Source organism: Cordyceps fumosorosea (assembly GCF_001636725.1).
Source record: "Cordyceps fumosorosea ARSEF 2679 chromosome Unknown scaffold_4, whole genome shotgun sequence".
NCBI classification, from domain to species: Eukaryota; Fungi; Ascomycota; class Sordariomycetes; order Hypocreales; family Cordycipitaceae; genus Cordyceps; species Cordyceps fumosorosea.
The window spans coordinates 406,969-463,080 of record NW_017387304.1 but is presented as its reverse complement, the minus strand read 5'-3'; the positions used below and the strand labels follow the sequence as shown (position 1 = coordinate 463,080).

The 56,112-nt window shown below is 53.8% G+C and overlaps 16 protein-coding genes across 16 annotated transcripts; 8 read left to right on the top strand and 8 right to left on the bottom strand.

The window, feature by feature from the left end:
• Nucleotides 1-16,036: 16,036 nt before the first annotated feature.
• On the bottom strand, nt 16,037-17,340 carry ISF_02335 (hypothetical protein; the record flags this gene model as incomplete). The annotated part of the gene is made up of 2 exons (XM_018845941.1): nt 16,037-17,003; nt 17,066-17,340. 2 exons carry the CDS (start codon nt 17,338-17,340, stop codon nt 16,037-16,039), a joined length of 1,242 nt encoding a protein of 413 aa, XP_018706648.1.
• Nucleotides 17,341-18,219: 879 nt separating this feature from the next.
• On the top strand, nt 18,220-18,906 carry ISF_02334 (hypothetical protein; the record flags this gene model as incomplete). Its single annotated transcript, XM_018845940.1, has 1 exon — nt 18,220-18,906. One exon carries the CDS (start codon nt 18,220-18,222, stop codon nt 18,904-18,906), a length of 687 nt encoding a protein of 228 aa, XP_018706647.1.
• Nucleotides 18,907-21,822: 2,916 nt separating this feature from the next.
• ISF_02333 (EF-hand-like domain protein) lies at nt 21,823-22,519 on the top strand (the record flags this gene model as incomplete). Its single annotated transcript, XM_018845939.1, has 2 exons — nt 21,823-21,964; nt 22,032-22,519. 2 exons carry the CDS (start codon nt 21,823-21,825, stop codon nt 22,517-22,519), a joined length of 630 nt encoding a protein of 209 aa, XP_018706646.1.
• Nucleotides 22,520-22,780: 261 nt separating this feature from the next.
• On the bottom strand, nt 22,781-23,962 carry ISF_02332 (hypothetical protein; the record flags this gene model as incomplete). The annotated part of the gene is made up of 1 exon (XM_018845938.1): nt 22,781-23,962. The coding sequence occupies one exon, from the start codon at nt 23,960-23,962 to the stop codon at nt 22,781-22,783; it is 1,182 nt and encodes a 393-aa protein (XP_018706645.1).
• Nucleotides 23,963-24,267: 305 nt separating this feature from the next.
• On the bottom strand, nt 24,268-25,682 carry ISF_02331 (serine/threonine-protein phosphatase ppe1; the record flags this gene model as incomplete). The annotated part of the gene is made up of 3 exons (XM_018845937.1): nt 24,268-24,459; nt 24,514-25,421; nt 25,532-25,682. 3 exons carry the CDS (start codon nt 25,680-25,682, stop codon nt 24,268-24,270), a joined length of 1,251 nt encoding a protein of 416 aa, XP_018706644.1.
• Nucleotides 25,683-26,755: 1,073 nt separating this feature from the next.
• On the top strand, nt 26,756-28,303 carry ISF_02330 (Regulator of nonsense-mediated decay, UPF3; the record flags this gene model as incomplete). Its single annotated transcript, XM_018845936.1, has 1 exon — nt 26,756-28,303. The coding sequence occupies one exon, from the start codon at nt 26,756-26,758 to the stop codon at nt 28,301-28,303; it is 1,548 nt and encodes a 515-aa protein (XP_018706643.1).
• Nucleotides 28,304-28,782: 479 nt separating this feature from the next.
• ISF_02329 (pyridoxamine phosphate oxidase family protein) lies at nt 28,783-29,649 on the bottom strand (the record flags this gene model as incomplete). Its single annotated transcript, XM_018845935.1, has 1 exon — nt 28,783-29,649. The coding sequence occupies one exon, from the start codon at nt 29,647-29,649 to the stop codon at nt 28,783-28,785; it is 867 nt and encodes a 288-aa protein (XP_018706642.1).
• Nucleotides 29,650-30,747: 1,098 nt separating this feature from the next.
• On the top strand, nt 30,748-31,615 carry ISF_02328 (hypothetical protein; the record flags this gene model as incomplete). The annotated part of the gene is made up of 2 exons (XM_018845934.1): nt 30,748-31,500; nt 31,601-31,615. The coding sequence occupies 2 exons, from the start codon at nt 30,748-30,750 to the stop codon at nt 31,613-31,615; spliced, it is 768 nt and encodes a 255-aa protein (XP_018706641.1).
• Nucleotides 31,616-33,810: 2,195 nt separating this feature from the next.
• ISF_02327 (hypothetical protein) lies at nt 33,811-34,680 on the bottom strand (the record flags this gene model as incomplete). The annotated part of the gene is made up of 3 exons (XM_018845933.1): nt 33,811-33,853; nt 33,912-34,364; nt 34,418-34,680. 3 exons carry the CDS (start codon nt 34,678-34,680, stop codon nt 33,811-33,813), a joined length of 759 nt encoding a protein of 252 aa, XP_018706640.1.
• A 2,267-nt stretch (nt 34,681-36,947) lies between these two features.
• On the top strand, nt 36,948-39,930 carry ISF_02326 (hypothetical protein; the record flags this gene model as incomplete). Its single annotated transcript, XM_018845932.1, has 2 exons — nt 36,948-39,824; nt 39,886-39,930. 2 exons carry the CDS (start codon nt 36,948-36,950, stop codon nt 39,928-39,930), a joined length of 2,922 nt encoding a protein of 973 aa, XP_018706639.1.
• Nucleotides 39,931-40,225: 295 nt separating this feature from the next.
• On the bottom strand, nt 40,226-42,133 carry ISF_02325 (Ser/Thr protein phosphatase family; the record flags this gene model as incomplete). The annotated part of the gene is made up of 2 exons (XM_018845931.1): nt 40,226-41,885; nt 41,967-42,133. 2 exons carry the CDS (start codon nt 42,131-42,133, stop codon nt 40,226-40,228), a joined length of 1,827 nt encoding a protein of 608 aa, XP_018706638.1.
• Nucleotides 42,134-43,355: 1,222 nt separating this feature from the next.
• Nucleotides 43,356-44,960, top strand: ISF_02324 (Metallophosphoesterase domain protein; the record flags this gene model as incomplete). Its single annotated transcript, XM_018845930.1, has 2 exons — nt 43,356-43,488; nt 43,741-44,960. 2 exons carry the CDS (start codon nt 43,356-43,358, stop codon nt 44,958-44,960), a joined length of 1,353 nt encoding a protein of 450 aa, XP_018706637.1.
• A 1,407-nt stretch (nt 44,961-46,367) lies between these two features.
• On the bottom strand, nt 46,368-47,511 carry ISF_02323 (hypothetical protein; the record flags this gene model as incomplete). The annotated part of the gene is made up of 2 exons (XM_018845929.1): nt 46,368-47,305; nt 47,436-47,511. The coding sequence occupies 2 exons, from the start codon at nt 47,509-47,511 to the stop codon at nt 46,368-46,370; spliced, it is 1,014 nt and encodes a 337-aa protein (XP_018706636.1).
• A 1,121-nt stretch (nt 47,512-48,632) lies between these two features.
• Nucleotides 48,633-49,262, top strand: ISF_02322 (hypothetical protein; the record flags this gene model as incomplete). Its single annotated transcript, XM_018845928.1, has 2 exons — nt 48,633-48,701; nt 49,068-49,262. The coding sequence occupies 2 exons, from the start codon at nt 48,633-48,635 to the stop codon at nt 49,260-49,262; spliced, it is 264 nt and encodes an 87-aa protein (XP_018706635.1).
• A 1,355-nt stretch (nt 49,263-50,617) lies between these two features.
• ISF_02321 (DUF914 domain membrane protein) lies at nt 50,618-52,162 on the top strand (the record flags this gene model as incomplete). The annotated part of the gene is made up of 1 exon (XM_018845927.1): nt 50,618-52,162. One exon carries the CDS (start codon nt 50,618-50,620, stop codon nt 52,160-52,162), a length of 1,545 nt encoding a protein of 514 aa, XP_018706634.1.
• Nucleotides 52,163-52,608: 446 nt separating this feature from the next.
• Nucleotides 52,609-55,550, bottom strand: ISF_02320 (hypothetical protein; the record flags this gene model as incomplete). Its single annotated transcript, XM_018845926.1, has 3 exons — nt 52,609-54,642; nt 54,694-55,323; nt 55,413-55,550. 3 exons carry the CDS (start codon nt 55,548-55,550, stop codon nt 52,609-52,611), a joined length of 2,802 nt encoding a protein of 933 aa, XP_018706633.1.
• Between the last annotated feature and the right edge of the window lie 562 nt (nt 55,551-56,112).

Below are 56,112 nucleotides of genomic sequence, written 5' to 3'. Positions count from 1 at the left end.
CTTTTTTTTTTTTTTTTTTTTTTTGCAGAGGCACAGCAGAGCAGGGGAATAAGATGAAAAATGGGATGAGCAGCACCACCTGCAGAGAGACAAGAAAAAAAAACCCCCTTCCGAAAAGTCTGTGCCCAAAGCGAAAAAAATAGTTCGTTCTGTCAAAAAGGGAACTGCGGAGTATCTCCCCCCTCCTCCAATCTACCATCTGCAGATGTACACGTTTGAGGTTTTTCCTTTGGTTTTTTTTGGGGCGATCAAACGGGCAGATATATCGGCTGAACAAGAAACGAACCAAAAAAAGAGACAGAGACCACTTTTCAAGTCCTTGCACTTACAGGAAACCCTCTTGTTGAACCTCGAGGCTTGCATTAGGTGAAACTGGAGGGAAAGGGTCCACGTCCGCTCTCCAAAACATGAAACAGATTGCCGAAAAGACAAAGCTTTGACATGCATACTTATTGTTTTAATTCTTTTTTCTTCTCTTTTCATTTTAATTACTTTGCCTTTTCAGCCCTTCATGGTATAAAAATAGTCACGTTCGTTGGATGTCCTTGGAGTATACATACAGCCCGCAACCCCACCGATTTCCACAGACAATTTGCCTGTGCGGCGTTTCGAAGTAAGTTATCGAGTTTACATCTGCGTACCTGAAAGTAGTTCAGACAGGGAATCTCGAGAGATGCTATCACGGCAGATGCCCAAAGTCGCCGAGGCAACAAAAAGAAAACCAACAGGTCCGGTGTGCTGTTGCATTCAACAAACATCTACGCCTCGTAACCTGCAACGTAGCCATGACCTGACGCCCCTTTGCGCCCTCTCATGACAATGAACAATCTCAATCCACTGCCTTCTCTCTCGTCGGCATAAGGCATCATCAAACTCAATCTTTTCGCCGCGCCCGCTCGGCCAACCAACGAGAGAGCGCCTCGGGGTGGAGCTGCACAGAGTCATGCCTTGCATGTCGACAGAGAAGGAAACATGTAGGCATCCCGTGACTACTATACTGTGCCTACCAGCAATCTATTGGAGCTAGCTATCTTGACGGGTAGCCTTCCTGCCTTCTTCACACCACAACAACTCCGCCGAGGGGTGGGCTTATTAGCCCATCACCACATCTACCGGCGCTACCTTGTGCCTCTTCAGCCAGGTCTGCCAAATCGCGGGGGCGCGGGAAGTCTCGCAGAAAGGTGGTGTGAAGACCCCTCACATCCGTTATTGACCAACAAGTTAACCATCGCTCGCTCCAACGGACTTTGCGGACGCTGATAATGTGTGTCTCGAAGGCCCCCAAAGTCTGAGGCTACATGGTTCCGCCTTATTATTGCGTAGTATTACTTGGTCAACTAGTGTTCCTTGTGATTGGAAGCTCATGGTGAAACATCGGTTACCTACTTCGTACCTCTTGTTACCTCGTGCGCACTCAAGACTGGTGGTACGAGTTGCTGGGCATGCGCTTTGCAAGGAGCAAGGAGTCGATATACGAATGCAATTAATGAAAGGGCATGGGTACGTGGAACTCGCTGCAGCTTCTGGCTCTCGCTCACTGTCTCTTTTTGTCGATCCCAGTGCGACATCGTCAAACGTGTTTATTCCCCGTCGAGATACGCGGTAGTTGAATACCCGCTCTGCCACTGTCGATCCAGCAGCACCCGCGATGTGAGTTGCGAGTAGCGTGTCAAACTGGGAAAACAGCTTTGCAGATCCCAGCAAAAACACGCCACAATGACTTGAAACGTGGTTATCCGATTTTTACGGTCATGACACAGACAATGTGCTTGGCCCTCTCTCTCTCTCTCTCTCTCTCTCTCTTTCTCTCTGCGCGATAGCCCTGATAGCGAAGATCCCGTATCAAGCTTTCGAGATAGCGAATCTCAACGCGCCCAACGGTCCCGGTCTCTTCCGTTGACAGAACAGAACAGACAGACAAGAAAAGGGGCGGGAGGACGGACGGGGCGGACGCCCGCGCCAACCCGCTCCCAAACTCGGAACGGTGACAGCTGTCTGTTCCTTGGAAATTGCTGCCAAAACGTTGGGCATCCGTTACGGAGCGCCGCCTGGCCTCAAATAGAGTTTTGCCGGGTCGGACGCTAGAGCTGCTAGAATTAAAGCCGTTCTGGCAAAGAGGCAACGGAACTAAACTCGAGTTGGCCATGCCTAACGATGTGGTTCCAGCGGCGGCGTGGAGAGACAAGTCAGTTGGTACTGTGTTTTTTGTAGAGACAATAAGGATCCCGGCTAAGCGATACCGACAGGTGCTAATCAATTCATGGTAGCGTTTTCTCATGCAGGCAAAGACCGCAAGCGAGCTGCGTCGTCTGAAGCCAGCAAGCAAGAGTCAGTCAGTCAGTCAGTCAGTCCGCAATCGACAGATACGCTGGAAACAGGGTTTCTAGGCGAAACCCGTGCAACGGGCACACCCTGTCCACCTTTCATATACAAATAATGAGATGAACCTTGTGTCTCACCTGTGTCAATTTCCAACGCCAAATCAGGCCAAGTTGGCGATCGTGTCTTGGTGTGTTCGCCCGCGTAATTGCGTCTGTTCCTGGCCATCTATACGAGAAGACAGGGCTCTGCGCGATCGTGCGATTGCAATATCGGCATGTGAAAGACAAGGAGGGCAAAATCGATTGGAGAGGTTGATAGTGCTCTTTTCTTCCCAAGATCCTGAGTGAAGAAGGTACAGAGCTAGGACCAACGTGTCTCAGTAGAAAACGGTCATGCGCCCAGCATGGGAAAAAGGCCTAGATGAGACATGGCATGGAATCGTTGATAGCTACTGTAGCTTGGTGGGAACAACACAGAGAGAGAGAAGCGACAACGCGAGCGGAGTTGTACCCTTGCCTTTTTGCCCTGCTAACCAGCAAAGAAGGTCGGCCGCTGGCCAATCGCGGGGCAGCCGCCTCTCGTGTTATTGCCTTTTGGTAGAATTCCGTCTTTTCCCAATATCGCAAAGCGTGGACAAAAGGTTGGACAGGGGGGACGGCGCGCGAAAGAGGGACGTTTGATGAGAGAATGACAAGCAACGAAAGAGACCAGACAGAGAGCTTGGTCTGGGCTGGCCGACTACCGAGAAAAACAGGCCATCCCATCGTCATTCCATGTGGCCCGTTGGCGAAGTTCGTCGGAATACTAACAACGCTCACTCGACAAGAACAGGGGCACCAACCAATAAAACTTTGGAATAGCGCGCCGCAAGTCGCCTGCCCCCCCCCCCCCAAGACAGGCAGTCGCCAGAGAAGGTGGCGGTTTTTTACTCTTTCGGCTCCGTAGCTTGTTCAATGCAAATTGTGGACACAAAGAGACTGGCGCATGAACCTCGCCAGCAAGCCATGAAACTCTGAACAATCCCAGGTCAAGGTAAGGGCGGGGGAGCTGTCTATGGTCTATGGGGAGCCTCGGCAGTCGCCAGTCGAAGCCAGACACGCGTACACAATTAACTTTCCTGTTACGTACGTTCTTGTAAGTCGGCTCCCGAAATCCGTCATTCTGATAACCACAATAATTACGAAAGAAAAAAAAAACGTGGTGACGTTTGCAACCATGCTTGGTAGTTCACATACATTGCCGCCCCCCCCCCCCCCTCCTAGTTATTAGTCAAGTCAATAGTTTGTGTTGGTGTGGCTTGAGAGTCCTTATGGACGAGGAGGGGGAAACGGCGCATATGTACCTCCGAGTGCGGTTCAGGCGCTTCCCCTGCCCTTTCGTTCCAGTGCGGCTTTGAAAACAGGCCATTTTTCTCGCTTGGCGAGGATATATCGATCTGTAAAACAATAGATGACAGGTTAAATCCGCCACAAATTCAATGATTTGTCGGGATCCTTCCGGACCTGTCTTCATCATGAGTCTCTCCTCGGACATGGCCCGTCTGGTCTGAGGAGCGAGGCTTTAATCGTGGCAGAAAGAGTCCACTTCCAACATACCCTGATCCTTTCAGAGAATGCCCTTTGCTACAGTAACATCGCTGCATCGCCGGGAATGCTGCGTTGCTGCTTGTGTAATCGGATATTGTAAACTCCGCGAGGCTCGGCAAGTCACCGATGCAACTGTCCGGATGTATTGGCTTCGTGATGCAGAGACACTGCATTGCCGTATTAGTCAGTCTCGCTTGCGCGAAACTCCTTGCCCTTGTCAGATTGGGAATCAACCAGACTCGAGGGTAGCAGCCGAGACGACGACGTCGATGAGTGACTCAATCGGTGACACTTCCCGTCCGTCCCGTCCGTCCACGGAAGTCCGTGGAGCCGTGTCGACGACCAAGAGAATGAACCCTGTCAGCTTGTCATGAGTTGCATAACACCGGTGCACCTCGCTTAATTGTTGTTGATTGACATCGTCTTGACTCGCTTCTCTTACGCAGACTCTGAGCCAGCACGTTCCACCCCTGGCACGTCTTATCTAGTTGTCACTGTCTTGACGCCATCCCGTGACAATCCGAACATGGCCAAGACAACTGTTTCTTGGCGTACTTGCCATTGGCCCCTCAACTGCCGCATCGCCGTACTTTATAATCCAGGATGCAGATATATTGCGTTGCATGGCTAGGTCGCGCCCAGCTGCAACGGGCAAGGTAAATGATATTCATCGATCGACTGGCCGTCGTGTTATCCTCCCATGTGGCAAGGCACGGCTTGTGACGGGGATTATCCCTGTTTGCTCTTCAAGCCCATCATTCGAGTAGCTGCGGATACAGTTTGTCGCAAGATATAATGTATCGACTTCCACTTTTCTGTATATCGCCTACACGGATGCAACAAATCTAGGGTCCTTGCTTCATGTTCAGTGTCTGCTTCACATGTTGTAGATCGTCAACGGTTGGTCGACTTGTCTCAAATGACAACATCAGCAAAGCCTCAATGGGAGGCTCATCATTGTTTTGATTGTCTCCCGTGAAACCAGATGACCCTAGATCCATGTCCGGCTGTCTGTTCCCCTGGCCGAGCCTGCCCGTCACGCCCAGCGCAAAATCAGGCCATTTCCGCGACAACCCAATCAGGAGGCGCGGTTTCTCGAGCCCCGGTCGCTGTCCCTTGGCTAGTTGAAGAATTTGCAAAGACCTTTGTTCATGCGGCCGCCCGCCGTCCCCCCGTCTCTGATGATGGCGATCTTCAACTCGGGAGACACCTTTACCCGCTCGGAGTCTATATCCACGACCAAAGCTTGTACCCAGCAAGAGCCGGCCTGCCTGCTTTTGCGAATAATACCGCGATGACTTATTATTAAAGCTATCCTTCCGTCCTTCCCCTCTTTTACAAACCAACCCCCCTCAACCCTGCAACCCATCGCGTGAAATGCACTCCGGCAAGTTTAATATACGAATTACGATGCGTGCATGGATCCGTTGTCCAGATACTGTGGGCCGAGAGTTGCAACGCGAGTCAACTTCTTCTCCCCATCATCATACCCAGTAGGTTATATGATGAACGGCGCCATGTAGGGGGGGCAAGGGCAATGGCATGGGCTCGCAAATACGGGGGATCGACTCGGTCATCAAAGGCCCGTCTCCCCCGAGCCCTTGTAACTGGGTAGGACCAACCAACTAACTAGTTAGTTGTCTGTCACCACAATTCCTGCCAGATTGGAGCCCTTTCAGGTGCAGCCACATTGTCCCACACAGCAAGGTCCGCTACGGACGCCATTCTTGGCGCTGCCTCGTCCGCCCACCAGACTGTCAAACAATCGATGCAAGCCTTGTCCATGGGGCTCATTTCATCACCCAGCTCCCAGTCACTACGGATACACATGTCCACCGTCTTCGCAACGTTTCGTTATCAATGGAGATGCTGAGAGATGGCCCTGACGAACCTGTCCAACTACATTGCGCCAATAGACCATATGGTCCCCCCATCCTGTCATGTATCAATCACGTTGCTTCTAAGACACTTGAATCGCTCGCGATAACGCCTATATGTCATCTCTTTTTGGCATGTGCCCCGACGGAGACCTGATTCATTGCAACTCACCACAAGCTTTTACCAACCTGAATGTGAGCTAGTTATCAAGCATACCCCGGCGGTGAGCCCTCTTTTCCTTGATGCAGAAAACTCTTTGATGCCGCATACTGGCTTGGTGAGAGAGTCAGGCGCCTGCATGAAGCGAACACGAACCTAGACCACAGCGTGTCAATCAGTACCAGGAATGAAGCCGCGCCGTGCCCAACCAGGTGCTTGATCCTCCAAATCGGCCCACATGGTGCCTGATTTTGTACAATACTTTATGGATACTTCGGAGTGACTACTCGTCTTTTTTGCGATTTTTCTCTTTTTTTTTTCTTTCTTTTTTTCTTCTTTCGCTATTGCGACGAGTTGTCGTGCCTCGCAGTGGACGCCGTAAAACACTGAGTAGTCTTGAAAGACTAGCCTCGATGAGACAAGAACATGCAAAATGCGCTGTTGGGCTGATGGCTGCCGTCGTCAATTACCATGTCGATCTCATAAATTAAGGACATCATATCGGTATCCAGGCGGAGTCAAATCAGTCCCGTAGCTCTAAATAGCTGCAATGGGCTGCTCCCGACCAGCCTCGTGCAAGTTATTCTCCAAAACATATTAAAACCTCTGAAAGCAGGTCTATGACTCGTCAGACTAGTCGGTGCTCTTCTCAGCCTTTCCCACGGCCACGAACCACATCTATATAAATAAATCCTGCCTCGTCCTTATTGTTGCCCGTTTCTGCAACCATCTTGGCATCTACCCTTGATCGTAGGTCCGCACGCACAGGCGTTTTCTTCAGGTGTAAAACTGGTCCGGGCGTACGGGGATCTCGTCGACGTGGCCCAGCCCTGTTCCTATCCCCTTCCTCCTTCATCCACTGTGGCTTGATAGCAGACAAGGTGGCCGTAGACAGACTGCCGTGGAGCCGTATTTGCGCTCTCATCAACACTTGTCCGAAACCGGGTTACTGCGGAATTCCTTCTTGGCGGTTATACATTGTAGGAACTATATTATAGCACAAGGAAAGGGCTTGCTTGCCTTTGCTCCCGGCGGCAGCTTGGCACGGCCAAGGGAAGCCACGAGTTTGCAAATTGTTACCAAGAAAAGCGTCGAAACGGCCTATTACTTTTAGCCGACGGAGGCTTTTGGGCAGGGGTTTTGGCCGTGCCCTTGTGGCGTTGGGAGAAGTACAAAACGTTAGATCCATGGTTTTTTCCACCTCTCAGGACAGAATGGTTAGTTGCTGTGGCGTTGGTTAGGAAGGGTGCTAGAACGCGCCAGCTCGAGGCTAGAAGACGACTTGTGAACACAGTGAAGTTGCAACTCAAAGGCGGACTGAGCGCTGTTCTCACTAACAAGGAAGCTAATCCTGCAGCAAGGAAAGTCCCTGCGTTGGGGCGTCAAGGTTGAGATTGCTTCTCTTCTCTCCCTCTGTTTCTCTCCGCCTGCCCCGGCGAGCCGCCGCCGCCATCGACGCCATCGACGCCATCTTGGGCGTTTGAGAGGGGAATATTTACTTGGGCATTCCCTGCTGACATGTTAAATGCCGGTGGTCTGGAAGAAGACAGCCAGCTGAAGAACGCTGTGGGGGGGGTCTACCTACTATACGACAAGCTGAATAGACGGCTGATACACTCAACGGCGTTAACGTTGCTGGCTGTTCCGCTTTGCTACATTCAGAAGACGAACTATTCCTTTCCTTGATTATCTGCGACAATTGTGCTCGACCATCATTGTCAACTAACTAGAAATAAAGTGCTTATCCCAGCTCTGTCGTAAAGCCAACTACAAAGTACGTACCGTACTGTTGCAATCGGGATGGGTCAGCGGGACTACCCACGCACAGTCATGCCAATCTTCGCAAGTCAGCTTGGCGCATTTGTTTTTGGCTGAAGATGAAACGCGGTGGTTGGGAGGAGAACTGATGAATCTGTCTCGAGTTGTGCCCAGCGGGGGGGGGGGGGGGTTCCCAGCGATTCCATCGCCAATTGTGATCCGTGCCTTGTGGGGAAGTGAGGTACACCGTGTAGATCTCGCGAACCATTCCCTTCTCTGTGGGGAGAGGAAGAGGGTGGCCCAACGTGTGTGCGTGGTTCCCTTGAAACAGTCAAGTTCGATGAGCAAGCAATTCCTAGCGCCAGCCTTGACAGACTTGACAGCGCTAATAATTAATGACTCTGACTTGCGTATTGCTCTCTTTGGCGCAACTGATGGCGATCAGGGCTTAGCCTCCGTCAAAATATCGTCACTTGGCTCCCATGTTACTAGTCAAGAAAGACAGTCATTCGCTGACGATGACGACAAAGACATCAACCCCGGAGCAACTTCCATCTTTGGGAATAGTGTATGGTAGCCATGACCGTTTCGAGAGTTGTCAGTTTTGAGAATTGCCAACGAGTCGTCTATCTTGCTTGATCAAGAGAGGTGTGAGATTATCTCTGCCGACGATGATGAGACATGGCGTCTTCAACAAAGTAATCCACAAGCACCTCGGATTGTAGTATTGGTTCTAAGAAGCACACATGTATTTATATTAAGAGAGCCCGATATAATTCATTTATCGTAGATTGCTGATCACCGCATCTCTATATTATGGGCGCTAATCGCTGGCAGATATTAAGCGCCCTCGCCTTGTAGATGATGTAAGTAAGAGCTGCCTGCAACATGCACCTTTTCTGACATTTTCAGCAGCATGTAGAACTAGCTGATAATAGAGTAAGCTATGCACCCAGTAACGAGTCATCTTCTGGACCTGCATATGCAGGACTCCTCTTTTCGCTAGCGCAATGACTGAATCGTAGACTGACTGATTCATTCATCCATTGCGCTCAAGCAAGTTCAGTCTGCGCGGGTTGGCGGGCGGAGTCGGCCGGTGACATGGAAGTGCCGATTCCTGTTAGTCTTGTCATTGTATATCTCCGAGTGAGTGGCTGATGTTGTAGTATAAACCCCTTTTCGACCATTGTTGAATCCTCCTGACAGCAATGACAGGTCGAGGAACCGTTGCAAGCGCGTCCAAGTCTACCATCTAGCAATGCGCTAGGCACGACGGCGTGTGAGCATTGTCTTGCTTCCCCTCTTCTCCCCTCTTCTGATGACCGTTCTGGAAGGATCCTGCCTCGGTATTATTTCATCGTCATCGTGACATGTTGCCGGGCTCGGGTGGTAAGATTCTGTTCGTCTAGTCTGTGGGGGAGACATGAAACGAAACACTCGCAAGACGCGGCTGCTTGCCATCGTGTGTGTGTATGGGCTCAACTGCGTCTCCCAAGGACCCATTCCGAATTGACCAGGAAAAAACGGAAATACACTTCAAGAACGATGGCCTTGACGTGGCTTGCCTGGATTTTCTCGCTTAGATTGCCTGTCCTCCTGATAGGCTTGAGGCCGTGTCATGGCAGGATCGTCGCTGTCGCTGTATGCCTGCCTGTACAATATGCTCTGGATGTCACTACGGAGCGCCATCATCCGTATTATGTCGGCCGAATAATAAAGATTAGTTTTGCATGACTGTTTACTAACATATCCACTCTCTGGGAAAGAAGGTGCACACTATGCACATGGCTGCGAGAGGCATTTTGGACACCCTTGGCACTTCCCTCCTCCTCCTCCTCCTCCTCCTCCCCCCTCCTCCCCCCTCCTCCCCGAAGCTGTGTGAGTGGACCTACCAAATGAAATCTGGAGGTACAATGGGCTGGCTGGCTGTATCTTTCGCATGCCACCACATCTCTCTCTCTTGGCGATGGCGTTGGGGAGTCTGGAGACTGGTGATCTGCATTGAAATAGCTCAAAAGCGGTTGGATGCGGGAGGGATCAGGGATCTTGGATGGCGCGACACGTTGTCACCCCTGAAGAGCGCTGCTCGAGAGAAGACTTGCTGTATTAGCTTGGCTAGCAAAGAGCCGGCTTGCTCGACGGAATCACGAATCAGGAAGCAGAAAATTAGCAAGTGCACTAGTGAATGATGTATCCCAACACAGGACGCGTTGTTGTCTCAACCGCCTCCATCAACTCAACACTGCTCGTCGTTAGATAGATGGTCACGGCAGGCTGAAATCAGTCTGTTGGTCAAAGGACTTGACATCCCAATCTCAGCGTCTGTGCCTCGTCATCGGAGATGGACACGGATGGACACGGCCGGAGATTTAGGTCCTTTGTTGTCACGATCGCGGGCCTGATATCGGAACCGATTCTGTTCCGACTAGGCCCTCGACTACCAGCAACTAAAAGTTACTTAGTAGATTGGCCCCCTGGCAAAGTTGCATTGCCGTGGGACGGACACAATCTCGCGTCATTGGCCCGTTGTCAGAAACTAACGCATTCGAGGGGAAGTGCAACGCCATCACGAAGAGGCAGACTCTGGCAATCCAGCAATCCTACCCACCGTCGCCTTGGCAATGCAACCTCTCACGACTTTTTGGGTGCCCGTGGCTACTTGCGTTATTAGCCGACGCTCTGGCATATCTGCCAGCGACGTTGGCCTGACGAGATTCCAATCAATGCAAAAGACGAAAGTAGAAGGAGTTGCGACTCTCAACGGACCAACTAGCGGTGAAAATCGCACAAAGCCTTCATCATTAGTTGGGATTTGGTTCGTGCTGGGAACCCGTCTGTGAGTTGTTGCCACCCACGAAGACCTGGATCAGCATGGCCCTCGGCAATCTCCGCTGCTGGGTGGCAAGGCCTGGGCCTGGGCCGCCGCTGGCTAGATAGATAGATACGTGGTTCACCATCCGGGGTGGATTTGCAGCGCGCTCTGGAACCAGCTGGCCGGCGGCGTGTGACTTGCCAATTCCTCATTTCAATTGGTGATTATGCATCATCCCCCCCCCCCCCCCCGCTGCAATAAAGAAAGCAGAAACGGGGCATGCCGATGAAGTGGCAACTCGATGGGTAGCACCAAGGTCCGTTGGACTATTAGTGAATCTCTGAAATGTCGGTGGTCGATGATGAGCAGCTGCTAAATGAAATGAAATGAACGAATCCATCGCCTTACCGACAGACAGGTTAAGTAGCCGACGCGAAACCAGCATAACAACTACAATAGTTCATACCCAGCTAGTTGCAATAGCAGTTAATAACCAACGAGGCAGTTGTTAGTGCTGGACAGAGTAGTGTTGCGCCGTTATCACTCAAGAGAAGTTGGCCTCATTTTCAACTATGCGAACAATAACCGATACCCCCCTCTCTCCTCGATCAACATCTAGTAACTGGGTAAGTAATCAATTTTTCTTCAAGTGGTGTGACCTCTGTAACATGCGGGCGCGGTATCCCTGGTCCCCGGGGAAGCCACCCGACCTGCAGCCAGCCTCCGTGTCGCAGTCACAGCGGCAATTGATTTGCTCTACCTATTACCAAGAGGCGCGGCTGCAGGAGAAGGCATTCGGGGCTGCGCCTGCTTGCTTCCTGATCTCTTTTAAAACGTCCAGGGAACTGAAACAACGCCGCCCGGACATTCTTGTGTACACTGCGATGTAGCCAAGTTTAGAGATACGGTGCGCGCCCTCGTTCTCGAGGAGAACCCTTCACGCATATGCTTTCAAAATTGTAGAATTCAGCATGTGGTACCGATACTCCATCAATTTGTGCCTCTAGTATCATGCACACTGTTTTATCAACTCTAGAGAGCATGTACTCGAATGTTAGCATGTCCCCGCGGCAGCTCCTTCCTCTCTCGGAGGGGGCCCGTTCATGGTCTTCGGGCCCGGACGGCGCGGTATAGGGTAGGCTGCTCCGTGGCCGACCCTATGCACTCTCTTGCTTCGCAGCGATTTACGTAATGACTGCGAATTAAAGGATATCTACACATTCAGTTGCGTACTGCGCATTACGATATCATGAGGTGATTAGTTGTTATTCTGGTGCTGCTATTTATGGAATACCGTCTCAAGTACAATCATTGAGCACTACAAGGGCTGTTAATAGGGCTCACTCCTTGACATAACAGCGAGTTGATATATGGCCTAATAATTACAAGTAATCGCTTTGAAGCATTGACAAATAGTGTATATATTTTAGCAAGTCGGCAGTTAGATGCCGCATGCTACATCAACTAGAAAGATATTGCGATGGTTACAGAGTTGCTCGCCTGCATGATACGAGATCTATCAATTTCCTCCGCTGGTACACCCCCCGAAGCATACTGATAGAGATAATTAAGAATGAGTGAATAAATGAGAATAATTTAACAAGGTTCAATTCGGAGTGAAGATGCTGCAGGTTGCAGTCCCTGCGCATATTGCGTAACTGTGCCTCGGACCCCGTTTGCCGCGCCCTCTGCGCAGCGTCGTTTCATCATTGCATTAGCCATCTGGTAGAAATCAAGGAAGCCGGCACGGAAGAGCCGTTCCGTCACGGTACGGTTCGGCTCGTTATATATCGGGTTATATTTTACAGGTAGTTGTTCCAACGCGAGGCCTCCGATCAGCGCGCAAGTCATTCCTCGTCGTACCAAGCCAGGTAGCAGGGAAACGATTTCTTGGACCATGACCGGAAAACGACATAGAATGTTGCTACCTGAGTGTACCGCAAAAAATGAAGGACAAGAGCGGCTCGCGTCGGCGCATGTTTGCTGCCTCTCGGCATTCTCGGTGTGGTATCTGTGGAGGAGGCTCGGCATCGGCTGCGGATACGTGCTACGAATAAACGACACGAGTGGCTCGACCCGATGGACTGCGCTCCGGAGAGATACCTCATTCGAAATTCGAGCCGCGGGACTATTCTCGGCTCTTGCAACTGCCCTTTTGGCGCGATAGCAAGGCACGGGCTGTCCTGTTGGCCGGCGAGCCTCTGTCATGCGTCGCGTGACACAGCTTCGCCTTGGTATGTAGCTTCTTGTAGACTTGCTAAGGCATGGAATTTCTCGGATTTGCGACTACTCCAAGTTTGAAAAGCCCAATATAACTGTTAGACCTAGAGAGAGCCAGTTGCTGAAGGTAACAGCCGACAGATGGCATCTACGATGCGACGAACCTAATCTCCTGCCCAACCCCTGCCAGAAGAATTATCTTACCTTTACACTTTAAACGCTTAAAAAGTTAGTGACTATCCGACTCTGATTTTACCTTCATCGCCCAGATTTCCGATTTGCATGCGGATCATTGAAACGTAGATGCCTGGCGCGTGCCACTGAGAAACCAACACGCACGCCACGAGGGGCATCTGGCCGTTTGTGATAGAAGATAGCCAACTGAGTATTCGGAGAGGGCTTACATATCTGAAAGAGTGATTCTATTAATTTACTAAGATGCAGGTTTTCGTGACTTGGGGATGCATGACTGTCCGGGGCTCGCATTCGAAAATGAGTCAAAGCTGTGCATTAATTAGGTCGCTTGCAACTCTGGATGACAGCAAAAGTAACCCTTCTCGAGGTCTGTGTAAATAAGCTACTTCTATGGCTAGACGTCAAAATGGCTTATTTTTCAAGTGCCGTAACTAAAATGAACGCTTGCATACCACCTTGGACTTTACTCGTGGCTCGCTTGGAACTACGGCACGATTCTGAGCGAAACAATAGGCTATTCGGCGACTAAACTCGCGAAAAGAAAAATAGCTGGAGAGAGACCCAGATAGTTCAGAGCCCTCTTTCACGCTTAGAGAAGCATTAGCTTCGTCGTTCTAGCGCAGGGGAAATATCCTGGATTTCCCCCATGCTCGCCTTGGCCACGATATGTAGTAGATGTCACTCCTCCAGTATTAGTTACCCCTCCATTGATCATGGAGAGCGAGAAGCTGTCTGAAGCATGAAGCGGGGGGCATGTAACGGTCAGATTAAAAACAACGAAATAGAAACTGACGTGTATGATTTCGTGTCAGCGCTGAGCCCAGAACAGATGATATGCTTCCTTTTTCCGCCTGCACATTGCCCCTCCTTCCTATTATACAACGCATCAAGTTCATGCCTTGACTTACCGGGGACCTGGGAAGCGGCGCTAAAGACGGGACTAATAAAGGCGTCCCGCCATCCCATGTCGAGGGTGTTCGCAAGGGCATCCATTCCGAGAAAAAGAAAAGAGAGACCCAGGATACGGACGGAATACCGTGCCTTGTAGCAAGACTCCTCATATGCAATAAATTAATACCTCACCGCACTCTTGACGAATCTTACCTAGTCCAAAGTATAGGGTCGGTCACTTTCCATGGACGTTGCTAACTAGTACGCGAATGTCCCACTGATAAACATGTATTAGTTAGTCCTCGAGGATAGGAAGAAACAGCAGCATCAGACCAACGTGGGAGTTTCCGCCCACTTTCCCAAGAGGCTCGCACTTATTCCCGCCCGGCAAATGTCCTTTGTCTGTAAATAAGCGTTTGGTGGCTTGTTGTTGGCTTGCTCCCCGGAGTACAGACCTGCCTGATTCGCTCAAGCACTGCCCCGGAACGCGCTCCGCCTGGGACCATGGCTGGACGGCGTGGCAACGCTATTCGTCCCAGGCTGTTTGGTCCTTGCCATGCATGGAGTCGGGAGTCGTGGCCCAGACATCCGGTTCAATAATCATATATCTAGTTATGTCTATATATATATATATATATGTACAGAGTACTCGTAATAACAAGTGACGTGACCTGCCAACCCTGGAAGCCTCGTTTCTCGTCTCGTCACGAAACCCTCTTCCGGACTTGGTATCCTAGTATCCTAGTTGCCTCCACCCTGGCTATTGGCACTTTTCAATGCCGGCCGAGGCAACATGGGGTTTACGTCTTCTGCCTTCCCACGCCAGACGAGGACAGGAACAACCCCTTCACACCCAACTACTGGTAACTGGTAGGAGGATGGCGCAGCCTGAATCCGCTCAAGTCCCACAAGTGAAATCTATTCATGCATACGGGATTGTCATGTGAGCGTCTCATCTGCGGCAACAACACGAGCGGCATATTTGCCAAGTTGTCGCCCCCTTGAACCATCCGGACCCGCAACTGCAATGTGATCTGCTCTCTGCGGCAACAAGCGGCCAGGGATGACTTGTTAATCTATTTTGTTCGTAGTACAGATTATAGTAGTTGCATGGAGTAGATAACGATGATGCTCATTCCAATATCCGCCCAGTCGGCAGTACCTGGCGGGCGAGATGACTACTACCCTGGTGGCTGCAGCATGTATCCGCCTCCGCCTCCTCTGCGCTAATGACGCAGCCGAGATGGAGACAAAACGAGACGACTTGCTTTCTTTTTTCGTCCGTGTATTTCTTTTTCATCGCTTTTTATTTCTATTCGAAAAAAAAAAAAAGGCTGTAGTTGTGGTCTAGGCGTATTAGCGGTGCAGAAGGCGGGCATGGCAAACCCCCCCCCCCAAAAGGTGTAAAGAGAAACACAGCCCTACTTTCGGGAGTGTGGTGATTGACTGGCCTTCTGTGCCGTGGGAAAAAAAAAAGAGGCGTTTTGTTTACAAATCTTTTTTTTTAACAAAAAAATCGAATGCGTGCCAATGTCAATTGGGGGCTACATGATGATGATGTGATTGGACCACTCTTCAGCTACCACTTGCTGCCTTCACGTCAAGTATCGGTTAGTAAAATATCCAGTATCAAGAGGCTAAAAAAGGACGGGACGTCTTGACCAGGTATAAGAAAATGAATAGAAAATGTAAGATCAGCTCTGATCCTTTTGCTGCCAAACGTCACGGTTAGCTTCGGGACACGGCTTCCCTGGTAGATCCATCAACAACTCTGTGGATTTATGTCATTAGCGTCAGCCATTTCTCGGCATGCCAGATTTCTTCATAGGATGACATGCTATAGAGAAGTCTGAAGCAGTTTACTTTCTTTTTGTTTTTAATGTATTCTCTCTTGCCGAGTACACACCCATCATCCCTCACTGTGCGTCACGCACTGGGTGTAGCTGCAAACAGTCTTGTTACTTGTCAGATGGCCGGTGATGAACCAGGAGGAAGTCGTATAAGTAAAACGACTGACAGATGTACCTTGCACGGACCTCACCAGATATACATCTTCTAGGTTATTCATCTAGAAATACTATTGTGATTACAATATGCAAGAGGGCTCGGGAGTCATATCACAGGGATGTGCGAAACAGCCACGTTGATGGTCAAATAGAAAAATTAAATTAACGGAGAAGAAGAAAGATATCACATATAAAATCCCGAGAACAAATCAAGGTGAAATATGCAGGGCCCTGTTCAAGCAGGCGACCATCTGGGGGCCAGTGCCGTTTCCATCCAGACACTGCTCAACCGCAGGCGAAGCATACGGGCCAAGCGCGACACCACACTTTGCGGTGTCAAAGTACTGGGTAATCTCGTCGTCCGTCGCGAGCGCCTTGCAGACCGGGGGCAGCCGCTCCGGACAGGTGCCGTCAAACACGCGGTGGAGGCAGTTGATGATGTCCTCGCCCGTGGTTTTACCTGTGATGGCCCTGACGTCCAGGCACCTGGCCGCGCCGCCGGGGCCGTACATCCCGATCTTATCGAGACACACAGGAGACTGGATCTGGAGGGAGGTGGTGCCAATATCGTCGAGGTCTTGACAGACAGGCGGGAGGACGATGGGGCAAGTGGGCTTCGGCGGTGGCTTGGTGGTGTGAGTCTTGGTGGTGTAGTGCTTGGTAGTCTTGGTGTGAGGCTTAGTAGAAGTTGTATCTGTACAACTGGTGGTAGTCGTGGTGCTGGTAGTGCAAGAGGTAGTGGTTGACTTGGTCGTACTGGTGCTGCAAGAAGTGGAAGTTGTAGTAGTGCTGGTAGTGCTGGTAGTGCATGGCGTAGTCGAATTGGTATAATGGGTGCTGGTAGTGCATGGAGTGGTCGTGTTGCTTGTTGTCCAAGTCCACGGCGTAGTAGTGGAAGTAGTGGACGATGTCGACGCAGTTGTGGTGGAAGTAGTGGACGATGTTGACGCAGTTGTGGTGGAAGTAGTGGACGATGTTGATACAGTTGTGGTGGAAGTAGTGGACGATTCTGACGCAGTTGTGGTGGTGCTCTCTGTGCTCGAGGTAGACTTTGTCTTGGTCTTGGTCTTGGTCTTGGTCTTGGTCTTGGTCTCCGTGGTAGACTCAGTGGTGCTCTCGCTCTTGGTCCTGGTCGTGATCTTGGTCCCGCTCTCAGTCTTAGTAGGACAGACAATGCTGGTGCGGCGGACGCCTTGTTAGCATGGCACTCCTCAAAATACGAGTTGGCATATTCTTACATGTGTTCAGTCCTATACTCCTTCTCGCAAAAGGTGACAGTGGTATCAACAATGCCCGGTGCGCCAGATACTGTCGCCACAAGGTTCGGCGCCAGAGTGATGGGGCCGTCGGCAGAGAAGTAACCAGTGACCTTGTAGGGCTGCTGGATAACGATCTTGGTAGGAGCAAGGTCGACAGTCAGGGTACCATTAGGGCAGTAGTCTCTGCACTGGTCTTCGTCACCGCGCTTGTGAAGCGCGGCGAGCAGGGAGACGCCCAATGCCTTGGCGACCATGATGGAGGATTGCGGAAAAAGGAAGGAAAGATAGAAGACAAGAAAGAAAGTGCGTAACAGGCAAACACGAGTGGCTTCTTCCTTGAGTGAAAGACCAGAAAAACTAGACGAGCGTAGTCACTGGCTGCCGCGAGAGTTTATAGTCGACCACCAGAGCCCCGGTTGCAACGCGGGCAGCGAGACAAGGCTGCTCCGAGGTTGGTCGCAACAACATCGGCGTAAATTGAGCCTAGGCTAAAAAGCGGTATATTGACGTCTCTTTCTTCCGCTTCGATGATAATAATGTTTTTGAATTTCTGAGAACCTGTCTCATTCCGGTGATCGTCAGGGCAGGAACGCGAGTCAACCTCCTCCCCATCGCCACCTTCCGGATCCCCTGGGTCTGTTCCAGACCGACGCGAACAACACCGATTGATAGCTCCGTTGGCTGGACGGTAGGGTTTGATTCAGATTTATGAAGGAATGTCATGATTGTTTAGAGCGAATTCACCAAAGAGCCTCGCCTTTTGATTCGGCTCGACAACCCACTCACACCAAGTCGAATGTCTCGGACTTCTGGATTCTGGACCTCGAGCCGTGGCAACAACACCAGGTCACAGACGAGACAACACGCGAGATTGTTTTCAGTCAGCTGTTCACAGCAGTTGAGGAGAGTCAGCCCACTGCCACCTGTTGCCTGTGGTTGAGTTGGCCAAGTCCTCATGGAGGAGTACGACACAAGGGCTGCAACCTCCCCGATCCGTATAAGAGTCTATCGCCAGCCCATACCCATCATTCCACCATATACCACCTTACCTCCGTCACACTACTTGCTTCCCAACCTCTTCACTCTTTTCCCAACCTCTTCACTCTTTATTCGTGTTTCTATCTGCTGCCACCATGCGCATTCAAACCACCACCGCGGCCTTCTCGCTGCTGTTGAGTGTCGGGTTTTCGTCCCCCGCTGCAGCTGAGACCTGCGAGGTAACGACGACAGTCACTCATTCAACCATCACATCGACAAAGACCCTCCCTCCCAAGACTTACACGGGAGTGCCTCCGCCCCCGCCGAATGAGAAGATTGTTTCTGTTGTGGTTATTGAATGCCACGTGTGCAAGCAGTCCGCTGAGCACGCCTCCGGCAACGGCTCTCCTCCCGGTCTCCCTCCCAGCTCAGGAACAGGCTGCCCCGGCGGCTGCCCGGGTTCTGCCCCTGGCTCGAATACCGGCTCTGGCTCGAACACCGGGTCGGGCTCAGGCAATGGTTCAAACAATGGTTCAGGCTCTGGCTCTGGCAATGGTTCGGGCAACGCTGCTGCACCTGGCTCTGGCAGCGGTTCAAGCTCTGGCTCTGGAAATGGCTCTGGCAGTGGCTCTGGCAGTGGCTCTGGCAGCGCCGGTGCTCCTGGCTCTGGCTCTGGCTCCTCTGGCGTCCCTCAACCCGGTGCTGGCTCATCTTCTCCCTCGACTTCCCGCCCGACTGGAGCGCCTTCCGTCATCACCGGCAGCGCCGCACGCTTCCAACCAACGGGCATCTACATACTGCCCCTGGTGTTGGCTCTCTCCACCATCTTCTTTACCTTCTAGACATGTACTTAACTTTATTTTATTTTTTTCCTAATGGCAATTTTTTGTACCTCAACTCTGATAGAAAAGACCTTCATTTTGCACCCGGTGTCCTGCAATTATGAACTGCCGTGGAAATGACTTACACGGGTATTACTGAAACTGCTGGCGCGTCTTTGCCTTTGGCTGTTCAAAAACTATTACATGGTGACTAGACTGATAGATGGAGAATCTTAGCCAGCACGCGAAAGTGCAGCAACTTTGTCCAGCATTGAGATAGCAATTATCTACTGGGCAGCTGTGTGCGTTGCAGTCTTTGGTCATTCGGTGTCTCGGTGTAAGTGCCGAGGGCATCCAACGCGGCTGTGTGGATGTTCCGCATTCCATCCCGTATACGAATTACCTACCTGCCTTACAAGACCTCAGGAACAGGACCACTCCCTCCCCTGGGCTGGCCGGAAAGTCTTGGCGCGACTGGCGTCTCTAGTTCTAGATCTCTCTCCAAAACGCGCAACACGCGAGCCACGACGCTAACCAGACTGTCCAAGACTCAACGCTGTGTCAGCTAAGAATAACCGACGCCGCCTCCTGCTGAGCTACCTACGGCACAATGTCCTTTGTTGACAACTTCTAAGACCGGGCAACTATGTTCATGAATAACTCAGTCCTTCTAGTAGCGTGCCAGTGTGCCAATTGAGCGCCGCTATTGAAGCTACGCAACCCCAGTGGCTGCCCTGGAGAACCTGGAGACAAGACCGATCCCGGGAGTAGTAGCGATCTGAAAGGGCGTGAGCGCGCTACTCAAGTACATTCCTAAAGGCCCTGAGCTGGGTAGGAATAGTACACTAGCAGCTGAGACAAGTTGAAGTACAACAATGAAGTCTCAAGCGACCTGTTTATTTCGATAATGCGCATTCCTGCATCACTACGAATTGCTGCCATTATCGTCTGTAGAGGATTATGGGAATCTACGGCGTACCAGAATTCCCCGTTCATTTCCAGGCTGCTCGGAACGACCCAATCTGGCCAAGAGTCGCCATTTTGTACTTCCGACACTTGAAATGCAATCTATCGGCCGCCCTGCCCTGGGAGTACGCGGGCTAACCCGTTGTTGCGTAGAGCCTTGTGCTTGTTGGGAGAAATGACAGTAAATTTGAAATGCCAACGACAATGGGACGATTTGACACAGCAGCACGGTTATCAAGGAGTCGCATTGCAACAACGAGCTGAGCACATTGTCCGCCCGACCACACCAGTTCATAGGCGAAGCAAAGCAGGCCCATACGTAAAATGCAGTTTGCCGAGAATCCGCGGAATAGCTTTGCGAAGACTCTTCAACTTTCACTCCCTTGAGACGTCGCATTATTAGACGAGCAATGAACTTTTCATGGCAATTTCGTTTGGGCGTTGCTATGAGCAACCAAGAAGAGGAATATTTTTTGATGATTGAGTGCGGTCAGCTTGAGAGCTACTCGCACGACGCACGGTAATCCTCTCTCGCCGTGCGACTCAGGGGAGCCTTTACAGTCTCCGCTCACGAGCTACACGTTGATCCTTACTCGACAACAATTGACGCGACAAGAGCACTGAGGGCACGCTCCTTGTTGCCCAATATTGGTTGAGGAGCCCACATCTACATAGGGCCTGGGGTCACCGGTCACCCAGACCCATCGTTGTTGGTAAGATCGTGACGACCGATTGCAAGTGACAGCCTGACACCGGGTGAATACGGCAATAAGCAGACAGGCAATATTGCAATGGCTGCTTGCTTCTGTACATCCCTGTTCGTTGATCATCAGACCACAAGCTCGGAGGTATGTACCTCCATGTGGCATGTGTGGGTATACGTAGATTCCATCGCAGGGAGGAGACAGCACACGCTATCGCAGGTTATCGCAGGGAGCAGGGAGAGCTGGCCAGGCGACAACAGGGAAGCCCGCACGAGAACCCATTGTCCACGCTGTCAAAACATCCTCGGTGACAGGAAGAGCTCTTCGGAACAGATGAATAATCGCATCAGCTTGCCATGTGCTAGGAGAGCTACAGGGTAGCGCGGATAACACAATTTCTTCACAATATCCAGAACGCAAACTGGACGATTTGCAGATAAATTGATTGTTACGGAGTTTGATCAACCTATCATTTTCATAATCATCTCCTGGTTTAATATTCTACATTTACTTTATAGTCTTGATAAACTTCCTGATAGCCTATCACTATCCGAACACTCTCGCTAGTGCACTACGCAGCAAAATAACCCGCATTCAAAACTCAAGAATGGTCTTCAAAACAGCAGGCACCACGACAATAACCCAGGCAATCCAGCTACAATTAGCTCCTAGCCTCGTGGCAATTGCACAAATCATGTTTCTCGCAACAAGGCAATACATGTGGTCGCAGCGCACGTGCAAGCATAGGGTAACATGCTTATCCTCAATCTACATTCGTGAACATCAATTGCCCAGGAAACAGCAACCCAGTGGAAGAATAGTTGGTTCCAGGATGCAAATCCCTAGTCGAATAATAGCCAAGATCGCCGGAACCTCGACCATCTGCCCTGGCATTGGTCTGGTGTGCAGCAGCGCTGAAGGGAAGAAGCGAACTGGCATTCCAATCGTGTCTCAAATCGATGAAAATCATCCGACCTCTTCAGCATCGGAGAGATTCTCACCCCGCACCGGGGGCCTTGCCACTTATGCAAGTAAATTAACGGTTCGCGATTTGCCATTTTTGTCACCAGACTGGGCGCTGATCTCATTGGTAGATGCCGGTATCCACGCTATCGCGATGGCTAGCGTCAACCCCTGACATGCCAGGCTAACTATTCGTAGATCAAGATTCCATTCTATCCATCCATCCATTTAACGTGTTTACGACAACGCAGTTTCTTGGCCTCCACCATTGTCGCCGTGTCCCCCAATCCATCAATTGCCCAGAATGCGCGCCCACACACTCATCGCTGCAGCCTTGGCGACCATGGTCTCAGCGCATGGCTCCCACGGCAGCGGCGCCCACGGCGGCACCTACGGCGAGGAGGCGCGATCAGACTACCCTAATTGGATGACGCGGCACATGGCCGGTACGCAAACCCCCCCCTTGCAGCACACTCTGAACTGGAACTGATGCTGACTCGCCTCGTGCGCCAGAGGAGCACGGCATGGGCACGTTTGACGCGCAGTCCTTCTTCACGCTGCACGACTTCGACTCGGACGGCGTCTGGGAGCGCGAGGAGATGCAGCGCATGTACGGCCTCATGGACCCCAGCAACCGCGACGTCAGCCACGACCGCCGCGAGGCCGCCTACCGCGAGCTCCTCGCGCTCCTCGACACCAGCGGCGACAACCTCGTCTCCCGCGACGAGTTCGCCGCGTTCGTCGCGGACGGCAGGACGCTGCCGGACCTCGGCTTCGGCCCGGGCCACCACGGCGACGATGAGTACGAGTACGAGGTGCATCACTGGAACAAGTACCACAACGAGGACACGAAGCTCGAGGACCTGACGCACCCGGAGGACATTGAGCACTTCAAGAAGCACGAGGAGCTCGAGGACGCCGAGGAGCGGCAGCAGGCCATGGACAAGATCGCCATCATCGAGGCGAACATACCCGCCAAGTTTTTGCGCGTGCAGCACTAGACTGTGTGTGGCGGGAAAACGTTCGACTCAACCGTATTTATACTTTTTGTTTACATACTGGTGTTTGCGCGGCCGTGGCGTTGTTGGAGTTGGCGAGTTCGCTCACGTCAGGAGGTTGCTGGCGTACGGACAGTACATGATTAGATGACTTGGATGTAGATGTAGAGAAAAGGCTATGAGAAATCATGCCTCTGGATATTTGCATAATTACATAGACGCCCTGGAGAGAGGGCATGGAGGCACCAGCCGGCCTGTAGGTTGTTATATCTGCGGCGCCTCAATGCATACATCAAAGACGCAATGCCATACACCTGGCGCAAACGTCTTGACCTGTTCCACATGACTGACCGTCACCGTTCGCGACGTCTCCCGAACATCGTTCCACCTCCTGAATCGCCCCTCTATCTCCGCCCTGCGCGCCGCAATGTCATGCACGCCCACGTTCTCATGCAAGTGCAGCCACGTCTGCGGAGCCGTGCTCCGCCGCGCCACCTCCCACGACGCCTCCCACGTCGGCTCACTCGTGGGCAGGAAGCCGCCGTTGACGTGCGCGACGTTTCTGGCGACCCCGACCTCGTCCCGCTGCAGCCGCAGGATCCTGTCCCGTGCGCACTGGTTGTCCTCCAGGAAGACGACAATCTGCTCGCCGCCCTCCAGGAGCTCCTCGACGGGCCGGGCGAGCTCCGCCGCGTCGGACACGACCTTGACGCCCCAGCCGTTGGCCCGCGCGCCGCGGCGCAGGCCCTCGACGCTCCAGGGATTGATCTCCCAGCATAGCACGCGCATCCCGAGGGACGCGTACGAGAAGACGAAGTAGCCGATGCCGCCGTACAGGTCCACGGCCCAGGGCTGCTGGTCCGCGGCGGAGAAGGAGGTGGCCGACTTTGCGCTCTTGAATGCCAGCAGCCTGGCCTTTTCCTTGACGTTTCCGCGGCTGAACATTGTCCACCGGGGCGCCCACGTCTGGCGTATGCCGTTTTGCTTCGTCGATACCCAAAAGGCGTCGTCAAATTCCTGCCGGGTGGGTGTCGTGCCTTGAGTGCGAGGAGGGCCGAAATCGCCGTGGAGCATGCGCAGACCGGTAGGGCTGCGCAGCACATTCTCCTCGCCCGACTCGCCGTCTTTTTGAAGCGGTATCCCTTCGTTGATTGCAAGGTTCGTCAGCGGACTCTTGGCGACCAAGGACAGCTCCTTCAGCAGTAGTGTCCACAGGGCGACACGAGAGTCTGCTGCGCATGCCTCCAACACATCTGTCCACATGCGGTTGCTGAAACTGCCGGAAGGGAGAAGCGCCAGTGGCTCGTAGATGACGAAGCGCTTCGGCGCGGACGATAGAAGGGTTTCTTCCCAAGTCTTCGCCTCTTGGCCAGCTGGCGGCTGCTGCGTTTTCAGCCATGTTCTCACAGCCGCCTGGATTGGGTTCTGCGGCTGACGTTTCGGCATTTTTGGACCCTTTGCCGTTTTGATACTATAGCTGAAGACTGCGTAGTGGTCACATTTTATCAGGCAACCAAAGGTTACCGTAGTTTATTGCGTTATGCAGATTGGTGCTGCGTTGAAAATTCTTGGTGCGGGCGGGGGCCGTTGATGTCGAAGATGGACCCGCCAACCGTTAATCGAGGGGTCCTGACAGGTGACGAAATGATCAATGCACACAATTCATTCCAAAATGATGGATATCTCAAACCATATACTAATTTACATGTATAACCTTTAGCGCGTCAATCCTCTATGCTGCGTGATACTCATTACAGGAAATAATCGCTTGGACCTCGCCGCCCAGCGGGCACGTGTCTCAGCTCATCGGGCACTGCCGAGAAGATGCTGAACTTTGGATCTAGATCTTCGCCAACGGTCATAATGGAGGCGACGTTGCCGCACCGGTAGCAGTAGTTTGGCGCCGACCAGACGGTGACCACGGACTTCTCGTCAAAGTGATACTAGTGACATGTTAGTAAATGACGTCCTTACAAAGTGTACCTGGTAGGACATACTTTAAATCCTTCGTTTACCAGCTGATGGGCGCGCGCAATCAGCTTGAGACCATTGACATGATTGAATTCCGTTGCCACCTTGTCGCCAAACAACCAACCGGCACCGCGCGGGCTGATCGCCCATGTCTCGACGTCCTCTGGATCGGACCACACCAAGTCGCAGAATGCGCCTTCATGGGGAATCTCTTGCGCGCGCGCAACCACACGAATCTGGTCTATCGTTCTGATTTCGGGACTCAAGCCGCCGTGGACGCACAGGACCTCTCCATCGACGATGGCGGCGAGAACGAGAAAGTCGAATACATGGCAACATGCCTTCCACACCGAGGCGTTTCCGTATTTTTTTTGACATTCTTCGTAAAAACCGTATACTTGAGTGATCTGGCGTGACTCGTGGTTGCCGCGGACCAGGACTATGCGTTCGGGATATCTGTATCGCAAAGAGATTAGCCAAGAGGAGTCACGAAGTGGTGGAGCGAATACGGGCGTCACTGACTTGGCTTTGAGGCACATTAATAGAGTAAACGTCTCTAGACTGAAGTAACCTCTGTCGACAAAGTCGCCCAGGAATATGAATCGAGTTTGCGCGCTCTGCGAGGAAGATATGGTGCTGTTAGCATCCGCAGAGCCAGCTGCGGCCTCTGTCACCGGATCTGCATTCTCGCTGTCGTCGTTGCCTGTCGCGTCATCACCGGAGGACTTGAGTTTCTTCAGGAGTTTCGGATTCGTGATCTCGGGAGGTTCGATATCTTCGGATGTGATGACCGCGGTTGATGTTGTCGGCGCTTGAACGTCGTTCTCCCCTGGCATGCCGCCCGCGACGCGGAATAGCTCTAGCAGATCGTAAAACTGGCCGTGGATGTCGCCACAAACGGTTACCGGTGTACAGACGGGTTGGATGTTGGACTCTGAATGACGCAAGGAACGGGCGACAAGTCAGTAGATGCGCTTTTTGGGGGCTGTTACCGCAACTGGGTCTCTGCAGAGCCAAGACGACCCGTTGCCGTTGCAGTCTTACCTTCCATCAAGATTTCCTTGACCTTTTCGCAAAGCTCCTTCATGGCCCGCTCGGGCAGATAGTGGCACTGTTTGGCCTCCTCGAGCCACTCATCGAGGCCGGCATTTGGGCTCAAATTCGCCGGGCCTGGTCGGGGCACGCTTGAAGTCATGGTTGAAGGTCCGGCCCTCCGAAGATGGAATGCCAGAAGTCGGTAGCGATGCTGCAACGGCAAAGGGATGACCTCGCCTTGGCTATGGGGTTGCTCGGTGCTGCGTAGGCGGGCCTAACTAGCGTAACCACCTATTCTGGGACAGTTGGGTGAAGCTACAAATTGGGCTGCTTGACCTGCATGAGATGCAGCTGCCGCTATTAACATAAAGTTTCATGAATAGAAATTTTGGTAAATCAATACTAATCCCGAGTAAATATTCACATTTTTTTTTTGATATTTTTCCCTTTTTTCCTTTTGTCCTTTCGGTTGAATTTTGGTTAGCCAATGTCCAACGGCAGCCGCCTGACACACGTGACCGAGTTGTTATCAGGACCCTTTAGTTGCATACTTCCGCTTAGAGTCAGGAGCTTGACTTTGGTGGAGCGTCCGCTAGAACCTCATGCTCAGCGTGCGCAACAACAATATTGTTTGTTGAACATTTTATCCGAAATGCGCCATGTCTACAAGAGCGCCTCAAGTGTTGTCTCGGAGGACGAATGGGGCGGCTAATAATGCTAGCCAAGGAAATGAGCCTGCTAGAGTATGAGGATTCCTCCCTCATCTCTGCTCGACTCGGTTTTATATCTGACATGAAGCAGGGCAAAGGTGGCCGCGAAGGCGCGAATTCTAGGCCGAAGAGACGCCGTGGCCAAGGAGATAAGAAAAGTGATAGTTCTAAGGTGATATGAGCTTCTCTCCCATCCCAACTGCCTATGTTTAACCAAGCTCTGCTAGGGGCGAGAACCTGAGACCCCTAGACCACGCCAACGGCAACAGAATGATGGAGGAAAGCTCGTCCTCCGCCGGCTTCCCCCCGGAATGACTGAGGCTGAATGTGTGGCTATCCTGGGCGAGACATGGACTTTTGGCAAAGGCAAAGTCGATTGGTTTTCGTTTGTTCCCGGCAAGATCTCCACCGAGTATGTCGATACCTCTATTGCTCTATTGACAACAGACGCTGATCCGATCCAAGTCCATCCAAGCCATCACGCCCTGCAAGAGCATACATCCATCTTGTGAAAAAGGACGACATGCTAGCTCTAAGTGAGACTGTCAGGACTTCGACGTGGGAGGACGCCAAGAACAGCTTTACCAGTCCAGCACTTGTTGGGCCGCCTTCGTTAGAGCTGTCAGCTTACAAGAAGGTACCTAGCAGTAAGAAGCGCACCGACGCCCGCCAAGGAACGATAGATCAAGACCCAGAATTCATGGCCTTTCTCGAGGGGCTCGCCAATCCAGTGCCGCTTCGCGACAGTGCCGATCTGGATGATGGAGATGATGCTAACAAGGGCGAAATTAAAGTTACAACAACCCCCCTTGTCGAGTATTTGAAAGAGAAGAGGGCCAACAGATTGAAAGACTCGGTTTCCGGCAAGAAGCGTGGTGAAGGCAAGGGTAAGGGCTCTAGGGAGGACGAATCTGCCAAAAAGAAGGGCCGAGAACCAAAGACCGAAAAACCTGAAAGGGTAGAGAAGGGCTCAAAGACGACGGTCAAGATCCTGACGAAAAAGGCCGCTACCGAACAAGCAGCGGATGCCGCAAAGAACGTGGCGAAAGCAATCAATGCCGCCATTTCCCAAGACGCACCGAAAAACAGACGTGCTGGAATCGCTACCGCAGCTCGTATTCTCCAGCGCGATCTGGGTCTTAGCCCGGGATCTGCTCATAGAAAGGCGCGACATGACGCAGCTAAGGCTGAAGCCAAAGCCAAAGAGGCAAATCAGGCAAACCAGGCAGAAGAGGTGCAGGAGGCTAGTCAAATAGCAGAGCCTGCGACGACCGAGGAGGGCAAAGGAAAAGTCAATGGTACAACCGGAAAGCCCCAATCAGGAAGAAGGGGCCGGGAGGCCAAGAATGGAGCGAAGGTGACCACAGCCCCTGAAGGCCAGTTACAATCCACAACAATCAACCCACCTGTGATTCTCAAGAAGAAACCGGAAGGGCAAGCAAATGCGTCAAGCAGCACAGCTGGTTCCACCACGGGATCAACCAACCAGCAGACTACAGCGCTGAAACCGGCAACGGATAAGAACTTGAAGCCTACGGCGACTAATAGCAAGGCTGGCCAGTCACAAAAGAAGCTGCAATCAGTCACGGCAGGTGCAACAAGAGCATTTGTAAAGCATGCTATCCAATCTCAAGGAGTTACCGAAGTCGCACTCCGGCAAGCCTTGGAGCCGCTTGGAACCATCACGGCCATTGAGATGGACAAGCGCAAATCATTTGCTTACGTCGACTTTGCTGACCATGGCGGACTTGTCAAGGCAGTGAATGCAAGCCCCTTGGCTGTTGCACAGTGCTCGGTGCAGATTCTGGAGCGCAAAGATAAGAAGCCAACAACAACGAGCCCTCCTACAGTCGCAGGTACAGCATCTGTCTCCGCGGAAGGGGACAAGGACAAGTCGAAGACCGGCGAGAAAGAGAAAGAGAAGGGATCCGAAGGCGGACCTACAAGACGCGGCCGCCGGGGTAGAGGTGGCCGGGGGAACAATGGAGGAGGTGCCTCCAATGCCCAAGCGACTAGTGCTTCCGCAGGTCAGGCTGCACCAAAGAATGCGGCGCCGGTAACGTTAGGATGAGCCAAGGGCCAACATGCATAAAACATGCCATTTCTTTCCCGTCCCGTGTGCTTGCCAGCGTGCAGACGGGCCAACATAGCGCCCGCGCGGGGCGCCAGCACAAATTGACGAAGGCCAAGCACCGTGGTACATGATTTACGTCCGCTGCTTTGAGGACATCTTGTGTCGCCCTCTGCTGGCCATGGTACGCCATGTTGAGCAAGAAGAAATTCACCGCGCGTACGACATCACATTTCCCTCAAAGGCACCCAGAAACTTCCCATTATCATATGGCGATAACACAGAAATTTCCCAACTTGAAACACGGCTCATTATTGGAAATGTGTTTAGCACAGACGGTGTATGGTGGCGCGGAGAATCTCACAGCGGACAGTCAACAAAATAATTAGCCTTGACAGACCTTAGAGTGCGCAACACAATACGTAATCATTACAATCTGTTACTCTGCAGTAAAAAATATGTGGCAAGTCATCATATGATCAATGTGGCACTAAGTTCAGCACCGCAAGTATAAAATAAAAGGATACCCCGAGCAGGAAGCCAATAATCACCGACACTTTCTCTGCAGAGGTGCGTCGCAGATAGGCAGCTGCATCGCCGAGCCAGAGCACTTCCTTGTTATCGCGACGCGCCGCCTTCAGGCCAGGCAGGCCATCCATGCTGCTTGAGTTGTTCTGGGCCTGATACTTGTGAGCCGTGTTCCTGCTGACCATGATGCCGGACCAGTAGTCGAGGTGCGGGCGCTGCTCAAAGACGCACAGCTCCGTGAGCTTCTGGCCCTCGTCGCGGCCCTCGCGGAGCAGCTTCTCCATATCGACGGTCGCATCGCCGCCGCCGCCAGGCTTTTGCGAGGCACGATCCGCCTCGTCATCCTCTTTGCTACCGTCGTCTGCGGCGTAGATGCCCTTCTTCACGCGCGGCACGCCGTAGCCGCAGCTCGTCTGGACCTGCCAGACGTCGCAGACGATGACGGCGCGGGCGCCGTCAAAGGCGTTCTTGGAGCCGCGCGAGACGGCGCGGACGAGGTCCGGGAAGCGGGGGCTGTCCCACTCGACGACGGAGGAGCGGCAGAAGATGCGGAGGATGCGCGGGGTGGGTCCGAAGCTCATGAACATGAGGCACAGGCGGCCGTTCTCGTAGCTGTGGGCGATGGTCTCGCAGCCGGAGCCCATGCGGTCGATGTACGCGCAGCGGGTGGGCGAGAGCACGGCGAAGTGCGAGTCGGTGAGGCCCTTGGGCGAGACGTTGACGTGCGGCCCGTGGGTGGAGGCCGAGCCGGTGAAGAAGACGGGCTGCTGCCGGACCCAGTCAGCGAGGTCGTCAGAGAGGGTGTCGTAGAGCTTCATGTTCGTCTCTACGGGCTGTGTGCGGTCGATGAGAGGGTGAGTGTGCGGTCGATGAGAAGAAAGTGAGCGGTCGATGAGAGGGTGAGTGTGCGGTTGATGAGAAGAGAGTGAGCGGTCGATGAGAGAAGAGCGAGCGGTCGATGAGATGAAGAGTGAGAGGTCGATGAGATGAAGGGTTGGCGACGAGAAGAAGGTTGACGAAATGGTTTCGCCGGAGTCAGGCTGCGGTTGCGGCTGTTTGTGGATGGATGGATGGATGGGCTGGGCGGCGTTTTTGTTTTGGTGTCTGTCGCCTAGAGAGCTCCAATGTACGGCTCTCGGCGCCGGAATGCAATGTCGCAAAGCACTACCTGTGACGTTTGAGTCGACCACGAAACGGACCAGTATTCAGCTGCGGAAACGGAATCTTTCTCCACGAAGATGATTTGGAGGAGAAGGACGAAGAAATACTCTTGCAATTGCTCATCGGAGCTCCGAGTCACCGTCAGGTGGGGACGCGCCCGTAATCGGGTCAACCGCACCGATGTACATGCATCTGCAGCTTGTGTCGGGAACAAGCCAGATTGGGCTTCAAAACGCACTGTTGCCAAGGAAGCACGACACATGGACGTTCCATTTCCCCACGAATGCACGCCGTTACGTCATGCGACAACAATGGGAGACAAACAATGAGGTTTGCTTACACCAGGAAACCCCAAACATATCGAGGAGAGAAGAAAGCCCCAATTGCGGGTTTTGTATATTCCAGTAAGTCACTTCTTATTATATACGCTGAGGAATAATGCTGCATGAGCTTCAGGCACCAACCAACTCTCTTTACATGAACGGACCGCCTCCGTGCACAAATGGCTCCCCCCATTCTGGCGAGAACATGGGGGGATGGCCGAGAGGATCCACGAAGGGGGGAGGGATGAAGTCACCCGGCATCGACATTGGCGTCATCGGTACCGGCATTGGGGGCATCGGTGGCATCGGGGGCATCGGCGGGATAGGATGGTGCATCGGCGGCGACCCGCCCCCCCTGCCCCACGGCGGGGTGCGGCCGCGGGGAGGCATGGGAGGATGCCGGTGCTCGAACCGGTCGAACATCCTATCGCGATGCGGGCGAAAGCCGCCGCTGTCGTCTCTGTTTCGGCTGCGGTTGCGGCTGCGGCTGCGACCGCGAGCGCCGGGGATCTGGTCCCCCGACATGTGGTACTGGCGCCGCTGGCGCTCGCGCGCCATATTGGCTCGCGGCGGCGACGTCGGCCTATCCGCGAAGCGCACGTGTCGGGGGTCGTCGCTACTTCCCCGGCGGTGCCGCCGCCCGCGGCTGCCGCTCCGGCCCCTATTGTTGCTGCCGCCCCGGCCCCTGCTGTTGCTGTTGCTACCGCCCCGGCACCTACTGTTGCTGCCGCCCCGGCACCTACTGTTGCTGCCGCCCCGGCCCATATGGTTGCTTCCGCTCCGGCCCCTGTTGTTGCTGGCGCTCCGGGTCCGGTCGTTGTTTCCTATGTGGCTGCTGCTCCGACCCCTTGTACTGCTGCTGTCCCGGCGGTTGCTGTTGTTGTTGTTGATGTTCGTGTTGCTGTCGCGGTGACCGCGGCTTCGCGAGCGCGAGCGCGGGCTGCTGCCGCGGGGCTCCACGCCCATCCCGCGAAGCTGGCGCCGAAGGCTCTTGACATTTTGCCGCAATTGTTCGCGCTCCAAGGAAGCTTCACGCCGCTTGTTGACCTGGTCTTGGATGACCTGCTCCTGTTTCTGAAGGATCTCCTCCGCGTCCTTGGCCAGGGTTACCCAATTGTGGTCGCGCTGATGGTCCCAGCGCATATCCTGGAGCTTTTTGACCATTTCGAAGACGGCGACCGTGTTGTATGTCATTTTGGCTGTGGCTCTAACTATTGTCGCTGAGGGAAGGGAAAGGAGTGAGTAGGTGGTCGACTAATGAGCTTTAGGTGACATTGACATACAGGATTCAAACGATTGAGCGAGGAGGTGGTGGATTAGGAAGCTTGGAATAATACCTTTTATGATCTATAATTGTTCAAAAACCATTCGCAGAAAAACACTTCGCGCTGACAGTCTTCCCGTCTTCTCTGGTAGGAGGCGGCTGTGTCTTGTATAAACGTCCATGTGCCTGTGTAACGAGTCCCCCTTCGCAAGCGCTGCCTCGTCGTGTCCCCAATTTAGCTGGAGATACAGGGTGTGGATTTTGCCTTTATTGTGATACAAGTGTAATGCGATGACCAAGAAGCATGAAAGATTGTCTAGACTTGTCCAACACACACGGCGGCAAAAAAAAAGAGAGTTGTCCATTGTGTGCCCAGCTCGCTCCCGCGATTTTCTGCCTCGTGAGCAAACCCGCGCCCATTCTTACCCAACCGACGCCGCCATTTTCAAGTCAAGGAAAAGGCAAATGTGCAAAAAAAAAAAAAAAACACAGGGATAAAGGAAAGAACTGAAAATGCTTTCCCAGCTCCAGCGCCAAGCTTGCGACTCGCCCGAGGCCGGCGGTGTCACCTCGCCTCCTCGCAGGGGCACCATCGTTAGGCGTGCGACGAGTTGCCAGCCAGCAGGCAAGGAACCGTCTTTGTTTTGACCGACTTCGCTCGAAGCAGTACCAACCAAACATCAACTCCTTGGGCTCTCTTCCACAATCTGTGCCAAACCGTCTGATGATGCCTATTTGCCCCGCATGGGCGTTACGCTGTGAACGAGTTCCCGTGACACCAAGTCATCCCGTGAGTCGGCTCGGGACAGTCTTTCGAAATGCGTGGAAAAGGCAAACAGCAGTAAGATTAATGCTCCTTTTGGGGGGGAGGGGATCCCGGACCAGCTGCCCTGCCCATCAAGGGGCGGTATAAGGCGGTGGACCGGGAGCGGGCCGGCTACATCCAGCACAAAGAAACAAAGACGGGTATATCTGTACTGTGAAATTATGAGAGTATTCAGGGGTCCTCGAACACGTTGAAAAGGCGTTCCATACTTTCCTTGGATTTTACACTTCAGCGATATCGCTGACCGTTAACCCATTAGTTTGCCTCGCTGATGCGCATTGGAGGCTGCGGCTGCAGAGTCGAGAAGGGCCTCGGGAGCTTGCATCATGACGCATACAGTCGCCTTAGAAATTTCAGATTGCCTAGTCTGGAAAGCGGGCTGCAAAACTTAAGAGTCAAAACGAATTCGGCATCCTGTCTGTCTACGTCACGTTTAGGCTTGCAAGATGCGCAACGGCTGCCCTCGTCAAACCAGACCCGTCACCCAAACGAGAGACAATAGAACCCAGATCCCGTCCTCTATGCTTAACGTTGTCACGCACGCCGTAAACATGCTTATTATTATTCTTTTGCCATTGATCGAAGCGTGGGCACTGCTGCCTGTCATCTGTCGCCGGCCGGTTGGTTCCTACTTACTACGACCTGGACTTAGACTTGACTGCCCTCGGAAACCCAGACATCCGCAGTGCGCGCATCAAGATTAAGTAGCACAGCATACTCATTAACGCACGAGGTAAAAAAAGCAAATACAATGCCATGTCATAATAGCTACCGAGGCGTTCGATTAACGTGACTGGGCTGAGGCACAGGTTTGTTAACTTACACAACATCTGCCTGCTGCGCATAATACGAGGCAATCCGGTGACGCAGGCAGGTTACCGTTTCCTCACAACCTCCACGATTACTTATGCAGTGCTACAAAATATTTCATCTAAGTACTTGCTTGGCAAGAATACAAATCTCCGCATGACGTATGGCCGTTTGATTATTGCAATACTGAGGACGGCTTACTTACCCTAACTGTGCAGTCCCGTCTACAGGGTCGTCATGGTTGAGCCAGTATTGCACGCGGATATCTTATAATGAATCCAGATACAATTGATAGGCATAAATTTAAAATGTCGACTAGCTGGTATCTATATAATAGTGCTATTAGCCACTTGGCTAGTCCACCCTTTACCTACAACGGGCATGAATCAATCCTGAACCAACAACGATGCTAAACTATACAAAAGTTACAAACACCACAAAAGTCAAGGACAAGTAATTCCATGACGCCGCAAAATGTCTTCATATGCGCGTATTTTCCTTGTCTGCTCATCCGCCAAATCGGACAGAGCATTCCGCCGATCCTGCATGTCCAAGAACCTCTCCTTCCAGTGCGCTACGTCGCGCACCAGATCTTCTATTCGCCTGCTGCAGCCTCCTTGGCAGCCGCCGCATCTGTGCTGGTTGATTTGCCGCAACAAATCCTCAACCCTCCGCTCCAGACAGGCCTTGTCGTACTTCAAGTCCTTGATCTCCTTGTCTTGGTGGCAGATGCGTATCCGCAGCGCTTCAATCTCCGCGTGATGTCGTCCACAGCTTCCCGTGGCGTTTTGCAGTTCGCGTCTCAGCGCCTCATTCTCGGCGCTAAGATTGTTGATCTGACATTCCAACTGTGGTATGACGACGCTGCACAGTCGATGCGCCTCTGCCTGGGCAGCCTGCAAGCCCTTCTTCAAGTTGGCGACTTCGCAGAGGAGGCCCTTGTTGGTCTTGTCCAGCACCGCCTCCCTCTCCAGCATGCGATTCCACGTCTCCCTCAGCACCCTCACATACTCGTGATGGTGATGGTGGTGGTGCGGTGGTTGGCTCGGCGGGAGGTGGTGATGGTGATGGGTCTGGCGGCTGCCCGATCGCGACCGCTGTATCGATACGTACTGCTGGCCCGAGGCGGAGGTCTCGATGGTGATTCGTCTAGACATTCGTCGCTTCGAATTCTTATTCGCTGGCTGTACGGCCGTGGCGACGTTGCTCTGCTGGGCTCCCAGCTTGGCGAGTATGCCGGATATGAAGGGCCGGCGCCGCCGTAGCAGTAGTTGTGGTGGTAGTTGTAGTAGTGGCCGTCGCGGGGACTGTAGCCGTAGTAGCGGAGCTCGCTTGATGCTGGAGACGAGCTGTACTGGGAGCTCGAAAAGCTGAGACTAGGCGTTCTGATGCGAATTTTGGTAGTGTAGCGATGGTCGTCGTAGTTGACAGTCCTCGGGTAGCTGTGGTAGTAGGGAAAGCTCATGGCGGCGGTGAAGAAGGAGGAGAGGCGTAATAAGTAGTGAAGATACAGAGGTGTCCGAGAATGAGGCTTGATGGGATGAACAGCCGACTACTTGGTCTACTGTGAAGTGGTGGTCTGACTGGCACAAACCGAGGCTGCTGACAGGGACGTCGCGTCCTCTGGGAACCTTCACAAGGACAGGCGCAGGCGCAAGACAAGGCGTGGGCTGGTCAAGGCAGCAGATTTGGGACAGAGAAAGCCTCACAGGTTTGTGCAGGTGAATGGTGAAGATGAGCGATGGGCAGGTGACCACGTCAAACTCGAATTCTTCGGGCGACGGACAGTATGACAGAGTAGGGGAGTGATGCAGCGATGCCACAACAGTGCAGAAGTGTGATGAAGATGGGGGATGTAACTAAATTGCTAATAGAGGATGAAAGATTGAACCTGTATTTAAGCCAGTTCCCCTTGTCAAGATATCCTCGAAATTGCCTGCCTAATGGGCCGGTATGGCCGCGGCCATCGAGGCCAGTTCTCATCGGCGGCCATCATCGGCGGCCCAAGCGGGGTTTGGGGCGCATGCACCGGATGGAAGATGGACAAACAGAAAAACGTCGATGAGAGAGTGAAATGAATGGGGTAAACTTGGAGTCAGGAATACCATGTTGTCAAAGGATTGATGCTTTGCAGGAACGGCTCGTTCGTGACTTTGGGGTGGTGGCGCAGGCACTTACCGAATCGCTGCCCAATAATAAGCGCTTAGATCTGGCATATTCAGATGGATTATCTGCATATGAGCCTGAGATTATATGCAACGCAAGTTTAAAGCCGGTTGCCAGAGGAAGAGTGTTTTTACATATTTTGCCACCTCAGGCACAGTCGGCGGGACATGGTGAGCGAGCCGGCGGAGGCACATGTCAAAAAACGGGATGGCGCATGCAAGGGCCATTTGCGTCTTTATTGGTCATACGGATCGTTCACGTCCTTAGGTCATGTTCGGAAGTGAAACGGCACTGGGCTGTGTAAACCGTTGGGCGTGAAGTCGAAAAATACCACAGCCTTCTAGTTAGTGACCAGCAACCAACAGTGGCCACCTACGCAAAGGAGAACAAGCTTCATTTTGGGAAAATACATACATGGAGGCGAATCAAGACACAAAAGGGCCGTTGATTAAAGATACACGATTTAATAGGAATTTTCGCAGCGTGTGGTTGCCTTGGGCTCTCAGGTCACATACACCTCCAAGTCTGGTCAACTGACCCCGGCGTCAGTCAGCCTCGCGGCCGAGTCGCATGAGTGGCCCGAGGCCGCCACGGGGCCGCCATTACCGCCCTGCTTATGTGTGAGCAGGGTTCGGTGCCTGAAATCTAGGCACCCAATACAGCCGCTCTGAAAAAGTGTATTTTCCGTTGATCTGGTGGCACCCTTCACAGCTGAATATGACGTCGCGAGTGCGCCCCGGCCGAGTACCCAACAAGCGGTACTGCGGTGGCAGGACTCTGACCAGCCCTGCGGCTCCTTCAAACGATGTATATAATAAAGATTGGCACTAAAAACTTCAACACTGATTCTTTTAACCCCAACATGACTTTCAGCTGTTGTGAACGCCACAGTCGGTTGCGCTATGTAAAGTAGATAAACTCCACCACAGGAGCACGCACACGATGCGATGCTACAGCGGCCATCTGCACCTCAAGATGTGACCGGGACCTTGAATGACTCATCACGCGTTTAAAGTCGAATAATTTCGTGATTGTATCTTTTCAACTATGCAGATTATTAGGCAGAAGTCAGCCATGCCCCCATGACACAGCAATCGCCTAGGCACGCCGCTATTTTACAATTATTTGATCAACGGCTGTGATCAGGATTGCTGACAAAGAGCTAGGCTACACGAGCTTTTGATTAAGTTATCTTAAACATGTCTGCTTTCTCAGTGTAACTAAACCCAACTGTTTTCTCATCTTCGTTCTAGAGTTGCACAACCTACGTTACCTACGTGGTGTGAACTACAAAGCTCACAGAGCACGGGACACCGAGAAAAAGGAAGAAGTCTACTAGGAATCTAAATATATATTTTGCTAATCTACTTAAAAATTACATACTTCCTTTACTATTAAGACATGTACTAAATATTAAGCCACCTTACTTCAATATCTTAAGCTTGCTAGTGACTTCGATGACTAAGCTTTCTCGATTTGGCCAACACGCAGCTCTAGGTACGAGCTCCATTACGAGGCAGGCACCTCAAGCAGAACGTCGCATAAACCCCCAGATCTTTGTCGACTATGCGGCGCCAATTCCAATCAGCGCTGCTATTAGGCCTCTCGGCGCTGGCGGCAGCCATTTTCAAGGATGAAGTCGGCCACATTGACTTCCACCACTCCCTAGTCGGCCTCCCGCAGCGCGAAGCGACATTCTACCACCGCCCGAAGCTCGGCACCAAGGCCAGCCTCCTCTACACGCTTAGCGACCTAGGCGTCGTCGGCGCCGTCAACCCGGCCAGCGGCGAGGCGGTGTGGCGCCATCGACTCTCCGACGACGACGACGACTTCTCCGGCAGCCCCGCCGGGCACCTGCGCGCCCCCGCGGACGAGGAGTGGGTGGTGACCGCCCAGGGCCCCCGCGTCCAGGCGTGGAATGGCTTGACGGGCCGGAGCGTCTGGTCGGCCGAGTTTTCGGGCGAGGCCCGGGACGTCGAGGTCGTCGAGGTGACGGAGACGTCGCGCAAGGACGTGCTGGCGCTGTTTGACGAGGACGGCACCACCGTCCTGCGGCGCCTCCACGGCGGCCAGGGCACCGTCATGTGGGAGTTTCGCGAGACGACCAAGGATGTCCCCCTCCAAGTTTCGACCGACATCGCGAACATTTACATTGTCAGCCTGCACGGATCGCCCTCCTCGTACAGCGTGAAGACGACCTCGGTGGACCCTAGCAACGGCAAGCGCGTGGATCAATGGACCGTCGGTACCAAGGGCGACGTTGCGTCGCCCGAGGACGTCATGTTTGTTGGCGGCAACTCCGCTGCTCCAATCATCGCGTGGAGGAGCAAGGACAAGCTCAGCATCCAGATCCTCGGCACCAAAACGAAGCACGATATTGCGCTAGCCTCGGACGTCGAGTTTGTGGACATCCAGGCGCCCTACCTAAAGGAATCCCAGGCTCGCTTCTTGGTGCACATGGCCTCCAACTCCGGAAACAGAGCCGAAGTGTACAGGGTTGACATCAAGAACGCGCAGATCAAGAAGACCCACGAGCTGCCTCAGCTGCCAGGTCGCGGCTCCTTTTCCACCAGCTGCGAAGCGGCCAACGTCTACTTTACGAGAATCACCGATGACGAAATCCAAGTCCTCCCCTCCGACTCACACGAAGGTGTTGCGCGATGGAAGATTCAATCCGGCGGTGCCGTGAAGCCAATTCACTCCGTGTCCGAAGTCATCCACAAGTCTGGCGGCGAGTATGCTGTGCGTACTGCCATTCTCACAGAAGACCACGACTGGATCCAGATCCGGAATGGCGAAAGGGACTGGGTCCGTCACGAAGGACTCAGCGGTAGCGTGGCTGCGGTTTGGGCTGAGATTCCCGAACAAGAGAACCTGGCCAAGGTCCTCGCTGCAGAGGTCGATGCTAACCCCATCAGCGCCTACATCAACCGAGTTCTGCGCCACATCGACGATCTCCAATATCTTCCAGGCTACCTGGCATCTATCCCTGGTAACATCCTCGCAAGCATCGCCGGCGACGAGCCGGCTTCTACCACTGGCGGTCTCTACGCAGACGTTTTTGGTTTCAACAAGATAGTCGTGCTGGCCACCCGCCGTGGTCGCTTCTACGGTCTTGACACAGGCAACAAGGGTGCAGTCCTTTGGACAAAGAATGTTTTACCGCAGGCTGCCGGCGAGTCCCTCAAGGTCAAGGGATTCGCCGTGACCGACGAGACTGGAGTCGTTGCCATGCGTGGAGCGCGTGGCGAGTCTGTTCTGATCCGAGCCATTGACGGTCACATTGACGAGGCCAAGACGGCCGGCTCTACCACGCCGGTCATCTCCAGCACCGCCATTGTCGAGGGTGAGACTTCTGCTTGGCTCCTTGCGCTTGGACCTGACGGGCATCCTGCCGACGAGACCCTCGGTGGCCAACTTGCCGATCAGACCTTCATCGTCCGCGGCGAGGGCGAATCCGTTAAGGGGATTAAGATTGTCGCGGATGGAAAAAAGACCAAGAAGCAGGACATCTGGGAGGTAAAGGCTGCCGCCGGCCAGCGCATCGTCGACGTTGCCACGCTGCCCACCCACGACCCCGTAGCGTCCATCGGCCGCGTCCTCGGCGATAGGCAGGTCCAGTACAAGTACCTGAACCCCAACACCGCCGTCGTCGCCCTCATTGACGACAAGACGTCCGTCCTATCCGTCAAGCTCATTGACACCATCTCGGGCCAGGTGCTTGCCGCCGAGAGCCACGACGGCGTCGACGCGACCAAGTCCATCTCCTGCACCATGTCCGAGAACTGGTTCGCCTGCGCCTTCTTCGGGCGCTACCGCCTTGACGACGACTCGGGCCGCTCCATCCAGGGCTACCAAGTCGTCGTCTCCGACCTGTACGAGTCCGAGGCGCCCAATGACCGCGGCCCGCTCGGCGACGACGCCCGCTTCTCCGCCCTCGCCCCCGTCGAGGACCCGGTCGCCGGCCCAGCCCTGCCCTTCCTCGCCTCCCAGAGCTGGGTCGTCTCCCAGCCGTTAACGCGTCTCGCCGTGACGCAGACCCGCCAGGGCATCGCCAGCCGCGGCCTCGTCGCGTACCTGCCCGAGTCGCGCGCCGTCGTCGCCCTGCCGCGCGTGCTGCTCGACCCCCGCCGCCCGGTCGGCCGCGACCCCACGGCCAACGAGATCGAGGCCGAGGGCCTGCCGCGCTACGCGCCCGCAATCGAGATTGACGCCCGCAACGTGCTCTCCCACGACTGGGAGGTGCTCGGTGTTGCTGGCTTCGCTGCTGCGCCTGCTGTTGTGGAGAGCACCAGCCTGCTCGTCGCCTACGGCATCGACGTCTACGCCACGCGCGTCGTGCCCAGCGGCCTCTTCGACATCCTCGGCAAGGGCTTCAACAAGCTGACGCTCGTCTCGACAGTGTTGGCGCTCACCGCCGGCGTTTTGTTCCTGGCTCCCATGGTATGTGCCGCACGTTTCTTTGCTTAGTCAATTTTCTAGAAAGCTAATTTCTTTCCTCTAGGTCCGCCGCAATCAAATCAACCGCAGATGGGAAGCGTTCATCTAGAAAAAGTAAAATGATGCTGGAAATTTTGAAGATAAAAGAGGTGCAGTTGAGGAAGGCTATAGACGGTATGTTGTGTAGTACCATCAGGAATTAGTACGAGTCAGAAGATAATTGTTTTGAATGTAATGCATAAATATTAAAAAGCTTGTCATAAGTCTACATGAAATGTGCTAATCCGGTATCCAAGTGCAAAGGTTGCACGGTTCGCATCTTGTTCTGAAGTAAATCCGCTAATAAATCTCAAAGATCGTCACATCACACGGCCCACGAAACAGCCCGACTAAATATATTAGCTCTAGCAATCACCCTTCCAGTTCTCCCGGATCCACTCGGAGAGCCTATACGTAAACGTGCCGTCGATGTACTTCTGCACGTCGTCAGCGCCCTGCGTGCCGCCCGCGAACTTGAGGGCGAGGACGACCCACGGCTGCACAAAGTCGAGGAACACGAGGTCCACCGTCTCGGGGGCGCTGCCGTCTGTGGGGAAGCCAAGCTCGGCCTGGATGCAGTTGGGGACGTTGTGGAAAGCGACAGCCTTGTGGACGGTGTCGTCACCGTCCTTGCCAATGTCGTCGACGGTTGTGTAACCCTCGGTCAGGGGGAGACCGACATCGTCGTCGCGGTTGCTGCGAAGCTCAAGGTGCTCATAGTCCGATGATGTATCCGGCTTTTCCTCTTGCTTAACAGGAAACATCTGCTCCGGAATGGTGAGAAACTTGGTCTCCCGGCCAGCCTCGGCAAAGATTTTATCTGCGCCATTGAGCAGAGTGAGGATGTTCTTCGCGATGCTGTAGGGGACGTCGGGGATGAAGTTGAAGTTGCTAGTAAAAGGGCTCACAATGTACGTGCTATCCCTTGTGAAGGGGCCCTTGAAAATATCGAAGCGGATGCCACCCGTGTTCAGGATCGCCAAGCGCGCCTTGTCCTTGCGCTTGGGGTGATGAACGACGCCAGGGAGCACTTCCTTCTCGAGCCAAGAGAAAATGCTATCCTCGCTAGGATACTTGGCGCGTGACATCCACAAGGTTTTCGGCGCACATCCAAACTGGTGGTCAAGATCCAGAGCTTTGCGAGCCCTGGAAATCATCTGTGTAACGCGCTTGCCCTGTTCAGTGTCGAAGCTAGAGGCATTCGTGCCGCTGTGGTAATACATGCCATAACGGTTCGTGTCCATGTATCTGCGTGTGAACTTGGGGCTTGAGGCCGCGGCGGTCACGTCAGGGGGGACCTCGGCGGCGTTGGCCTTGATACCGTCGGCAGACATCCATCCGATAGTCTCAAAGTACCGGCCCGACGCCATGGCAATCGATTTGGAATCAAACTGCCGAGCATCACGAACATGAGCGTGGCCGCCGAAGAAGAGAATCGGCGTGTCCCAGTTCTCTTTTCGGATAGCGCTGAATATTGTCTCGAATTCGGGCATTCGTAGGCCGACGTGCCCAATCACGACGAAAGCGTCTGTCTTTTCTTTTATGGCATCCTGGAACCACTGCTCCTTGACAGTATCTTGCGCCTTTTGCACAAAAGAGTTGTTTGCGTTGCCGGTGAAATCGAAGAGGAAGCCAAATGCGACAATGTCAATGCCTTGGTTCTTGGTCGTGAACTTTTTGTAGCGCTGGGCAAGCGGTACCCGCTCGCCGCTTTTGGGGTCTATAACATCAAGGTTGGATGCAATGTATTTGTCTTTGAAATTGGGTACCGTGGTATTTAACTCGCGGTCGGCCGAGTACGCCTGGTAGAGCTCATGGTTGCCGATGCAGATGAGGTCGACGTCCTGCTCGCGGTATATGTCGTATTGGAAGAGGCCCTTGGGTGAGGAGGCATCGAACAGGCCGTTGCCTTCAATGCGGTCACCGGTGTCGACAAGGAGAAGGTCGACGCCCTTATCGTCGGCATTCTTGCGAAGGTGCTTGGAAAACGAGATGTAGTCGCCCCAGTCGGCCGAGTATTGAGCTCTGTCGGAAACGATGGCAGATTAGCGCAGGCATCGAGGGTTTTAGCGCACCCGGCAGCCAAGAAAAACGCGTCGTACATACTCTAGAAGATGTCCGCCAAGCCATCCGTGTGTATCTGTCGTGTGGAGGAAGTTGAGCTGACCCCAGTTGAGGTCTCGTAATGGCGCGGGGACCGGCTCTAGAGCTCCAGGCTGCGAGGCGCGGGTAGCGAGCGCCAGAGCGGCACCGAGGAGGATGTGTCGATGCATTGCAGATAAAATCAGATTTAAAAAGACATGAATGAATGAAGCAAATGCGGGCTATGATGCGAGTATACGATGGTTGATGATGAAAAGTCGAGCTATTGATGAAGCTGCCTAGTTGCCCGTGATTGTTTGTGCCTGCAGCCAGGCTATGTATGTATGTATGTACATACATACATACAGTACATACATATGTAGGCAGGCCGTCAAGGTACCTGACAACCCACTGGATCTTGTGACCCCCGACATCTCACTCGCAGCTAATGAAGTAGCCAAGCCAAGCCACTGCCGACACAAGACAAAGCAGCCACCCTGGACTGTGTTTAGCTAGAGGGCAAAAACAAGAATTAGAAGATGCGAATACTGAATTAATCATCCAAATAGTGTTAGTGAAGCTGGGGAAAACCGGGGGCAGTCATGACTGGCAGGCACGCTGTAGGTAGTACATCGGCTCCCAAGCCGGGAATCCCTAGTCTTGGCAGGGATGATAAGCTGTACGCCGAATCTGTTCCCGCCAGGTACATGTTTAAATCTATGGGTTAGATGTATGATAATATAGAGTAATGCCATATCAGACGGACAAGGAGATAGCACCCGGTACTCAGGCCTCCCATGTTGCTCCGGAACTAACAATTCAAGAATCTGCACTGATTCTTTATGCTCCGGCATGAGACAAATAAAAACCTCATTATGCCTGATTGCTCACATGCGCCAAGAGAAACTGAGTGGAAGATAAAACAGAATCGAAAGCTAGCATCGCCAATCATCGCGCTGAAGTGGAAACGTGGGATGCCATGCCAGCAACTACAGCAGCAGCACCGGGAGGGAGCCCATGGGCACCATGGGCTCCCCTCCACCATGAGGGCTGCCAGTTACAAAGGATTCATTGTTATTGGTTGATTTTTACTGAACTGGGCTCGATGTAGGAGCTAGGATAGCATTTGCGGGTGTCCCTGATGCTAACTAGTTCCACAATCTTTGATGCAAGTCACCAGAAATCAAGATTTTATCCTGCGCATTCTTTGCGCGACTATTTCAAAGAGAAAAAAACTATGGCTTGCATCTGGAACTAGACATAGACTGGTGGGAACCTTTGGGTTATAAGACTGACTTTGTCTCCATCACGTCCAAGTATTTGCTAGTCCGTCCTACTGATCCCCGGAACATCTCGATCCTCCTCCTCCTCACCGTAACCAAGACATCATCACGTCATCTACATCCGGTCATGATGGCTCCCTTCGAGAGTCTCGCGGCCTGGCTGGCATTTGCTGCCAGCACCTCTGCGACCGCGACCTTCCCTTCCAAGCCCGCCGACTTGGCGACGCCAGTCCAGCAGCGCATTGCCATTGACGGCCCGGGCAGTGAGTTGCATCTTGATTCGTTAAACCCTCTGGAGTCCTGCTCCCGTTGAAGATGCGGCTAATAGTGGAAACCGAAACCACCAGGCATGGCCATCAGCTGGAACACATATGAGCCGCTGGACCAGGCTTGCATCGAGTGGGGGACAACGGCGACAGAGCTCAGCAACAAGCTCTGCGCCGAGAAGGATTCAATTATATACCCGAGCTCTCGTACTTGGTTCCATTCCGTCGTCCTTCGCAACCTGACGCCAGCCACCAAATACTACTATAAGATTGTTGGCGGCCAGTCCGTTGTCGAACAGTTCCTCAGCCCACGCGCCGCCGGCGATGAGACGCCATTCAGCATGAATGCCATTATCGATCTCGGAGCGTACGGCCAAGACGGGTACACAATCAGCAAAAATCATGGTAAACGCGATAACATCCCCGACATCCCCATGTCCATGAACCACACCACCATTGGTCGACTCCTTACCACCATCGACGACTATGAGCTCATTATCCATCCTGGTGACCTCGGCTATGCGGATACCTGGTCCAAGAACCCAGCCAACAAGAAAGACGGCGAGAATGCCTTTGCGGCTATTCTTGAGAGATTCTATCTACAGCTGGCCCCCATCTCGCAGCGCAAGCCCTACATGGTCAGCCCCGGCAACCACGAAGCTGCCTGCGGACTCGGACATCACAAGAGCGAGTTCTGCCCCGAGGGACAGAAGAACTTTACAGACTTTAGGGTACGCTTTGGCGACAATATGCCGACGGCCTTTGAGTCCAAGTCGGACGATCATTATGCCAAAATCAACGCCAACAAGGCCCAGAAGCTCGCCAAGCCTCCTTTCTGGTTCTCGTTCGACTACGGCATGGCACACGTTGTCATGATTGACACCGAAACGGACTTTAAAAACGCTCCGGACGAGGTTGGAGGCAGTGAGGGTTACGACAGCGGCCCCTTTGGCGCCCCCAATCAGCAGCTCGAGTTCCTCGAGGCCGACCTCGCCTCCGTCGACCGCGCCGTCACGCCGTGGCTCGTCGTCGCCGGCCACCGCCCCTGGTACGTAGCCAGCGGGCCCGGGTGCGTCTCCTGCCGGGCCGCCTTCGAGGGTCTCTTCTACAAGTACGGCGTCGACGTCGGCGTCTTTGGCCACGTCCACAACTCGCAGCGCTACTGGCCGACCTACGACGGCGTCGCCGACCCCGCCGGCCTCGACGACCCGGAGGCGCCCATGTACGTCATCTCCGGCGGCACGGGCAACATAGAGGGCCTGGAGGAGTTTGGGGCGATTCCGGACATCAACGCCTTCGCGTACAACGACGACTTTGCGTATGCGACGCTGCGCTTTGAGGACGCTCAGCACCTGCGCGTGGATTTTATTCGCTCGGCGACGGGGGAGGTTTTGGATACTTCGGTTTTGTTCAAGTCTCACACGACGCGATTTGTGAGACAAGGCGTCGATGGTCATATAGAAATATGACGAGGAGCTGCTCGACAAATTTCTTCGTTGCATGGAGTTGGGCAGATTGTGCAGCTTTGCTGCATAGACGGCTTGGGAATTGGCAAATAGATAAAAGGGCCTGATCATTTTATAGATGATGAAGATAGAGCTATTCTGTTTCTTTTTATAGAAGGTTAAAGCTACAGTTATATACTACTGGGGGCTGACGGATAGATGGATTGACGACTAGATGGAATGACGAATAGATGACACGACGAATAGATGGAACCACGCCAGGCAGATCTTTGATGTTTCTGCAAACAGCATGTAGGGACTTGCGTCCTTTATCCACCTTAGTTTTTGGAATGATCAATCCGAAGTTATTCGCCATGTGTAGGTCCCAGGAAGTAATGTTCATTCCCCAAGAGATCAACATGTTGTTTCAAGACCATGACAGTCCAGCGTAACAAGGGCTATAAATCCAAACATTATGCTCCGTAAAGCAACCGTTTCCAAATTGCGCCCAAACTGAATCATGTTGCTGTGATGTCATGGAACCTTCTGCCGGAATTAAGGTCTATAGGTCTCTATAGGTCTTTACTATTAACTTCTCTATTAGGCCGCCTATAGAGATGATTAGAGGGTAAAATTAGGGCCTAGGGCACTATATTCGTCACCTCCCGTTGCTGTTTGCAAAGAGAGTATCGAGATTGTCGAGCGACTCACAAGTCGACAATCATACACGTGCTACCTGGACGCCCGCCTTCGAATTCCAAAAGCTTTTTTTTGAAGTGCGATTGGTTCGGAAGATAAACCTAGACCTTTGCCCGCTAGTAACGATTCGACGGATATAGAAGCATCGGTGTCGGCACGGCTGGCCCGCGTCCTTTCAGGGGTGGATGTGCCCGTGCCCCTCAGCCGATGGGTGATCGGCGCATCTCGCGCTCGCGGGGGGCTCTTATGCGCCGGCTCGCTGCCTTTGGCGATAGCCTTCGGCGTAGTGTGGGACACACACTAGCACTACTACTCTTGTAATTGCCGTGGCCGAACGGGAGTGCAGACATCGAAGATGTAAACTCCACTGATATTCTCGGTGCAACTGTCATCTGGAGTTAGAGAGTTGCATTCGCGGCCATGGTACAGTCGAGAACAGTCCTGATAGGAACAATCCTGTTAGTCATGGCTGGCGAGTCGGCCCACAAGACACCGCCGGTGAAGAGTCGATCATGAATTTGGTCTTTTCCCGCTGGTTTCCTTTACGTATTCGTAACCTCAGAGGTAGTTGCTGAGGGTTGCGTTGGCGCTACATATCGTATGTGCATTGCGAAAGGAAGTTTGTATATACGCCACAAGCCACCACTCCAGTGGTATTCCGATTCATCGTCACGGCTGAATCTCGAACCTCCTACTGTAAGCCATGATGGAAATGGTAAAACTCAAAAGATATTATACAAGGAAGCACACGACAGTGAATCGAGCTGCGACGCCACTGTAGTCGGCGACGTGCGGAGCGAGCGACACGACTTTTCCGTTTCCACCCTGGCGGCAGACGACCCGGCCGACAAGCCGTACTCCGTCTTCAGCGACTGCAAAAAGAAGCCCATAATCGTCACGACGTCCCTCATCGCCTTTCTCTCGCCGCTGTCCTCGCAGATCTACCTCCCCGCCACGCCCAAGATCGCCGCCGCCTACGCCGTCAGCAGCACCCATATCAACCTCACCGTCACCGTCTTCATCGTCGCGCAGGGCGCCGTGCCATCCTTCGTCGCCGCCTTCGCCGATGGTTTCGGGCGACGACCCGTGTACCTGGCGTTCCTGCCCGTGTACGTCTCCGCCAGCGCCGGGCTGACGGGAGGGGGCGGCGGCTACGGCGCGCTGCTCGCGCTGCGCTGCCTGCAGGGGGTCGGCGGCAGTGCCGCGGCGACGCTGTCCGGCGCAGTGGTCGCCGACGTGGTCGCGTTCGCGGAGCGCGGCACCTACATGGGGTGGACGCAGATCAGGGCTGTGCTCGGGCTGGCGGTCGGACCGGTCCTGGGCGGCGTGATCAGCCGGTACGCGGACGGGCACGGCATATTTGCGCTCCTGTCGGGGCTGGCAAGTGTCATGTTTATGCCTCTGGTGTTGTTTCTCCCCGAGACGTGTCGGCGCATCGTCGGGGACGGGTTGCGGCCGGCGCCGGTTCTGAACCAGTCGGTTTTGCAGCTGTTTCATAGACAGGCGCAGAGGAGGAAAGTAACCGACGTTGAGAAAGTGTCTGAAGAAGAGCGCCAAAAAGATGCAAGCGCTCCAAGCAAATTTGAACAAGAGCAGTCTCAAAAACGGTCGATCAATCCGTTCGCATCTCTCGCCATTATGTGGGTTATCGAGACGGGGTTGCTCCTCTACTGCAATTCATTCGCGTTTGCCTGCTTCATCGCAGTAACGACCAGAATTCCATCACAATTTCACCGTCTGCACCGGTTGAACGAGCTGCAAACGTCACTCATCTATGTACATCTCACTCAACCTGGGCACCCTTCTCTCCGCCGTTAGCACCGGCCGGCTTATCAACTAGAACTTTAAGCGCCACGCGCTGAAGCACCACGGCCATCCCCTTGCGCGCAACCGGCAACACGACGTAGACGGCTTTCCCGTCGAAAGGGCGCAGCTCGAAATCGCCTGGCCGCTGATGCTCGCCGCGGCGGCGTCCCGTACGGCAGGATCCTGCATCTCAACACTGACATCGCCGCCCCGGTTGCCGTCGTCTTCGCTTTCGGCTATACAAACGTGACAGCTTACAAGACCACGGGCATCTTGATGATCGACATTCAGTACCTGGCGAAGGCGGCGACGGTCGGCGCGGCGAGCAACCTGGCCAAGAGCGCGTTTGGAGCGGCATCGTCAGCGGCTGTGGTGGCCCTCATCGAGGCGGTGGGAATCGGGTGGACTTTTACAATGCTTGTGTTGGTGTGGATGGCGCTGAGTCCGTGTTTCTTGCCTTTAATGCATCGGGGGCCGAGATAGAGGAGAGAAAGGGCCGCAGGGAAGGCGGAAAAGTGCAGAGGCAAAATGGCCAGGGTCCAGAACAATAGCGCCAGAGCAGTACATACGGCCAGATACTGCGCCTAGAAAATAAACCTTCATCACGAATTAGAACATAACGTGTCATTAACTCCGTCTCGCTTTTCAATCATCGAAAAATTCCTTGCTATCTCTCTGAATTCGAGCTCCGGCAATGCGCCGTTTGCATCGCACAGCTTGCCGGTTTAGGCACCTTGCATGTGTCTACAGCCTCGACCGGTGAACCAAGCACAAGCAAGGCTCTTGCGCAACACAATAACTGTCGGGGCGGGGATGGACACAAAGGTCCTCAGCAAGGTCGTGATCCACGCCGCGAGCCGCGGGGAAACTAGTTGTAAGCGGGAAGCTAGAAGAGGAAAACGAAGCAGGACACCCACCGTAACCGTTTGGATCAAGATTCAGCCAGGGTTGTCTTGCGTAGAGCAAGCAGACGACGCGAGCGATGCGGCATCGTATCGGTCGGGTAGGGGTGGATGGGCAGCTCATCTTATCCGGGACTGGCCCATCAGAGGCACCAGAGCTGAAGGAGCTGAAGCGTCTAGTTTCCTAGCATGTTGGAGAACTTGTACTCGTCAGTAAAGCCCACCACCATCCCCGGCAACAAGCCCGGCACGAACGCTAAATCCAAGGGCTGAAGCGGAGTCCTCAGCCATGCGGTTCGAAACACGACAAGGCCGAGTAGTAGAAATACTACGCAAGGCGGCGACTTTTACCGTTGTGGTAACAGTCAATTGCGGTTGGATCCCGGATGGTGAGGGGTCCACTGGGTCGGAACCGACGTCTTGGAACATAATAATAAGATGCGGCTGAATGACTGGGTTGATTTTTCTTCCCAGATTTGTTAGTTTTGGAAAGAAGTCACGAATGCACAAGCTTGACATTTCCCTGTGAATTTTGGATGCTCTTCGGAGAGCCGGAAAGGATTTTACGTCTCGGATGAATCACGAATCACAACTCCCGGCCACCTCCGTCCACAGCCCGGAATAGGAGTTACAAACGGGCGCATCGCATTTCCGAGGACGACGCTGAACGGCAGCGGACGGGCAGGCTAGCAGAAATTCACGATAAGATGATGACTTCGAACAGACCGACGGGCAATCTCTCAATACCTTCGTCGTCATCGATAGCGCCGTCGTCTTCGAGAGCATCGTCGTCGTCGTCTACGCCTGGCTCCGTCCCGGCAGGCGAGGCACTGCATCTACTTTCCCAGGAGCTGTCATCGGTGGCAGACCGCGAACCGCCGCCGCCGTCGCCGACGACGAATACGGAGGCCGAAGCTAGCAGCAGCAGCTCGATACTCACAGGTTTGTTCTTTTTCTTTCCCGCTTGCCAAGTCCAGTTGCATCTGGTGGCTAACAAGACTGGGCGAGAAAACAGATCCAAAGGCGACGACGTCCGGCAGTAGTACGGCAACGAATGTCATGATTGTCAAGACGATACGTACGGCCATGGCTGAGATCCGGCGACCGTGACGTTTTTTGTTCTCTTTTCTCTTCTGATACCCATTCCCACATTTGCGAGCATTTGCGGCAGCGCAGACGGCGGGCACGGCAACGTCCAGGGAGGAGGTCTTTTAGTTGTTATCAACCCCATCCAGGTCCGGCTTGTTGGATCACTGCAGAAAAATTGAATAGCGAGCGGGTCAGCGAGATTGGCCTGGCTGTGTTCGGTGCAATTCGTCCGTTCCTCACCACCTCGTGGTGTGTCTCGGCAGCCTCCAACAAACGGGGGACCCCCAGACAGAAATTTTCTTCGGACCCGGGAGAGGCTTGCACGTGGCAATCCATCGGTCTAGAACTGCGACAAAATGTTTCTCCCTACAAAGGACCGGGGTGGTACACAGCATAATGTGATGACGGCATTTTAATTTTTAAAATATATATATATATATATATTCAGCAACACCTTCACTGTATTTTACTCGTCAAGAGAGAGCCTCAATGAATAAATCGAAAGTCAACGAGGCGTTCAGCTGAGCGCCACGCTAATCAATCCCTTTCTCATTCATTCATCCCAGTTCGAGCCTCTTTTTCTCCGCCCCACTATCCCCAACGTCCCCTCCACCGCGATAAGCAAGCCCGCCCAATTTTTTTTCTTCATTTTCTTCATCCTATCTGGCTCTCGATTTAGTAGCTTCCCTCTTCCTTCCACCACTGTCTCTCTGCCGTCGTGCATTTGAGCATCGTCCATACTACTTGCCGCTGTAGTGCTCCTGCTCATCTCTCACCAACTCACGAAGCAGTAACATCTTCCACGGCCTCGATCGCCGCAAACAGAGGCAACTCTCCCATCCTATCTATAACCACCCCAGGACGGCTCATGTCGGCATCCCTCCACACCAGCCCTCACTCTCTCTGCACATTCACGGCGTCTCAACGCCGCATGTGCCATATCAGGCAATAGGAACCCCAGCAGGCGACTTGAAAGTCTTTGCGCTCTGCTGCAGATAAATCCAGTCCGTGTAATCGGATAAAGACTTATTTCAACAAAAGAAGAATCCCACCTCCCCTTCTCAGCGAATCACGCTTGAGTTATCCCACACCTGTAAGCATGGTCCATATTCCTTGCGCATGCATCTCTTGCTTTCTCTTCTTTCTTCTTTTCCTCCTCGACCGCAAACCTTAATCATAGCCGCCATGTTATCCTATTCCCAGCTAACAAGAAGCCGCCGCCCCAGTGGTAGTGCTAGTCGAATGCCCACGACTGCGACTTCATTTTTGAACCGCCTCCGACACGCCTTCCTGCGCACCGAAGCCGCTGCCACCCGCGACGACTACTTGTACCAACCCCTCCGACGAGCTGAACCTGAATCAGCTGTTGCCGTCCCCTCCTCTACTGCAAGCCTCCTCCCCGCCATGAGCGAGGAAACGAACAGCACCCGTGCCGCCGGCGCCGACAAGGCCGCACCGGTGGTCACCGCCACGACGACGACGCCCGATGCCGCCGACCCGAACCGTAGCAGCGCCAGCGACGACTCCGTCACGCAGGGGCTGCACATCCTTGAGACCCAGTCCTCGCACTGGTGGTCCTACATCACCACGCCCGACTTCTGGATCGTCGTCGCCATCGGGCAGGTCCTCGCCCTCTGCATCACCGCCACCAACACCTTCACCACCTTCCTCGCCAACGCCCAGACCAACATCCCTGCCTTCCAGACCGTCTTCAACTACATCCTCCTCTTCCTCGTCTACACCACCATCTTCCTCGTCCGCGACGGGCCGGGCGCTTGGTGGCAGTCCATGCGCAAGGACGGCTGGCGCTACCTCATCATGGCCTTCCTCGATGTCGAGGGCAACTACTTCACCGTCCTCGCCTACCGCTACACCAACATCCTGTCTGCGCAGCTCATCAACTTTTGGTCCATCGTCTGTGTTGTCATCATCTCCTTCACGCTCCTCAAGGTCCGCTACAAGCCGTTCCAGGTCGTCGGCATCCTCGTCTGCTGCGGCGGCATGGGCATCCTGCTCGCCTCGGATCACATCACAAACAGCAACGGCGGCCCCACCGAGGACCGCCTCAAGGGCGACCTCTTCGCCCTCCTCGGCGCCACGCTCTACGGCACCAGCAACGTCTTCGAGGAGTGGCTCGTCTCCAAGGCCCCCATGCACCACGTCCTCGCCTCCATCGGGTTCTTTGGCATGATCATCAACGGCATCCAGGCCGCCATCTTCGACCGCACCTCCTTCCAGAACGCCCACTGGCACGAGGGCCACGTCGCCGCCTGGCTCGTCGGCTACACCCTCTGCCTCTTCCTCTTCTACACCCTCGCCCCGCTCATCCTCCGCATGGGCTCCGCCGCCTTCTTCGACATCTCCCTCCTCACCGCCAACTTTTGGGGCGTCGTCATCGGCGTCCGCGTCTTCGGCCTCACCATCCACTTCCTCTATCCCATCGCCTTCGTCTGCATCATCCTCGGCCTCGTCACCTACTTCCTCTCCGGCAGCCTCCTCGGCGACTCCCGCAAGCCCTGGCTCGGCGAAAACCAGGAGGGCGGCGTCGCCGGCTTCGGCACGGCGAAGCTGCGCGCCATCAACGCCGCGCGCGTCGCCCGCGGTGAGCTCGAGAACGGCATCCCCGTGGATGAGGCGGCGCCCGTCGCCGCGGGTGTCGGTGGTGCCGGCTTCGCGGCCCGGGCTCGGGCCAACATGCAGAGGCTGTGGAAGAAGGAGGAGGCCGTCTAGAGCAGAATGCGACAAGTACACGTGTTTCAGAAGTTTAAAGTTTCTTAATTCAAGCAGTGTGGGAGAGTCTCTGATGCAGCTTTCACGAGCATCCATACACGAAACACATATTCTACACAGCTAGATTTAGATGATAGCTTTTGTACACCACGTCATTCACCGCAGTCCATCCATTCAATGCCATGTGATTTCAGAATATGTTGCATTACCCATCCCTATGGCGTGATGGTATGTATAGTAAGGTTTGTGCAGAGAGGGTATCTATCTGTACAGAAATGCGCCAGCCAACCGAAATACCCAAAGGAAATAGCAAACAAATGCAGCGCGCTGATTCCAATAAACAATTCGCCCTCAAAAACAAGAAAAATTTTGGAGTATTGCTTCCTGTTCGATGTCCGTATATCCTCGTCGCAACGCCTTATTAGTCGTGTACTGTGTGTAATAAGTTACTTGGCCGTCTCGTGCAAGAGCCGCTTCTCGTTGACGAGCATCAGCGTCTTGTCCTCGAGGCATTCCGAGACCAGTCCATGGAGGAACTTCTCACGCAGGCCGCGATCAATCTCATCTTGCGCGCCGTTGGCGCCCGTGGATGTCGTCGTCGGCTCGTCAACATCGTCGGGCCACAAGATCCGCCGCGCTTCTTCCTCCGTCATGGGCGCTTCGCGCAGGTCCCTAACGTCCTCATCGGCCTCGGGGGGGTCGGCCCGCTCGCTTGGCTGGAGGCTCGACAGGACCGAGTTGACCACGTCTTCAGCTTGCATGCGTGTTGAGCCACTGGGCTCCTCGGGGCGCTCCGCCGGGGTGGCCGCCACGGGCATCTCGTCGCTTTCCGCATCGCTGTCCGAATCCGTAGTCTGGTCATCGTCACCACTATCCACCACTGCGGAGTCTGTTCTGTCATCGATCATGCGCTCCTTGAGCTGGTCCGACTCTGACTTTTTCATCTTGGCCTCGGCATTGTTCGTGGTCAGCGGCACCGGGTGCGTCACCGAGCCTCTGCGGATCTGGCCCGCACGCAGAATGTTGCGCATCAGAAGCAGCTCGTACGTCTTGTACGTCTCATAAAACGCCCGGTTGACGCGGGCTGCGGCATGGAGGTCCGCAATGTCGGTCACTGTGCTGAGAATCTGCAGCAGGACGGTCTCCGGAAACTCATTCGCGACGGTGTAGTCGTCGTGGGGAGCGGCCATGCGCCCGAGTCCCGTGGCGACCTGTGATTGGGGCTCCAACATGGCATGCTTAGATAGCGCCCAGCCGTGACTCTTCTGGCTAATGTCGAAGAGGGTAAGACCGCTAACACTGTTGTATATATCTGCGACCGCTGTTCGGAACGCCGGGATCGGGTCGCAGACACCGCCCCGGTGTACGGGGGCAGGAGAACTCGGTAGCAGTCGAAGTAGGTCAACTGTTTGAGCCAAGCTCTTTGACGCAAACGGTACCTTTGACTCGCCAGTCAGAGCCTTCGACTGCATGACAGTAGACAGCATATTCATATTGTTGAACAGCATCATGAGCCAGCCAAGATTTGTCGCGTCGCACCAGTGACTTCCTTTCGGACACCTCGGCGTCGTTGTGAGAGCTAACGTGGGGTTCTGCGGTGCAACGTTGCCTAAACTTCCCCATATTGTCGGGGGCGGCTCTTCCGGCTCCGGAGCTATGGCCGGCTCGCTTGTCGGGGGTTTTGTATATTCTTGTAAGGCCGCCGTACAGCAGTCATGGAGTTGCGCAATCTTAGTCGAGCGCACAGCCCAGATCTTGTCCTTTATCTTTTGTGGCCACGGTTTGCTTTGCAGATCTTTCTCGTCGACTAGATGGAAGATGGCACTCTTGGACATCCTACTGAATAAGCCACGGGAGCCGAATGCGTAACTGATGAGCAGGAGGCCGTCGGGCATGTCATCCGCGCCGCGATGCATCCACTGCGGCAACCATCGGTGCTCAACCATCAGCTCAAGAGGCGAGGTGCTCTTGTACCGTATTGAGCATTCTGCAATCGCCACAAATTTATCAAAGCTGATATCCCGCGGTACTTCCCCGTTATGCATGTGGGCCGCGTGCAGAAGGGTGGAGAGCGATTCCAGGTGATTCGTTTCTCTTTGGGGCATACGGTATAGCCAGGCCGCTGTCCCGCTGTCAAAGTAATACTTGGTTCGCGGCGGGGGCAGCTGTGCGGTGATGTCTTCAGCTTCGTGCAGTTGTACGCTGCTCGCGTGACCGGAAAACATGTGTGCAAATATAGGCGATGTCTCAGCCAGCATGTGAGATGAAACCCGGAATCGCAAAACCGGATCGTTGGGCGAGCAGCCAGCGTGGTGGTTTGCAAATTCTAGAACTGCGTCTCCACGCTCCGAGATGATGATTTCACGAACTTCTCGCGAAGGCGAGATAGCTGATTGAGCTGTCTGGAGAATTTGTCGAACGACAGTCAGCTCCTGCTTGGCCTTTTCGAAGTTTCTAAATCGAATTTCATATCTTGGAAACTAAAGAAGATTAAGATAATGGTCAGAATGAACAGTAGTGACTAGACTTACGAATTGGGGGTCCGGGGCCAATACTCGGGTGACAGAAGCATTGCGCATGCGTGTGATTGCATCTCGTCGAAATCGTTTATTGTCAAATAGGGCTTCAATCATGTCAGGCGATGCATCTTTCTCGTACGTCTTATAGGTCTCCGCCAGGCTGGTTTGAAAGGCGTCAACGAGTAACTCAACGGAGGCGTGCCAGTCGCGAATGGGGCCAATCCACAGTTCAGCGCCGTGTATTCCAAGGCGATTAACGCCATTTGCGGAAACAACATCGACGAGGCTCCTCCCGCTGAATGAACTTCGATTGTCACGTTGGCCGGGGCTGAGCGGTGACTCGATATATGAATCTTGACGCTGGAGCGGTTCGTGAGCGCTGGGGGAGCCACGAAGAGGTTTGAGCTCCTCTTGCATGATGCTGAGGCACAACGAGTTGCCGCGGTCCTTCACTTTAATGAACTCGTTATACGTGTGATCGATTTGGCTCGGAGTAATGGGTGAGGGGCGCAGGCGTTGACAGAGAGAATGCAGCTCGCGGCCATGGCAGTCGGGTTCATATAACGAGGCCGAGTCGGTTTGTTGCAACGTGTGAGTATCGGCAAGATCGTATTCACTGTGTGTCGTGATTGGTTTGTTGTGCTAGAGAATGTCAGTGCTGGACGGAGAGCCAAGGTGAGAACCTTTCGCGGAGTGCGTCGAGGTGTGCGGGGTGGCCCGTGAGGACATACCGACGATGAGGGATGCTCCTTGACAGAGCCCTTGCGCCGTATTTTAACAAGGGCCGAAAGGGAGCCTAGACGCGAAGGCCTGGAGGAATGCGGCGCGGAAGCATCGCCACTGTCGCTGTTTGTTCTCGGCTTCGCCATGGGGGGCATGTGGCACCTCCGTTAAAGAAGCCGAAAGTGTGTATTGAAGTCGGCGTCAGGTGGCCACAAGGGTTCAAGCAAGTGCAGTGTGCATCGACGCTCAACATGCAGCGATAGGGCATGGCTTTCTATCCTCTATGTTGCCATAAGTGAGAGGGGAAAGGGGTTCAACAGGAAAGTTGCAGAGGCACCCGAAGCTTGGCGGATGAAAGATCGGTCGTCAGCCTCGCTCGTTCTTAGCGGGCGACTGGGCCACAGCCGCAGCCTGCGAGTTGTGCGGGTGGTTCGACGCAAGAAGCTTTGTCGTTTGCCTTGTTCAGCGCCTTGTTATGCGCTTCTTTTTCGGGGTCCAACACAGCTTTTTCAGCGCTTGGGAAGACTGCGAGTGGCAATGTCTAGTAAAGGGAAGGGTTACAACGGAGATCGACGGCGCGGAGTTGGTGCAACGGGGTGGTGCGACGCAGGCAGGCCCAACGTCCCGCTATACAAACGGGTTGAGAGGAAGCTCCGTACGCCGTGTAAGGGCAGAAATTACAGGCGAGCAAGCGAGGCGACAAAGACG